At 40.1% G+C, this 72,089-nt stretch overlaps 2 protein-coding genes and 3 long non-coding RNA genes across 10 annotated transcripts in view; all 5 read right to left on the bottom strand.

The window, feature by feature from the left end:
• Positions 1–7,998, bottom strand: part of LOC306984820 — a 65,832-nt gene extending 57,834 nt beyond the window's left edge. Inside the window, exon 1 of one of the 2 annotated variants that reach the window (XR_013794643.1) lies at positions 7,959–7,998. This is a non-coding gene — a long non-coding RNA (uncharacterized lncRNA). The remainder of the gene's footprint in view (positions 1–7,958) is intronic. The other variant, XR_013794644.1, reaches the window with a different exon arrangement.
• Positions 7,999–19,113: 11,115 nt separating this feature from the next.
• On the bottom strand, positions 19,114–21,764 carry LOC306984825. The gene is made up of 3 exons (XR_013794653.1): positions 20,854–21,764; positions 20,482–20,681; positions 19,114–20,116 (listed from the first exon to the last, which is right to left on the bottom strand). It is a non-coding gene; the product is annotated as an uncharacterized lncRNA (long non-coding RNA).
• Positions 21,765–29,300: 7,536 nt separating this feature from the next.
• On the bottom strand, positions 29,301–36,129 carry LOC306984819 (uncharacterized protein). Of its 2 annotated transcripts, none has more exons than XR_013794642.1 (2): positions 35,965–36,129; positions 29,301–29,685 (listed from the first exon to the last, which is right to left on the bottom strand). XR_013794642.1 is itself a non-coding variant. In XM_079586535.1 (2 exons), exons 1-2 carry the CDS (start codon positions 34,787–34,789, stop codon positions 29,602–29,604), a joined length of 1,155 nt encoding a protein of 384 aa, XP_079442661.1. In that variant the 5' UTR covers positions 34,790–35,956; the 3' UTR covers positions 29,301–29,601. The 2 variants fall into 2 exon arrangements, 1 of the variants encoding a protein (XP_079442661.1); XM_079586535.1 differs by lacking the exon at positions 35,965–36,129 and adding an exon at positions 33,719–35,956.
• Positions 36,130–36,165: 36 nt separating this feature from the next.
• On the bottom strand, positions 36,166–42,879 carry LOC306984818 (E3 SUMO-protein ligase ZBED1-like). 4 transcript variants are annotated; one of them, XM_079586531.1, is made up of 10 exons: positions 42,786–42,879; positions 42,412–42,616; positions 41,296–41,344; positions 41,077–41,209; positions 40,748–40,961; positions 40,615–40,667; positions 40,410–40,526; positions 38,199–40,316; positions 37,155–37,780; positions 36,166–36,986 (listed from the first exon to the last, which is right to left on the bottom strand). In XM_079586531.1, exons 8-10 carry the CDS (start codon positions 39,040–39,042, stop codon positions 36,585–36,587), a joined length of 1,872 nt encoding a protein of 623 aa, XP_079442657.1. In that variant the 5' UTR covers positions 39,043–40,316; positions 40,410–40,526; positions 40,615–40,667; positions 40,748–40,961; positions 41,077–41,209; positions 41,296–41,344; positions 42,412–42,616; positions 42,786–42,879; the 3' UTR covers positions 36,166–36,584. The 4 variants fall into 4 exon arrangements, with proteins under 4 accessions (XP_079442657.1, XP_079442658.1, XP_079442660.1 ...); XM_079586532.1 differs by having other exon boundaries at positions 40,748–40,937; XM_079586534.1 differs by lacking the exon at positions 40,410–40,526 and having other exon boundaries at positions 38,199–39,925; positions 40,748–41,209.
• Positions 42,880–52,396: 9,517 nt separating this feature from the next.
• Positions 52,397–53,580, bottom strand: LOC306984824. The gene is made up of 3 exons (XR_013794652.1): positions 53,202–53,580; positions 53,021–53,079; positions 52,397–52,628 (listed from the first exon to the last, which is right to left on the bottom strand). It is a non-coding gene; the product is annotated as an uncharacterized lncRNA (long non-coding RNA).
• Between the last annotated feature and the right edge of the window lie 18,509 nt (positions 53,581–72,089).

Genomic DNA, 72,089 nt, shown 5'->3' with positions numbered 1-72,089 from the left:
ACGTGGGTGGCATAGCGGCCCGGTGTGGGGGCACGGTCATTAGCCGCGTCCTGCCAGAGGAGGCCAGGGAAGGACCAGCGTTCCACAGGGGCGTGCTCTGGCAGGGGTCTGGCGACAGAGGGGGACGAGAGTGGCGAGGCCCGTGAGCGTGCGCACTGTCATCCGAGAACTCTGTGACAGAGGAGGGCGAGAGTGGCGGGACCCGAGGGTGGCGCGCACTGTCGTCCGAGAACTCTGTGTGCTCAGAGATGGGAGAGACAGTTCTTTGGAAAAAGAGGTTTTCCCCCGGCCCTCCACCGGGGGAAGGAGTGGCCCTGCAACCACCTCCTAGAAAGAACTGCAACCCATCTCTGAGCTGCCCGTAACGGGAGCACCGCATTGCTGCGGGGCTGGTACGGGCTGGGGCGCCTTCCTGCGACTACCTCCACGGCACGGCCTGGGTGAAGGGTGCTGCTAGGGCCGGCAGGGAGTGTCGCAGGAGGGCGCCCTCGGCGGCGAGCGGAATGAGGCAGCTGAGCCGGCGGCTGAGCAGCTGGCCGCGGGATCAGAGCCTCAGTCCGCTCTGGGCAGCCGAGAACTCTGGGCAGAGTCCTCGACTGCGCCGCCGAGGAGGCCAGTCTGGGATATGGGGAGTTGAGGAAGCGGCTTCGCTCAGCCTCGCCCATATCAACCAGACTAAGCCAGTTTTTGTCTCTGGACCACATATGTGGACATCACCTGACCCAGGGAGCGTGTGGTCACCTTCGTCGCCCGTAGAGCGAGGTCGGTGGCGGCACGCAGCTCTTGCAAGAGCCCTGGACCAGCCCTACCCTCGTGCATTAGCAATGAGCACCCCTGGCCTGGTAGACCTGAAGGATGGGCATAGCATGCAGTGAGGTGGCAGCCAGCCCCGCAGCTCTATAGATCTCTGCCACCGGAGTAGACAAAAACCTACATGCTTTGGGGTGGGTGGGTGCTTAGGGCCGCCACGCCAGTGGAGGCGCTGTGGGGACACAGTTGTGTTGCCACAGAACACTCCATAGGGGGAACCCCAGTGTACCCACTGGCCGCGACCTCATCGAGGGCAGAGAAGGCGGAAGAGGCCGCTGAGTAATCTCATGACCTCTTCATGCACGTCCAGGAAGAAAGGAATTGGGGGCGGGCCGACGTGTGCCGGTGCGTCCCCAAAAACCAATCATCAGCTTTAAGCACTTGGGACATGGCGGAGGGTTCCACACAAGCCCAAATGCTCGCGACTGCCCGGGGAAGCATGGCAGAGTTCTGGTTCAGACTCGGGCAATGCTGGCACACCCGGAGGAGGCAGCACAGCCGAGTCTTCTCCAGCGTACTCACGCCCACCTTGTGATGCGGCGATAGACAAGATTTCATCTGCCGGGGCATCGAATGAAATGCTGGACCAGCCCGCGACCTCTGGCCGGGACTGGTCAGCGATCTCATCCGGATACCACACGGGTTGCAATGTGAAGAGGAGCGTGTGGACCGAGGATAGATCGTCGGGTTGGTTCCACACAGCAGCCTCTGATCACCCTGGCCACCAGCCGAAGTATTCCCTCTTGCGGAGAGAATAGATCGGGGTGTGGATGAGGGGACTCTCTCTCGAGGAGGTCATCGAGTCTCGATCGTTACATTGCGATGGTCATGTCCCCGCAATGAGAACATGACGCATCCACGAACGCTGTCTGTGCGTTTGCCCAAACACATCAGACAGCGTCCGTGCCCATCAGCTGATTTAATCTGTGTATCGCACCCAGAAACACACGGGCGAACCGTCTTTAAAAAGACGCGCCGCGTGCAGCTCTTTTAGAGAGATAAAACTCAAACAGCAATGTTGAAGCGCCCAGGGAGAGACACACGACTGGCAGACCACTGCGCAGATCGGCAGGCAATATGAAGCTCGCTGGAATTCGCCGTCACACCAACACTTCTGAAGAGTAGCTCGTCTCGAAGAGTGAAGAGAGATGATCTCAGAATGGCTTGTGGAGTGAAGAATGCTCTTGGCTCCGAAAGCGAAAACATATCTGCATGTTGCCGGCTCACTTCCTTATATACCCACACAGTGGGGCGGAGTTACGCTATGCAAATTCAGCAGACCCATGGCATTTGCTTGCCATTGGCTCGTTTTATTAATATTCGAAGAGGATAGGCTTCTAAGCGAACCCCATTCGTCGTCATTTCGACGTAACTCGAAGTGACAACGAAAGGGAACAACCCGATCTCACGGCAATTCGTACGAATTTTACGAGGTGGCTAATTCGTACCAATTCATACGACCTCACTCGTACGAATTTGTACGTTTTTTGCTAAAACGTACATATTTTACGATTTGCCAAAATCGTATGAATTCATACGAATGACCTACCCCTGACCCCGCCCCTAAACCTACCCATCACGTGGGTTTAGACAAATCGTACAAATTCGTACGAATTAGCCACATTTTAATCACTCGTACAAATTCGTACGAATTGGTCGTGAGATAGCGTTGGTAGAAATGTGAAATTATGGTGCCTAGACTGAGAAAAGCCAGAAAATGTATTTCTGGCTCATGTGGATGAAAGACAACAACTCCACTTGCTTCGCTGCCCTACGAGGCAACTCCTACCGGTTACAGAGGCCAGTATCGAAAGAATTGATAGAAATAGATTACTTAGAAACAAAGCTTATCTATTTCCGAATATAATCTATGGAAATAAAATAATGCCAAATGGTTTTGAAATAAAAAGCATGTTGAATTGCATTACTTGAAAAAAAAAAAATGCATTGCATTAGCTTGCATTTTAATTGTTTTGTATTTTTAGGGCTTGCATTTTTATGGGCTGAAATTCAACATTGTATTTTTAAGATGTGAATATTTCAATTTAAAACATTTCAAACACATTTCCATTAATAAAATTCAATAATCCATATTCACCTTTCATAATTCACTTCCAAAATATTAAAACTGTTTAAAAATAAATGATATTATCAAACTCAGTAAACACTAAAGTAATTAAGCATAGCCTACTATAAAGCAGACGAGCCCAGAATATGACATAAGAAAGCAAATTTGTGTTCAGTGCAAATAAACCTGCTGCCTGTTTTATTAATAATAACGAATTGTGTGTTTTTTATTTTTACAAAGCATTTTTATACAGTCATTAAGCCTCATTAAGCGTTTTCTTGGTTTTCTCTGGGAGGAAAATGCGTAATGTACAATTAAACGTGTGTCGTTGATTATTAGTATGGTGTTTACTGAGTTTGATAATATCATTTATTTATATTAATATCAGTCTAAAGGCATTATTTATTTATTTTATTTTTTTGCTAAATGGGGGATATCTATCCACCTTATGTTTTATTTATATATATATTATTGAATTTTCAAAATTACAGAAATCAATATCAAGTTCTTATCACATTTCTTTTATTTTTTTATACACATTTTCACATTTTGTATAACTTGAAACACAACAATAATTTAAATAAAAAGAAACAAACAAACATTTAAAAAAATAATAATAATAAAGGGCATCACAAACATAGGCTATGTTAAATTCATTTAGCAGAGATACAGATCTTTGGGCTTTTTGATTTTTTTTTAACTTTACAGACTCAAACTGCATTTTAAAGGCTGCTTTAAAATTAGCAAAATTGGGTTTTGAGTTACTCCATTTAGTTTGATGAATAGGCCTATACAATTTTCATAATAACAAAAACAAATCGATAACATATGTAACCTGATCCAGCATAATGAGTCACAGTGACCCAAATTTCAAAATTGAGATTTTGATATGGAAAGAGGAGATCACAAGCTTTCAAATGATATCCTAGTCAAAGTCATACCTTGAATGGTTTTAAAGATATCATTTGAATTATGGTTGTCTGCCCTCTTTTTCCAACTGGAAACCTGAGAAAATAGCTTTTAAAGTTTTTTGCCCGTATTTTTGTAGATATCTTTCAAAATCCATTGCATTTAAAGGGATAAACTATCTTTTTTACAGCTTAATTTGACCAAAGATATTAATATATATAAATGCTATTACAGTAAACCAGGCTGAAGATCAAATTATTGTAAAGTATTTATTTGAATAAATATTTTAAAAGGCCCTTTTACAAAGATTTACAAAAATCAGAAAGATTGAACAGAAGTGCTACATTTCAGCTAGAGAGAGAAAGAGTGCGTGTGTCTGTGTGTGTGTGTGTTTGTGCGTGTGTGTGTGTGTCTGTGTGTTTGTGTGTTTGTGCGTGTGTGTGTGTGTGTGTGTGTGTGTGTGTGTGTGCGTGTGTGTGTGCGTGTGTGTGTGTGTGCGTGTGTGTGCGCGCGCGTTTGTGCGTGTGTGTGTGCATGTGTGTGTGTGTGTGTGTGTGTGTGTGTGTGTAGGCTAGTTGACAATAAGTGTAACAAATTAATAACGGAGATACCAACAGTTAAATATTGGGTTAAAATAAATTAAACACATTGTAATGGATTCTCCTTGCAGATACACTCACACAATAATTGAACTCACTCGCATCCATACACAATAAATACACTCACTCAGATACAAATTGGACATTAAATTCACATTTCAGCTCTTTTCTTCTTAGCTTGCCTGGGCAGGGAGAGGGACTTAACTTACTTTCTCAACTGGCGGTCTGACAGGAGGATGGCTGGACCAATCGCGTGCCGCGGGGCTTCCCATTGAAAAATTATCAGCGTTTGTGTACATTTCTAAACTTTTTGATTGGCTCAATACAACGTGTAACACCATATTTGGAGAGCAGAGATAGTGACGTTTCAGGGGATACCCGGGAAATGCTCAGAGGTGACGAGAGATTTGAGAAAAGCAATGTTCATTTCCAACGAATTTAGTAAAACTTTGTCAAGTTTAATAGTCATTTAAATACATTTGCTCAATTATCTGGACCACGAAACCTTGGAAGATTATTTTTGAATGTCTTTTCTTTGAAATTAGCACAAAATTTTTTATTTTTATTTTTTTATTGTTTTTTCACAAACAAAAAATATAAATTTAATATAAATTTTGTATCTTAAAATGGAACGTTGCGACTTCCGACTAATTTCGCCAGATCGGGTCACATATATTGTTCCCACTCAAACGGGAAACATAACCCAAACAAATTTAGATGGAGGAGAATAAATATTAACAAAAAGAGATCTAATCGATTGGTGACTGCATTAATCATTTATTAAATCAAGTTTATCTAAAAACAAATGTTTGGAGACTTTACTTCCTACTGCGTTACACCAAGAGCCCTGATTTCTGAATAGAGATACAATTTTGGCAGAAATAGAATTGATTACTGTGGTTTTCGATAAACAGTCAGAAACACAGAGAAGCCGTCTTGCTTCGTACACCTAGTTTATTGAACTGCCCGCTCTACCTCCGTGCTCTCTGTTTCACGTCATGGGAGGAGCGGCCGCACTTAAGGGGACATACACATCACTCTACAATTACAATAAAATATTCTAACAGAAATATGACCGTAGCCTACCCCAAAACTCACCATCAGAATTCAACAACTGACAACTAATAGTAGGCTATATCAGACTCAAACCAATGTTTAAAAAATATAGCTTTTCTTTGGTGCGTACTATATTTATTATTGCAAATAAAAAACGAGTGGGGAGATAAGTTGTTTAAAAGCCAAACACCAAGTCAAAAATAATTGCTTGTGAAAATCAGCTTGCGTGTGCATTAAGCCAAAGTCAAGGCGCGACATTTGAACTTGTAGTGATAGATTTGAGGAGTTGCAAGTGCCTATACACTTGCAACTCCTCAAATCTGTCACTACAAGTTCAAATGTCGCGCCTTGACTTTGGCTTAATGCACACGCAAGCTGATTCTTACATTCTTCTTACTTCTTCTTACATTCTTCTTACATTCTTCTTACTTCTTCTTACATTCTTCTTACTTCTTCTTACTTCTTCTTACATTCATATTCCCAGTACAACCTCAGATATATCTGAGGTTGTACTGGGAATATGAATGTAAGAAGAAGTGCAAATATATATTACACGTTTGTGTCAGTCATTGTATTTTTGCGAATGGCATTTTCCACATGTGTGACTACTTGTCTGCAGCTTCAAATTCAGAATACAGGTTTGTGACTATTCTCTGCGAGTACAAATTTCAACTTCAGATTTTTATTTTACAGTGTAAATTTGAGCATACAAGTACAAATATGTATTGTACATGTTCTCAAATTCACATCTACGTGCTCTCGAGTTTTGCTACTCATTTACCTTCATAGACCAGCATCTCAGAACTCATTTGACACTCATTTAATGCATGTTCACTCAGACCTCAGTGAAAAAATGAAATATAGAGGTCTTGATTAAAGCATTCTTTGGCATTAGGAGAACGTGTTTTTCCATCCCACTCTGCTACTTTTCCATTGTTTTTCAGTGTGAACGCACTAGTCGTGTTTCACTGTTGCGCTCGCCACAGCGCATGACACAGCGTTCTCAAAAAGTGTTTTTTTTTTATATTTGTATTTATTTATTTAAAAGGGACAAGCCACGAATGAACATAGATGCAGAAAATTGAGTTCTGAGCGTTCTCACATAACTGTCCTCATTCATTTGTATGGTCATCTTTTTGTTTGGGCTTTTTAATTTTTAGGATTTTGTTTAAAATACTCTACCAGCACTGGACTACATGCAGACTTTAGTTTAGTTTTTTAACCAATTAGACTTTAAAATGTAGATGTTTGAAAACCGCCGAACTGACCCCAAACCAGCCCAAATGTTGTCCACCCGCCCAAACCCTTTTTTACCGCACAATCAAATTCAAAACCGCCTAATTGGGCGCCTGGGCGGGAACCCGCGGGAACCTGCCCAACATCTGGCAACACTGGTTCCCACGGCTATGGATAGCCTACTCGTTACTGTAATTAAGTCGTTTTTTTAAATATTTTTTTATTTTTTCGAAATGGTACTTTTTTGTCCTTGTAGCTACTTGAGTAGCCGACATTTTAAGTGATGTATCTTGCACTCCGCTATTTTCTTCAGTTTGTGGTTGTAAATCGTGTAGGCTATGCTTGTTTTAAAATGTTATTTTTATCCATCAAGTGATTGGATCGAGCAATCGGTCTCGTGACGGTCGTCAAATCAAAGTCTGCATAGAAAACTTTAACTCGTTCTTCAAGCATCAATTCAATGGAGATATCAGCATCTTCCTCTAATAAGCAGAAATATACCGTAGCATATTCAATGATCTTTATATAGACTAGCCTGTCTACAGGGTCTGACAGTTAGTGTGGGGTTATTTTGCTTACAGTGTAAACCGTTAATAATAATAATAAAAAAAAAAATTATTGATCCATTTCATCCATCTTCATTTATGAAAATATGACAGTTTGATATTAAACATCATAAATACTCACAGTTTGGTATGCCGCTATTAATACTGTTGCGTCTGACTCGTCTCGGCGTGTTTTTCTTTTTTTGTTCATTAGATTGTAACGTTTTGTCATTGTTATTCCCCATTGTTCTCTCTCTCTTGTCCACATTCATTATTCTGTAGTTTGTGAAGCTCCACATGTTCTCCCATGTTGTAATTTCTCATATGTTTTGCCTTTGGTAATATATCTGTTCAGAAGAATACAGTGTTCAGTTCAGAGTAAAGTTTAATGTTAGTTAATGATTGAGCAATACAGGTTTACACTTCAGTTTCACTACAATAGAGAAATACATGTCTGGATGTCTATGGAAAAATCTGTACCTCTTTATTATACAGTGTCCTTGTTACATATTTTGCATGTACTTACCATAGTAATAACAGTAAATGATGCATAATTACATGCAAATAACCCTCAACCACATCATAATCGTATACTCTAACTCTATAAGTACATGTAGTTGCTTAATATTACTCAGCACTTAAATATATAATTACACTGTAACAATGACACCTTAAAATAAAGTGTAACCGAAAAATCTCTTTACAAAACAAACAATTAACAAGTGTTTTAATCACCTTATGATGAGCAGAAGACAGAATCTCCAGTGCAGATCTGAGAGATCACCGTTCAGAAAGCTCAGCTTTTATATGAAGGTTAAACTCCTCGTCCTCCTCGTTTCAGTTTCATACACCGCACACACAATCAGTTATTCAAGCCACACACACTCACCTCAATACATCGAGTTCCTCCCCGTCTCTACATCGAGTTCCTCCCCGTCTCTACATCGAGTTCCTCCCCGTCTCTACATCGAGTTCCTCCCCGTCTCTACATCGAGTTCCTCCCCGTCTCTACATCGAGTTCCTCCCCGTCTCTACATCGAGTTCCTCCCCGTCTCTACATCGAGTTCCTCCCCGTCTCTACATCGAGTTCCTTCCCCGTCTCTGTGCTGACTGAGATCATCACAACTTTTGAACTGGAGTTAATTTGAAGACTCTTTACTGAACTACACAACATTACACCAAAAAGGCAATAACAATGACAAATAAATCTCTATATTTCTCTTCTGCTCTTGCTTGTCTCCTAATAGCTTTCTAATAAACCTGATATTATATTCTATGAATATTGTGGCTTTGTGGGAAATGTCTTATGATATTCCTAATTTATAAAGTGGATAAAAGCATCTTCTTCCACCATCTTCGGCTGTATTTATGTTAGGTGACACGAATGCTGATGTAACTGATGCTAACTCTTCATTCGGTCATCATCTAATGCAGTTTTGTACAGACAGTGGATTAATTTGATCTAGTAAGGTACTATTGCCATATGATATTATAATTATATCAGCGAGGCCTAGACCACTGCCTCGGTACTGTGGATGCCCATGACTCCATCGATATGATGAAGATTGATTATGATCTGGCTGTACGGACCATATACCCTTTCACATGGTGTTGAACACGGGCAATTTACCGGTGTTGTTGCCTGTGGATAATGGCGTTGATGTTGGGAAAATAAATTGGTCAACATTTTCTAAGAAAGATCTTAATAATTATGTCTATCATTCTGATGCTTGTTGGGTGGTAAGGTCCCAAAAGATGCCTTATTACGTCCGGATATGAACTGTAAGAATGTACAACAATGTAAGGATTTATGCTCCCTGTATGAAGCTATTGTAGAGTCTCTCAGATATCGAGTCGACCTCTATATAAACCTAGGACAGAAGTGTGCAATGCTAAGCCAGGAGGAAGGATCGTGTAGAAGAGCTTCATGCAGAGGCCTGAGCAGGCGAAAGCAGGCATGGGCCCTTGTTTGAGAATAAGAAATGCAGTAATGCCAGATTTAAATGTGCACTTCGCAATATTAAAAGAAATGAAAACTATGAGGTCAGATTCACTGGCATGGAAGCTGCAAAAAAATAATGTTAATGACTTCTGGAAAGAAATAAAAACTATTTGCAAAACAACTCTTCCATCTGATTTATGTATTTTTGCACTAAAGGAAATTTTAGATAAATATAATAGGCAAAATTCCACAATGTTCTTGTGCTTCATTGATGATTCTAAAGCATTTGATCGTGTTAATCATGAGAAATTATTTTTTAAATTGTCTAAAAGTGGGTCCCTGTTTTTTTTTATTAGAATTGGTGTACTGGTTCTGTCATCAGACAATGAGAGTGAGATGGGGAATGTAACATCTGACTATCTGTCACGTTACACACACGGGAAAAGGGTAAGATCCATGAGCAGTATTTTATTGGGTAATCCACAATCGTAATCCAGTCCAGGCAAGGGTCAAAAACCGAGCAGGCAATATTGTAAATATTGTAAGGGGATTTACAGTCAAAGAACCAGATATGATGGATGAAGACCCGGAGTCAGAATTATAATTTATATATTGAACATCAGTCTCATCGTAAACAAAGCCCATCATCAGAGACTTTATTTCCACTTGCTAGACTTTAAAAATGCATGACTCACTTCTACCGAGACGCCATAGAAGGCGTGCTAACATTCTCTATCCTGTCCTGGTACGGTAATGCAACCAGTCAAGGCAAGCAACAGCTTGAGAAAGTAGTGTGCAGAGCATCTAAGATCATTGGCTGTAGTATGCCCTCTATAGCTTCACATTTCAACACTAGAATCATTAAGAAGGCAAGAACCATCACCACTGACTCCTCCCCCCTGCAAATCATTTATTTAACATTCTGCCATCAGGCAAGAGGTATAGAAGCATTACCAGCAGAACATCACGCTTCAGAGACAGTACCTATCCTCAGGCCATACGTCACCTAAACATGGTCTGAGGCTAGGATACTGAATGCTTTTTATCAGTTTACTTCTGTGTTTTTTTTGAGGTTCTGTTCATCCAAGCACCCTTCATCTGGTCATTCTGCTAACTCATCTTATGTGCAATATGAGGCTGTTATGTCCGTGTATTGTTGTTGTCGTGAAGTATGTGTGGAATGCGCTGTAATGTCAGTGTACTATGTTAATTAAGCTGTATGTGAGCATACCAAGATAAATTCCTATCAATGGCTAATAATAAACTTGAAACTTGAATAATACATTTAAGAAATGTTTTACTGAAGATAGTTTGCAGTTTCATCAGCAGAAGTTCAGCTTCAATACTCACACGCTAGTTACAAATATCACAGCAGTTACACACACACACACACACACACACACACACACACACACACACACACACACACACACACACACACACACACACACAGAGAGAGACACACACACACAGACACAGACACAGACACACACACACACACACACACACACTCTCTCGCTCTCTCTATCTCTCTCTCTCTCTCTCTCTCTCTCTCTCTCTCTCTCTCTCTCTCACTCTAAGTCTTTACTTGACATTAACCCTCTGGAGTCTAAGGTGTTTTTGGGGTCCTTGAGATGTTTTGACATGCCCTGATATTTGTATTTTTTTCAGTTGCTTATAAACATATTAATGGCAAAGATGTAATTACACTCTATTTAGCACGAACATGGCTATCATAATATGTGAGCAACATATATGTACATGTTTGCATTTTTGAGAGAATATTATTTATGCACGGTTATTCAAAAAACTCAAACTTAAATTTTCTGATATAAGACCACATACGACCAACTTCACATATTCCCACAATACTTTTGACTAATGGATCTTGTCGGCTAAAGTGTTTACTTCAAAATGATCTGAAAATCACCCGGGCTAATCGTTCACATTAAAGTGAATTTCGTTTTGTATTAATTGTATCTTAATTTTAATCAATGTTTCATCAACCAATTGCCTGGATTTAATAAATAACAAGTAAAGCAGATAATAGATATCACGACGACACGGAGGCGCCGGCGCATGAACTGGAGCTCGTCTCATAAATCGAAACTCAGCATAACCTACTTGCCTCACAGACCTGAGAAATATATATATTATCTACAGAACGCTTGAAATCATACTTTTAAACAGAACAATTCAAAACGAAAGAAAACTATGTAATCCGTATGAAATGTGCATTTCTCTCTGCCGCGTTCACAACTGCGAAGATCGCGAGTCAGCATCGTCAACTTCATCTTTGCAGCCGACACAGAAAACACTTGTTTATTAATAAATAATTAAAATGTCTCCTTGCTATATTTGACATATTCATAATCATTACTTTTGCCAGTTCTTTGTGACAGCTTTTAGGTGCTTTATTGGCAGCGCCACCCGATGTTACATGAACGCGTCACCACTGCATCAGCACCGAAAACATTATGTTTTTTTTAAATCCCCCAAAAAATCGTGATATGAACTGAATCGTGGGTCAAAAATCGTGATACGAACTGAATCGTGGGTCAAAAATCGTAATACGAACCGAATCGTGGGTTTGGTGTATCGTTACAGCCCTATAGCAACCCTAAAAAGTGGTGGGTACAAAATGACTCATGACGAAATCTGGTGTACGCGTTCCCACCGTCCCCACCGAAATCGACGCCTATGGTTATGTCGTGTTATCCAGATATGAAGACGCTACTGCAACAAGCTTCACCGCAGATGAGCATCTATTCATCAAGCCAACCCGCAAATGATGACAAATCAAACTGAAAGTAAGTCGTGCTGTACATCCACTGCAAAACAGGCTTATTGCTGTATTTCACCATCTTAGAAATATTACAAGGATTAGGCCTTTCCTCTCACATCTGATGCAGAAAGGCTCATCCATGCATTTATCACATCAAGAGTTCATCACTGCAATAAATATTACATGATCACTTTACACGGTCTACCAGTAAAGTCTGTTAAAAGGTTGCATTACATTCAGAATTCGGCAACATTATTATAAAGTGTTAGTATATGTTGATGTGTGTGTTGTCTGTTTAAATCATCGTATTTACTGTATTGTTCCTACTTTTTCAGATAAATCAGAATATGTTCATGTGTATGTTCTGTTTCTGTCTATCTGTTCTGTAATGTTGCTGTTGTTCTCACTCGTCTGCAGTGTGTATTGTGTAGTTCCTGTGCGGTGTGTATGTTTTTCAGTCACAGGTCAAAGCTTTCATATGCATGCATTTTTAGTGCAGTATGTATTCTGCAGCCAGGAACGTCTAGACCGTTGGCTTGCGGAGCACGTACAGTATATCTCATTTTGCTTATGTTTTGCACATCACATTTTGCACATCTCATTTTGTACATTTTGCACATCTCATTTTGCACATTTTGCACATCTCATTTTGTACATTTTGCACATCTCATTTTGCACATTTTGCACATCTCATTTTGCACATTTTGCACATCTCATTTTGCTTATTTTGCGTATATCTCATTTTGCTTATGTACATGTGATGTGAGTGAGATAAAGTATGCCAAATGCTCGATGTTTGTCTTTTTCAAACACTTGTTCATGAACACATTTAACATGTGGTTTCCTGTTAAACTGTGGTTTCTGTATAACAGGTTCATGTTTCTTCACACTGCGGATGTCATGTGTTCTTGTCATATTCACAGGCTTGGTCGACTTGAACCGGCTCTGCACAGACCGATCGGTTTATGACATTAAAGGCATTCAAAAAGCATACTCTCTAATCGCTCTCAGGGTGATGATATCATCAGTGACGATGAGTCCGGGCAGTGAGTTATGGGAAATGTAGTTTGTGAGGGAATGATAATAGTCTGATGTGGAGTGCCCTCTGGTGGCTATATATATATATATATATATATATATATATATATAACAAAAAAAGTAACAACTCAAACACACCTATATAGCTACATATAGCATGCTGCATTAAACAATTTCGTAAGGGAAAAAAATCATAATGAATCAACCCCATAGTGGATTCTAACGGCTGATTTATACTTCTGCCGCTGCGTCGGAGCTACGCCGGAGCCTCTACGCTAGCCTATAGACTACGTGTTGGTTTTCGTTTATACTTCTGCGTCGTTGTCCGCATTGACGCGCTATTACACATGCAGCACCCGAGGGAGGGGTTCTAGCAGACCAATCACAGCGCTTGCGTCCGCGTAGGATTGACGCGTTGTTACATTTTTGGAGAGGTGCACGTCAGGGTACGGCGAAGGGTACGCGCGCTACACACAGCCTATGGCGCAGCTACGGCGTGAGTTCGATGCAGAAGTATAATGATGCCTTAAGTGATCAAGGGCTCGTTCCAGTTCAGCCTAAAGCTTCCAGCAGTAGTGGACACTCGTGCAGCGTAAGCAATGACGTACATCTGAGCGAACGAGACCGAGGGAAGTTAGCATGACCATTTTGGACTGGAACGCAGCCCGGTTCAAGTCGAACAAGCCTCATGTCTTGTAAGTCATGTGATCCTGTCATGTGATCCCCTGTCATGTGTCCTGTGTTGTCATTGGGCAGTCGTCTTGATTATTGTGCACAGATGTCCCTTGTCTTGACATTAGTAGTCCTTTGTTTGCCTTGTCACTTTGTCAGAGGTGCGTTTCCCAAAAGCATCGTTGGCCAACTATGATCGCAATTTCTATTGAACTCTATTGGTAACGACGGATCTTGCGACCATAGTTGGCTTTGGGAAACGCACCCCAAACTGAGTCCTTCGTTCGAAAAATTTCTCATTTACAGGAAAGGATGCATATGTGTATCCTTCGTGCTCCCAAATCCCCCACAATCCTATGCCTGCAGCTTTGCTATTTTGTTAAAAATGCATGAATTATGATAACCTCAGTCAGATTTTGTTATATGTGTTCCCTATCAGTCGGTCACTACGACGTATGTCGTGACGACCAATAGGAATCTCGCTAGAGAGCCGATCTACTTCGAGTGAAACTAAACGAGCCAATACACATTGGCGTGCAATCATTTGCATCAGCTGCGCAGCCTCGCAGCGCGGGTATATAACGAGCAGCTGGTGATTGCACTGTAGCTTTTTGCTTCGGAGCCAACCGATGCTGTTTAATCTATCTAATATTGAGTGATCAAACAACGAGCAAGCTCTTCAGGAAGATCTCTCGTGTCTGGTGCGGGCGATACAGCGCGGCAGCGGGGTCGACTTTATTTTCTCTTTTGTTTTTGTGTTCTGAGCAAAACAAAAAAGCTGTTGTCACAGCTGGTAACGGTGCGCCAAGAGTGTTAAATAGCCGTTCTTACGGCTGGTAAGACCGCCGTGAAGAGAGACAGCGCACGACAGGTTACACATTTCTGTCTGTGTCCGCTGCGACCGCCCTGCGTGCTTCAGTACCAAGAAGAGCATTCACCTGAAAGAGCTTACATGGGTGTGAGTTGCGTCTTTCTAAAGATGACATTCCACCCGTGTGTTTCTGGTTGCGGTCGTTTCCTGTCCTCACTGACGGCCACGATCACTCTCTCGCATGCCTGGGAAACATGTGAGACTGTGTTCGTGGGTGGTTCATGTTTTCGCACGGGAACATGACCACGTCGGCACGCCGGTTGACTCTGCTTTCTCCGGAAAGCTTGAGTCCCCTCTGTTGTTGGCCAGCCGCTGCTTGTGTGTGAAAGCACAGCTGCAGGTCTGCTCGACACTCTGGGACACCAGCGTGTCGTGTGCCGTCGAGCTGCCGGGCTGCAGCGCGGGTTGTCACGGCGACCCAGCGCTCGCTCGGCGCTCTAGGTGCGCGGTCCCCATGTCTATTCTCCGTTGTAGCGCCCTCCCTGGTGGCCACCAGGAGAGGTCTACTTCAGTAGAATAGCTTGGGTGATCCTGAGAGCTGAGGGCTTCTCCTTCGGGGAACCAACCCCCTAGGGCCCCTCCCTCTCTAGCGCATCACAAGCTGTGCAGCTTCTGGATGGGATTGCTGGTCCTTCAAAATAGAGGATCCTAGCATTTCATTCAAGGCTCCAGCTGAGGGCAGATGTCGATTGCTGCATCGGAGAGAGGGGCTGTTTCGTTCTAGAAATGATGAGGCTGAGTTCCCACTGTAGTGTGCTTATGCTGAATCAGATTCAGAGCTGACAGCCATGCTTTCCCGGGTCTTTCTCGGACGTGCATTGAAAACTTAGCAGTATGGAGCTATATTGGTGCCAAAAAAAATAAAAAAAATGGAGTGCCAAATTCTGCTTAAGTTTTCACCTCTCTCACTACCCTCTGGTGGGGTGGCTGTGCTTCTGGCAGGCCACCTCTACCCTGTATTTGAGGCCAAGGCACTCTTATTGCACGAGGGTAGTTCTGAGCCGGGGTTGAGCTGCGCTTGTTGACTGACCGTGTTCAAGTCACAGCCATGCTTTCCCGGCTTTACACTGGCTTCAGTCTGTTACGGAGGCCAGCAGAAGGGAAGGCTGTCTCCAAGCAGAGACTGGATAGTGGATGCCATCGCCTTGGCTTACCAAGCTCAAGGCGTGCCCTGCCCGCTCGGGTTGCATGCACACTCTACGAGAGGCGTTGCATCCTCCTGGGCGCAGGCACGTGGCTCCTCGCTAACAGATATCTGTAGAGCTGCGGGCTGGGCGACACCTAACACGTTCGCTAGATACTATAGCCTACGTGTAGAGCCGGTCTCCTCCCGTGTCTCACCCTAGACGGGTAGAAGCACTGAGAGGCCTGGCTCTGTCGGCTTGCTGCACCCTACTGTGCACCCTTATTCTCCAGTGTGAAAAACCTGTGAGTCCTCCAAAAACCCTCGGGCCGGACATGGCGGAGCGTCCGGTGCCAGGCCTTTATCCGCTGAATCCTTGAGAACCGGATTTAGGCTGGGTCCCATATGTGTGACCCTATGGGGATCCCATATGTGTATATTCTCCACGGCTGCTCCTAATCGGAAGCCCGTGTCTTTCCCTTGGGCTAAGTCACCCACTACTCATATGCTGTACAACCCTCGGGTTAGTCCATATGTTGTCTCCACTTAACTCCTCGAGAATGTGGCTTCCGCAGCGTTCCCCTCCCTCACTTCACGCACTCTTTCCCAGTGTTATCCAATAATCTCACTGTATGGGTTATCACGGAACAACAGTGACAGGTTCACTCTGTGTACAGGGCGCTGGATGGGGTGCAGCAGCTGTGGCGCTTTGGTAGGGATTTCTATTTGTCGGTCACGACATACGTAGTAGTGACCGACTGATAGGGAACGTCTCGGTTACGTATGTAACCCTCGTTCCCTGAAGGAGGGAACGGAGACGTATGTCCCGTCGCCACATCTGCTGCGGCCCGCCGGGGTGGCCACGTTATCAGGCTTGGCTCCTCAGCAAAAAACTACAGTGCAATCACCAGCTGCTCGTTATATACCCGCGCTGCGAGGCTGCGCAGCTGATGCAAATGATTGCACGCCAATGTGTATTGGCTTGTTAAGTTTCACTCGAAGTAGATTGACCTCTCTAGCGAGATTCCTATTGGTCGGTCATGACATACGTCTCCGTTCCCTCCTTCAGGGAACGAGGGTTACATACGTAACCGAGACGTTTTAAACCGAAGCATGGTACGGATATGTGCATATATGTCCTGAAGGAACTACTAAGCAACTATAAGAGAAAAAACTCAACTGTTTTTTTTATGTTTTTTAGATGCATCTAAGGCATTCGATCGGGTGAATCATTGGAAATTATTAAAAAAATTGGATGCAGCAGGAGTCCCTAAATACATTGTTAGAATACTATCATATTGGTATGCCCAACAGACCATGCAAGTGAAATGGGACAGCTGTATATCGGCTCCTTTTCATATCAGTAATGGAGTATGACAAGGGAGCATCTTATCCCCCATTTTATTAAATTTTTACATGAATGATTTATCATATAAATTAAACCGAGGTAAAACTGGCTGTATGGTCGGCAGTACAGTGATGAACCATCTTATGTATGCAGATGATTGTGTGATTTTTAGCCCGAGCTCAGCTGGACTGCAGCATCTTCTTAGCATATGCTCTGTGTTTGGGGAAGAACATGATGTAAAGTACAATGATTCAAAAAGTCTTATCATGATTTGCAGAACCGCAGAAGACAGACATTTAACTTTTCCTGTTTTTAGGCTTGCAGGTAATGTTCTTAATATCTGCAGTAAAGTGAAATATCTTGGTCATCTGATTACAGATCAGCTTACAGATGACAATGACATTAATCGTCAGTGCCGTATGCTGTATGTGCGGGCAAATGTTCTGGTACGGAAATTTGTTTGCTGCACTGCTGGAGTCAAGTTGACCCTATTTAAAGCATACATAGCATACATGTCCAGATCTGCACATCTGTGGCTGAACTATAAAAAACTAGTCTCCAGAAATTGCAAGTAGCTTTCAATGACGCTCTGAGGATGCTACTAAAAAAGCCCAGTTCAACTTGTGCGAGTGAGTTGTTTGTGAGCACCAGAGTGGACACACTGCAGTCTGTCCTGCGAAAAGAGATGTTTAGGTTCATTTGTCGACTGAATTATTCTGTAAATCAAGTTGTTGTGGTGCTGGTGAATGTTAGGTACAGTACCACACGCTGCATGTCCCAGTTTTGGGAACACTGGTATAAGAGTCATTTGTAACTTTGTGTTGTGTATTTGTATTTGTATTATGTGTTATTCATTTTTTGTATGGATGGACCATGAGTCTGAAATAAAGGATACTACTACTACTACTACATTACTTATAAATCAGAATTAATGTAATGCTGTATATTATACTCTGTACTCTATACGTAGTTCATATTAATCTCAAAACATTTTAGTTGTCACAATATATAATACCACTTTACACGTCATCCACTTTACAGTATGTGATCCCGCAGGCCTTCACACTTGAATATGTGGCCCATTAACACACACTCTTGTACGATACACAATCAGATAAAAATAAAACAGTGTTAGAAGATAATAATATTACAGCCAAACTCATCAGAATAATAACACTGTATTTTCTTTATGCGAATGGTTAGAAACCCATAAAACTGTACGAGTACCGGATCATACTTCAGATTCGACTCTCTTGTGATGTGGACAGTATTTTTGCCTGAGGTCCATCGCTCGAATGAACAAGTTCTGCCCAAAGTCGGTCCTTTTGGCCGGTTCACCATCAGTCTGGCCTGAGATGTTACAGTGTTTTCGGCATGTGAGGCTGTTTACCCGTTGGGTTCTCTGGACCAATTCACCATCACCTCTGCTTTTCATTCCCCTTGTTGTCCATTCCTGCATTTCAATGTCCTTTTGTTGGACTGCCAATTTTAAACTCTCTAATTCACTCATTAATTGGATTGTTCCTGTATTTTATGAATGCAATGCCAAGCTGACTTTGAGAATACTTGGCATATTGACACCAAACTTTGCTCACACTGACCACACAACATCAATATGGTAACAGCGCCACCTATTGGTGGTAAGTGGTAAGCAATTAAATCATATTATTGTTTTTGTGATTTTTCAGTCATCTTGACTAAAATAATCTAAATGTTTTTACTTATTGTTGCAGTTGGTCTGATAGTCGCATTCTTGCATAATTCATAATGCCTTTTGTGTTTGGCCCCTTAATAAATCTACATTTTTATCCATTGTTTGCTAGTTAGGAAGTAAGATAAGAGTTCTGTCGTTTATTCATCCATGTCTGCCATGTTTTTTTTCACTGTATACATCATCACTTGCTTATTGTGAAACTGTTTCTTGAAATATGACTTTGTGTATGGGGGTTTTCTTTAAAAATGGTTCTTCTATGAAAGAAGTAAGGACATCCCCTAGAAATCTTAATGGAATAATGTTCATAAAACTCCTGAGTCATGACAGAAACACACAGTATTGATCAGTCAAAAACGTACAATGAGATACAATAAAAAGTTTAGTTTTTTTTTTTTTTAAAACAGAAGTTTAGAATAGGTTTATTCAGTTATACAGATTTGTTACAATAAAGTTATTTTCATTCCAAAACATTTTTTTTAAATGACTATACTGTATAGTATAAAGCAAAAACACATGATTACTTTAATGATTACTGTAAAATACAGATTCAGATCAGATGTATTCATGAAATCCAAATGTGTGCTATATAAATACTGGCGATGAATCTGATTTTCAACCAGATGAAAAATAATTTGAATGTTCTGAATCTGTCCTGTAATGCCTGAATCATAATCATAATCATAATCATACACTGTTGGTTCGATGGCCAGAGGAACTGAGCGACTGGTTTCCCACGAGATTTAGTTCTCCATTCTGTCCCTGATGGAGTTTCGGTTTCATTTCATTGTTTAACTTCTTCGCCTTCGTCGCCTTTGACTCTTGGCTTTCTTAGTTGAGGACATTTATTGTAATATTCATCAATATTTTTGATCTCCTGCACTGACAGCATTATATGAGAACTGAGCTGAGCTGGACGAAGACATCACGTTTCTCCAGAGCGGCAATATATATAAATGAACTAAATGAATAATGAATTAAATGAATCATCACTGATCTCTGGACTATGACACTGTTTTCTTCTACAGTAGATCTGTACAGCAGAAACAAACGCATTATTTTCCTGTTATCACTGTAAAGCTGCTTTAAAAAAAAAAACTGTATTGTAAAAAGTGCTGTATAAATAAAGACGACTTGACTATAAAATGCATTCATACACATCCATCTTCTACCGTAACAGCGCCTGTTTTAATATTAGTTAAAAAACGAACATGAAGACGAATATTTTGCCGTTTAGATGAATACCTGCTGCTTTCTAAGAAACACACACACACACACACACACACACACACACACACACACACACACACCACACACACAGTTGTAAGTCTCTGTATTTGATGTGTGTGTGTCTCCTCTTCATGACTCCGGAACACCAGAATGAATATCAGCAACATGAGAAACTGGGAATAAAGAACATAAACTTCTGATTATTCATCATATGCATATCTAAATCCATATCATATATCATATGCATGCATCTTTGAATAAAAGCATCTGTCCAGTTTTGGATATAAATTTGCACCTTGAATCTGCAAAATGTGAATATTTTTAACAAAACAAATAAGAATAAGCACAACAGACTTTCTGAATTTCACATAATAACAGATGTTTACATGTAAGTCACCAGACAAAATATCTAAACTTATGACCATAACTGCAAGTGTGAATTATGCTTTTCCTATAATAGAATTAATTTTGCACCTTCAAACACTGGAGAAGATGAAAGATGCATAAGAGTTTGATATTAAACATCATACATACTCACAGTTTGGTTTGTTGTTATTAATGCTGTTGTGTCTGACTATCAGCGTCTTTTTCTGTTGTGGTTCATTCAAATCATTTTTGTCTTTATTGTTTTTCTTTTTTTCTTTTGTCCATATAGTGCGTTTAATAATCTGCAGTCTATGAAGCTGCAAATATGTTCTCCAATGCATTGATTTCTCGTAATTTCTGCCTTTGTAAAATCTGTTCAAAAATATGGAGGTTCAATTTAGAGTTACGTGAATTGATTAATGATTTGTGTGAATTACTGGTTTATGGTTCATTATAATAGAAACACAAATGTCTGGATTTAAATAGCCTTAATTTATAAAAAAATCTCTTTACAAAACAATTAAATATAAAGTGTTGTAATCACCTTGTGATGAGCTGAGGAGGGAATCTCCAGTGCAGATCTGAGAGATCAGTTCAGAAGGGTTTTTATTAAACACTGAACTTTTTCTTTCAGTTCTCAGTAGACTGACTAACTTACCCTAGAGAAAACCTTTCTTCCCCAATAAAACGAAAAATAGAAGAGAACTGAAAAAAGAAAAAAGCGAGATACGACAAATAAACTCGTTCTGTGCTGAAAAGTAAAGCTCCTCCAGAGGAATCTATAGTCTGGATCTCTTCTTTGGTCCAATCACCAACAGCCTCTCATTACATGGACCAATCATAAAGGAGGAAAAGGAAAAAGCAGAACAACAACAACACAGCTCAATCTTGTAACAGTTGCGTAAACTAAAAGCAGAAACAACATTCAGAAAGATGAAGAACTGTATTGAAAGGGACGTTAACGTTCACAAGATTGCGTGACATGATGGTTCAAGATGGAGACATTTTTAGGAGCTTCAACGGAAAAGTGGTCGAGGCTGATAACATCAGATAAGCCAAAGAACCAGTGAACCCTTCCCATTAAGCCGCTGTGGTATTGGTAATAGGAGTGAGCAAGAAATGAACACGTATAAACTCCATGAACACAGATGTAAGATGCAACCAATGTCTTTTATTTATTGTGCTCTATTTAATAACCGTTGCTTCCATTTAGCTTCTTGTGGTGTCTCATTCTTTGTAGTTTAAAGCATACTAATGTTATATCCATACCTTGCAGATACAGCGCACGAACATTGTCCATATTCCATATGTCCTTGAACATCACTCTTTATCAGTGAAGCACCATTAAACTCAATCCAACACATAATAATCTTATAAGCATTGATATTCCACGTATACATGGCTTAACACGGTCAAAAAACTCTTGCTTCCCCACTACCAATTCTTCTTCTTCTTCTTGTTTTACGGCGGATCACAACCATATATGTGCATTACCGCCACCTATCTCAGAAATGGACCATTAACACTTTCCTATACTTTAACCCATCAACGACATAAATTCACCTTATTTACCCGCATAGAGGCTTCGTAAATTTTAAATACGCTCATTTAACCCAGTATTTCCAAAAATATTACCATTATTTTTATTACCGGTATACTCCTAGTCCTATCTGACTTTAATACATTTTAATAAATTTTAAACTTTCCTCCTATATTGTTTAATTCCTCCTTCCACTCTTTCCTTTCAACATTATATCTCCTACAGTGCATTAATACATGCTCAACTTATAACTTCACATACTTCACATAAACCTGTTAGATGCTTACTTATTAAGTGCAATGTACTATTCAATCTTGTGTGCCGCAATCTTAATCTTGTAATCATTCTTCCCTTACCCACTGTTGACTGTATTTAATGCATATGTCTACCTTTTATTTCATTATCCCAATATTGCTGCCATATTTTCAGAATATTCTTTTTAATAATTGATTTAACTTCTGAACTAAAATAATCAAATCTGTGTTACTATTTCTCGTTCTATTGCCTTTTTTGCTAATGCATCAGCCTCCTCATGACCTCTTAACCCAATACGAGCTGGAACCCACAAACACTGTACCTCAGACGGTCTTCGTTTCGGAGTCACATGCTGCCTTCCCGGTCAGAAGTGACCGGACACCTACAAATTAAACTTCCTCCATCCCAGTAAAACCAATGGCACAAAACCACAATCTAGATGGCATAAACAGCACTCTATGGAGAGGCATGTGAATTCCCCAGCTGTTTATGGACACAATTACTTTTTTTTTTGGATTTGAATATATATAAACAACCTCAAAAACTATTTCTTATCAACTTTTAGATATATATTTTTTAGAAATAGTGATTTAAAGTGTTAGTTTTTGCATTATGATTAGTCAGACTCAAACCTAAACATTGTGTTAGAAAGAGAAGCTTGCCTAGAAGAATGATCCTAGAGTGGAAATCACACAATCCACCTAATGTGTCATCATGGCTTAGTGATATAATGATGTTTAATATAAATATTAATATTTTTAATATATATAAATGTTTTTTTTTTTTTATCTTGATGTTTTAGAGTGTCACCCCTTTACTGCTGTGTACTTTAAAAAAAATGTTTTTTTTGTGTTTTTGTCAATTTCCCATTCATTTCCTATGGGTCAGTCATTTTTGACCGAAGACCACAAGTGTGACTATTTTTTTTACGACCACTTAGCATGCTCGGATAGCATGACCTTAATTTTTTTTTGTATTCACATACCTAATGCCATAAAAGTCACAAGTTTCATAACATTCCGATGAAGCTGTGATTTTTAGAAATTCAAAACAGAAAATAAATCGGTCAGAAATGACCGAAGACCGTCTGAGTGTTCTAGCTTGTTTGATTGAATATAATTCTTGAATTATCTCTATTATCATATCCCGTCTCGTTTATGACTTGATCTCCTCAAACTTATTAAAGCTGAACTATAATCTGAACATATTACTGCCTTGGATACTTTAACTTCCCCAATCCACCTTATTGCCATAATTATTGCAAACATCTCTCCAGTATACACCGATAAACAATCTGATATCCTTTTATTCTTATACACTTTAACCTTATAATGAATGCAGAACCCACATGACCAGTTTTTTTTATCTTTTGAAGCATCTGTAAAAATGTGCATATATTCCCCATATCTTGACCCCATATACTCCCTTACATTATATACTTCTGCTTCATATGAACCTTCCTTTTGTCTTTATTCTAATAAACTCAGATCTACTTCTGGTTGGGGCATAACCCATAATGGCACTGGAGATAAAGGAACTATTGGAGCGTATCCAACATTCTCCAATCTCATCTCTCTAACTAATTTCCCCACGCATCCAAAACTATTACAGTCTCTCTTCTCACGTTCCCAACTAGGACTCATTACTTTTTTTGTTGGATGATCCTTTTCACCCATCTCTACCTGAAGAGCCGAAACTGGAGAAGTTAGATATACTCCACAACAAATTCTTAATGCTTATTTAATCTATAAATAATCTATTAAAATAATCTCATTTAATTAAATTAGACAGAATTCAATCTCAAGCGATATAATTCTGTCTAATTTAATTAAATGAGATGTATTTGCAGAACTATATACAACCATAATCATTATAGATCTTATCGTAGATATATATATATCGTTTTTAAAGCCAATCTATCTGCTCCCCATTCCTGACCTGAAATACATCCCATTACATGCGCTTACATCTTCCCACCATTTTCTCAATAAGCTCTCTCCCATTTAATCTGCTCTCAAACCCTAGAAATCTTACTGTACGTACACACTCTAATTCTTTTTTGTATAATTTTAACTCAACATCCACATTCCTCCTCATTTTAGTGAATAATATTATTTTTGTCTTTTCCTCTGAAAATTAAAACCATTTTCCCCCGACCACTTTTCTACTTCATTTAGCACACATTGCATTTTCTTTATGTTATACTCTATATTCTTTCCTCTAAACCAGATATCATCATCATCAGCAAACAATGATTTCCCCATACTTCTATCAATCCTTGAAAAGACATCATTAATCATGATAATAAATAAAAGTGGACTTATTACACTGCCCTGAGGTGTACCATTTTCAATTATTCCACTTAAAGATATAGCTCCACCCACCTTTACTCTAATACTTCTTCCAATTAAAAACTCTTTAATCCAATTATACATTCTTCCTTTTATACTCATCTTCTGTAACTTTATTAGCAACCCCTCTTTCCATAACATATCATAGGCCTTTTCTATATCAAAGAAAACAGCAATGACTATTCTTATTTATAAATGCCTTTCTTTCTTCTTCTTCTTCTTCTTCTTCTTTAACGGTAGTTGGCATCCATCTGATTGGTGCATTACCGCCACCATCTGTTCCGGAGTGTGGATCACTCAATAAAGTAACTAATTATGGGATAGAGGGCGGGGAGAGGAGGAAGAGAGAGAGAAAAAAATAAACCTTTTAAATAAATTCCTTACCCATCATACCATATAATAAAGTCCAGTTTCCCTTAAATAAACTTATTAGTTCTCTCGCCTGTTCTCTTTGGCTCATACTTATAAGGTTTTTAAAGTGAGTTCCTGCACCCCTAGCGCCTTCAGTTTCTGTCGTCTAATTACCCATGTGCTCCTAATATATCAATGTCAGAGCGCCACCCAGTGGACAAACATATAATTGCATTCAAATGGCTCCTGCAGTGAACAGGTGTGTGTGTGTGTGTGTGTGTGTGTGTGTGTGTCCATCAACCGTGCTGTGCTTCGGGGATTGTGAAAAATAGCAATAAAAATAACCACAATTATTGGAGAATCTGCAAATTGTGTGTAAACGAGTGAGTGAAGAGGTTTGCTCGACTCATGTAAACATCTTACTGCGATTAAGTCCCCGTGGCATCACTAAGTTCAAGATTTAATACTAAGGAGACTCTACATGTATACAAATGAACTACTGTGAAGATTGTGGCTCTGTGATAAATTGCTTGTGATATTCCTCATTTTTTAAGTGGATGAAAGCATCTGCTAAATTAATAAATGTAAATATTTTAGATTTATATTTGATGTGCTATATGTTTATATAGTAATTAATTGTTATTTTATTAATATTCATGTTCACTATTTACTCTGTTAGTTTTGTGTAGTATGTCTATCTCATGAAGTAATAACTAATCTACAGGAAATATTGATCTAGTTATATTGATATTGATCATTATATATTTAAAACAGTAATATCCTATACCTAAACCAATCTTGACAAACTATATATCATTTGAAAGCTTACAATCTCTAGTTTTTGGTGACTTATTTATAAAATACATTACAGAGGAGCCGTAATTTATCAATTTGCAGCAAGAATATGTTCATACTCCTGAGGCGTGTTCAGACCTTTATTTTGAAATAGTGATGAACATGAAAAATCATGAAAGAATGGTAGAAACCTCAGTTTGTTTTCATGCCAAGAGTTCAAAAGATAGCATCCATTCAATTCTTTTAGAAAAAAAGCTCTGAAAATGTATTGAATATAAATAAATAATAATAGATTCAGCATTAGTGATGTGGCAGCGAGCTATAATGCACATACGGGATCTTCTGTGTTTCTTAGAGATTGAGTTCATTTCAAAATCTGCCAAACTTCCAACACTACTTCTGAATAGGATGTCTACTTCATAAATTGTATGAAAATTGTAAAAATAATGGTTCAGACTCAAACAACATATGGAAATGGAGGCGCCCTTATATGGACAGTGATGTCCACTAGTGGAGAAGTGTGGTACTGAGATATCAACCTAAAATTTGAAACACAACTTTTTTTTGCCTTTTTTTCACCCAAGATTTTTGCCTTTGATTTTTTTTGCAGTTTTAGAGTCCACCAGGTTTTGAAAATATATATTTTATATAAAATATGAATAATTTAATTTTTTACGTTGTACATTTTCATAAACTCTAACTTCTATAACTGACTTTATGTATTTTACTTCTACAAAAATCTGCCAAGTGTCTTCTTAAAAACAAGTCCAATCTTACATCTATATTCCAAAGCATTCTTGAATTACAACCATTTAAGTTCGAAATGTGCATTTTCATGTCTATTAGAAAAAGGGGGTGCCGCTTAAGGGGTTAATATACAATCAGATTCCAGATAAAGCGACGGATGTCAAGTCATTTTATTAATCTGATTTAATAGATCCTTTCAAGGATGTCGCATTCAGTTATCAATTCACAAAATAAAAAATATTTAGTATTTTTAATCTAATTTTGTTTATAGAATTCTGCATTCTGATCAAAGAAGGTGTTTTATATGTTGTGAAGATGATATTTAGATCACCGACTGAAAGACTTCTGACATATTGAGTTTAGATCAAGAATGTCAAACCATATAGTGTGTAATTAGTCTTTTTAATATCTTAGAAAATTCTTTTCACAAACATATCTTGTGAACAGAGATTTCATTTACATATTTCAGTAGTTTTTTTATTTTTTTATGCGAAAAATGTATTTTGTAAATCTGCTTTTAATGCATTTACTGTATGATTGATCTGTGGGTTTTATTTATTTCTTCAATTATGAGATTGAAGAGATTTGAAACATCATCATCTGTCATAATGACGTCTGATCCTCTGGTAAGATCTCTGTACATCAGGATCATAATTCTGTCTTTCTGACCAAGATAAACACACATCTGCTCATATTCAGAGTTCAAAAACATCTAGAATTGTTTTAAATGACACTCATAATAGTACCATCAAAATCATTTTAATAAAAGTTATAAAATATGTTCTCATCTTTGGACAACAACTGGCTTTCTGTGTGAAACTTTGTTTTTCTCTCCTTGCATCACATGACACAGTCTCTTATCTGTTGGCCAATAGCCATGCAGGAAACAGGGAACAGGAAACGGGAAACAGGAAACAGGATGTTATAATTTAAACTGCATGCTCTCGGTTTTCATGTCCTTCTGTCCTCATTTCTGTTATTGCAGTTTTATCAGAGGTCACATGTCACTCTTTTAGCATGACCACTCATAAATAAATATGTTTGTTTTTGAGAGGTTAGCGAATACACTCCGCTTCGCATCGGGCTCATAATCAGAAGCTGTATTCGCTATAACAACCGCCTCGCTACACATTATCCCTTACGTGTTTGTTGTTATATTTGTTATGAATAAAATAAATATTCAAATGTATATTTTTATGTAGTAACTGTTTTATAAAAGCAATAAGCCGTGTTTTACAGTGCATTTAGAACAGCGGAGGGGGGTTTGCTCGCTCCGCGTCGTAACATCGCCCCTTAGAAAACGTAATTACACTTTTAAATATCGCGATCAAAAGATGAGAACATGTATAGGCCAAATATACTTCAACTTTTCTGTCGGTAAGTCAAGTATACTTGAGTCATTGTAAGTCTGAGAAGCACATAAAACGATGTAATACACTTGACTAAACTTTTTTGGAAGGGTGTACAGACAAACTGTAGTTAAATAGTAATTGTAAAATAAATAAAAACTACTAAGTTATACATTGTAAACAATTTCTAACATCCCCAACTCAATTTTCTGGTTGAAAAAACTTGCTCTTTGAAACCCGTTTTTAAAAGTTTATGTTTTCAGGCTCCCAAAACAGCGTAAATGCAACTGCTTACCTTCGCTGTACTAAATAAACAACAAAGTGAACTAAGAAAATAACACCGCTACCTGGTTTAAAGAATAAACTGAAGTTAGAAAACAATCATTAAAAATCCCTTCTCGAGACTCCACCTACGAACTCAAATAAATAACACACCAAAAGTTCATCCACATAACAGCGTCATTGTACCCAGCACTTCTGAATGCGTCTCTGTCCCCGGCACATGTCAAACCACACTGACGCCCATGGGTAAAAGATATCACGCTGAAATGTTATAAAACCTTTTGTGTTCATTTTTAATAATTCCAATGTGTGACAGTGGAAAAAGTGCAAATCTTCTTTTTGAAAGTACTGCAAAAAATGCTTCTCTGTTTGAATTAAGATCATTTTTTCTGACCCCATTGGAAGATAATTGCGCTTTTTTAAAAGCAAAACCTCACTTCATTTTGATTTATTTCCCCAGAAAACAAGACTAAATATCGTATGTAATTTTACTCATCTAGTAAATGCATCTTGATTTAGGATTTTTAGATATTTGGACTGGGAACAAGACAAAATACTAAGAAAAGCATTTTTTGCAGTGAGTAGGCTTGTATGAGCCGTGCCGACAGCAACTTGTAAACAGAGCGTGCACGAGGAGAATAGGCTCGTGCACGCTCTCTCTCGTGCACACGTTTCATAGGCGTTCCCTCTCGGGAGCAGAGTTGTTGCGCATGTGCATTCTATCAAAAAGTGGAGAGGACGGTTCTTTTCTAAAATTCGGGAAAATCTTCCACAATAGCTTTAATCTCCCCTGCAATAGTGTTGGGCTATAGAGCCTGCATGGTTTAGGAGAAACGTAATGGTCTGGATCTGTATGGTCAGTTAACTGCCCACATTCGCTGTCAGGGCTTTTTCTCCGGTATGGCGTAGTCAACATGTGACGTCTTCGATTGCATCGCCAATGATTATCGGTGTGTGTTTACACTTGCTTTACACACCAGTCCTGCTGATGGTGTTCGTCATAGCACATAATATAGTTGGATATGATGCAACATTTACTTTATTTACAAGTTTGCTGATGTTAATCAAATGAAGGATCAAATATATTTACATTTACGCATTCGGCAGACGCTTTTATCCAAAGCTTCTTACAATGCAATTCAAGGTACACATTTACATTCTTATCCGATTGTGGCGATGGAAAGATGGTATTACCAGTAGAAACAGTTTGCGACTACGCCACCCGGGGAATTTCGCCCCGGGAGATATGGACAACACTCAAATTATTATCATTAGGTCACTCAGGTTCACTTTCTCTAAATAAGGTAGGCAGAGACGTGGATATAGACAAAATGTACAAAAATTTTATTACAAATTTGATTTAAAACGGTAAGATACTCACATAAAAAGACTAACAACCAGGAGCCACACTGGCAAGGGGTTTGGGTTACCACACCACACTCAAATAGACAAAACACACATTTAACTAACCAAACACACACTTTTCTGTATCAATACACCTAATCACAAAGACACAGTAAAAAGACACAGACACAGCAAAGAAAAAAACACAACTAACAGGGCTGAGGTTAACCACGGGAGGAGGGATCACTAAATTAATTCACAGAAAAACACTCACACCATCAAACAGCCTCATAGGTGTCACAGCAAACGTTCAAAGAAAACCCCACCACCAAAAGAGATCCTCCCTCCGTGGACCCCAGCACCTGAAAGAAACAAATCACAAAAAGAATAATTAATCACAAATAGTATACAATTGTATGCAAAAAGGTAAACACTAACACATAAATAACTCGATCCCTACAATGGGCTCACTGGCAGATGGTTTGATGCTCTGGCTTTAACTGCTAACAAACGTGAGCCTCAGAAAGTCAATCACACGTAACATTAAATCAATAAATTGTCAATAAAACCAGACAGCAACGATCTTCATGCGTGGAGTGACACGATATTCTCAAACGGCAACAGGTTGTCTGGTAAACTGGAGCACCGCAGAGAAATAGGCTCTCTTAATCTTGCAGCAAGAGGTTTCAGGGCTATAACAGCTGTTTATAGCACCAGCCGGACAAACAATTTGCCTGGACGAGAGGGAGAATCCTAAATCAGATACACAAAGACACTACTAAGATGCATGGCTCAACTGCTACATTTTCAGCTCGTAGTTAAAATTAAATACATCACAACGCTTACCGGAAAGGGACGATGGATCCACACAATGTGTTCGTTCACACACAAACTATTTGTGTGTTGGTCAGGCACTGATACTTAAAATCATGAAATCGGCGGTTCAGCTGGACTTCAGGAACACTGCACATAACTCAAAGCAATCAGCCGATCCCAAAACCCCCCTGAATAAAAACAACCAATACGCCTTCCACCAACAGTTAACACATACCTGAAAGTGAGCGCACAGACCAAGACGAGCCGAGGGAAACCAGAGAAGACAGGCTAAACACAACACCATACATTAGTCCCGTACGCACAAGAAACCAGAAAAACAACATTGCTATATGCTAACGCACACTTACAGTCGCTGTAAACACGGAAGGAGGCGGAGTCGGACGTGACACATCCCAAGCTACAGCCAACCAGCTCTTAAATAGGGAGGGCTCCCTGCTGATAGGTGCTCACTGATGTCACTCATCTCATTCACTCGGTTACAATCCACCCCCAGCTTCTGCACCGACGCCCCGGCGGTGGACCGAGAAAGAACTATGAACTGAGTCATCAGTTCCAAGGCCGGAACCAAGTAACAGCTGCACTACCTGATATACTGGACACTGTACCTAACCCCAATGGTCGTGGAAGGTGATGTACATTAGAATGCTGCCCAGCAGTAGTCCTTCCAGTCCTCCTGACCACCACAGAACTGGCAGGGATGCTCATTACAGGCTGCCAGTTCACCTCCATCTCAAGACCCCCTTCCGCCCCCTGGGCTTCACCAGATGGTATTTCCTCAACCTCTTGAGGGCCAGGAGGGGCACTACCCCCAGGTACCTGCCGACAGTCGACCTGCGGTGTTTCCGGCACCAGGACAAACAAATCTCCCTCATCTAACTCTTCCTCTCCATGAAGCTGTACAACTTCAACCACCGGATTATCGTGCAAGATGGGAGGGGGGTTCCGGCTAATCTGAGCTTTCAGCAAGGATCGGTGCACATGCTTTATTCTCCCCAAATCTGTGGTGGGGGCAATGGTATACACCACACCCTCCTCCTTAGGTGCCCTCAAGATTTGGTACACCACTGAGCTCCACAGGTCGTGGATTTTTTGTCTACCTCTCACACTATGATCACGGAGGTATACCAACTGACCCTCCTTCAGTGGTGCTTCTCGTACCTGCCGATCATGCCTGGCCTTCCGGCGATCTGCCGCGGCCCCCAAACGCTCACGAGCACCCTCAAAGGCCACCTGCAACCGATCCTGATGCTCCAGGACCCACCTATGCACGTCACCTGCCAGCGGTTGTTCAACCCTCCCAAGCAGGAAGTCAACTGGAAGTCTAGGCTCCTGCCCAAACATCAAGAAATAAGGTGACTCCCCTGTAGCTTGATGAGGGGTAGTGTTATAGGCGAAGAGTACCTGAGGAAGACAAGATGGCCAATCCCCCTTCTTTGCCACCGGCAGCGTGCGCAACAGGTTATGCAGGGTTCTGTTGAAACGTTCGCACTGGCCGTTTCCGGCCGGATGGTATGGTGTGGTGCGTGACTTTTCAACTCTATACAAGCAACAGAGCTGCTGAATGAGAGCCGACTCGAAATTACGGCCTTGGTCCGAATGGATCCGACCAGGCACTCCAAACTTGCAAAACCATTCGACTACCAGGACCTGGGCCACAGTCTCTGCTCGTTGGTCCTTGGTAGGTACAGCCAAGGTATACTTGGTAAAAATGTCGGTCATAACTAAAACATTCTCAATACCTGTACTTGAGGGCTCCAACAAAGTGAAATCTAAAGCTAAGATCTCATTTGGCCGTGCAGCTAACAAATGTCCCATGAAGCTAGCATGGGTGGGCTGGTCGCCTTTAGCACACTGACATCTCTCACACTCTTGGCACCAGCGGGCAATGTCAGCCGACATCCTTGGCCAATAACATCGCTGCTGTACCAGCTGGGCAGTGCGCTCCACCCCCTGGTGCCCGTGTTGTTGGTGAAGTTGAGTCAGTACTTCAGACTTCATGGCCGCCGGCAATAACACTTGGAGAACCTCCTCTCCACCATCCGGGCGAAACACCCGGCGATAAAGCACTCCCTCGTTCTCCACCAAGCGGTCCCATTGCCGAAGCAGGACCACAGCAGACCTGGAGAGTTTCTTACGCTCCTCAGAGCTAGGAGGTGACTTCCGCCTCCAGAACACTAAGAGCTCCCTAATGACTGAATCTGCCTTCTGCTGCGTAGACATATCACTGGTGGGACAGGGGAATGATTCAATTTGGTTCACCCGAGTCATCATCCCACCTTGGGCGGCTTGACACAACAACACTGGGACAGCTACACCCCGGCACAAATCCTGATCTCCCTCCACCAAGAAGTGTTGCCGTGACAAGGCATCAGCATTGCGGTTACTCTTACCTGATCTATATTTGAGCTCAAAGTCAAAAGCTGCCAGCTGGGCAGCCCAGCGCTGTTCCATGGCCCCTAACTTGGCAGAGGTCAGGTAGCTAAGAGGGTTATTATCAGTGTAGACCATACACCTATGCCCCAGCAGGTACTCCCGGAACTTTTCAGTCATGGCCCACTTGAGCGCAAGAAACTCCAGTTTCATAGAACTATAGTTAGATGTATTGCGCTCAGTGGGCCTAAGACCCCGGCTACCATACGCAATGGGACGCACCTTGCCTTGCTGTTCCTGGGAGAGGACCGCCCCTAGTCCCCCATGGCTGGCGTCCACCTCCAGGATGAACGGAAGTGAAAAATCAGCATAGGCAAGTACTGGTGCGGTGGTAAGTTTTCTTTTTAACTCCTCAAAGCTACTCTGACACTCCGCAGACCAGGCATTATCAATACGCTTTGGCTGTCTTGAGTGCTTCGGATTCGCCAGCTCAGCCACCAACCTATGTAGGGGGGCAGCTAGCCTAGCGAACCCCTCCACAAACCGTCGGTAATAGCTAGCAAACCCTAAAAATGACCGCAACTCTGTCACACTGGTTGGAAGAGGCCACTGTGAAACCGCCTCAATCTTTCCTGGGTCTGTGGAGACCCCCTCTGACGAAATGACATGACCCAGGTACTTCACTTCCTGTTTGAAGAAGGCACATTTTGATAATTTGGCCTTCAAACCCTCCTTGTGTAGCCGGCTTAGCACTACCTCCATTCGAGCCAAGTGTTGATCAACTGACGAGGAAAACACCACAATGTCATCCAGGTAGAGGAGCAGAGACTGGCACTGTTGGTCCCCGAACATCCGTTCCATCAATCGTTGGAAGGTGCCGGGGGCATTGCACAATCCAAATGGCATCCTGTTCCATTCAAAGAGGCCAAACGGAGTGCAAAAGGCCGTCTTAGCCCGATCCGCCTCAGTAACAGGAACCTGATTGTACCCACTGGCAAGGTCCATGGTGGAAAACCAACGTGCCCCCGCCAGCGAGTCCAATGTTTCCTCAATCCGGGGTAGAGGAAAGGCATCCTTCCTGGTCTTAGAATTTAAATGACGGTAGTCTACGCACATGCGCAGACTACCGTCCTTCTTCTTGACCAGGACGATGGGTGAAGCATAAGGGCTGCAGCTTTCTCTAATTACCTGGGCGTCAAGCAGTTGGTTAATGTGCGCCTTCACAACCTCGTACTCAGAGGGAGGAACACGCCTGTACCGCTGCCGCACAGGGACATCATCCAGAAGAGGGATATCATGAGAAATGAGGTTGGAACATCCCAGATCTCCCTCATGCCTGGAAAACACAGTTAGATATTTTTCAAGGAGCGCCCTTACCTTATCTTGTTCTCCCACTGACAGGACAGATAAATCAATCGACTCAATCTGTTCTAGTATAGTGGGGGAAACCAGCACCGCTTGTGTATTCACTCTAGCCGAAACCACCTGAACCTCAGTGACCTCCGGAGGTAAGCTAACCACATAAACCCAGCTGACAGTACCTATGACCGTGCTAGCATATAATAGTACATCTACCGTGCCAACATTAACCACGGGCACATAAGCTGTACCGCGTTCCACTGGCACTAAGGAAGGAGATGCCAACAAACCTGCTGGAAGACCAGCATCTGGTGGCTCAAACAGCACTGTACCATTCGAGTACTGGGCCGAACAGGTCACAGCAACCAATTTCATGGTGCCGCCTGGGATGCGACACGCCCGACGTCCACGTACTTTGACCCGCCCCCCCTGATCCGAAACTGACTGAGAGTCAGCATAACAGCAATGTTGTAAGGCCTGGAAAACAGAACTAGGGGCTTGAGACACAACAGGTAAATCGAAAAGGCTCATGCCATGCTGTCCAAAGAGTTCCTGGTAGCAGCGGCTCAGGACATTCATTCCCAGAACGCCCGGAACCTGAGCACACAAACCGCCCGGAGGATCCTTGACCACCAGCACTCCGCACCCTAAGACCACTCGCCCGCAAAGTTCAACATCTAGTTCTAGATAGCCAATGTATGGAATTGAGAGGCCATTTGCGGCCCGGAGCTGTAACCAATGGCATGACCGAAGCTGTTCCTGACCCCAAGATTCAAAATTTCTCAAGAAACAACTCTCAGTGATGGTGGACACCATAGAGCCGGTGTCCACCAAACACGGCACCTTGACCCCACCCATACCCACGATAAGTTGGGGACATGTTGACATAAACCGAGACATAAAACCTGAACCAATCAAAACACCCGAGCCTGTCTCTCCCCCAACCAAGCTGTGGCCCTGTAGCTTGGCGGGCACTAGTTTCCCGACGCCTGTCTGGATGGTGACTGTGCGCTCCTCGTCAAAGAGGAATCTGCAAGTGCTGGCGGAAAACGAGGAGGTTGCCGCTCCCCCTCACAATCTCTGGCAAAATGCCCCGGTTGTTGACACCGTCTACAAATAATCTGATTATGCCGGGATAGTTGCATTCGTGGTTGGGGATTTTGAAATTGGGCTATGCTTTGAGTCAATTTATTTAATTGTTGTTGCTGTATTTTCAGCATCTCTCGTAATTCACTCAATTCAGATGTAGTTGAAACGGCATTACTCACTGTGTGCTGATGACCCTGTACTCCATACTGAATACCATACGCGGAAGGAACGGACTGGCTTCGACCACGTGTCCCCCCGGGCACCCCCTCACGTTCCCAGCGGATGGCTTCACCGCGAACGTCCAACAACGTTGCAGCGGGTTGGCGACGGACTAGTTGTTTTAATTCACGTCGAAGGGCACCATCCTTAACGTATTCTACGAATTGATCACGCAGCAAAATTTCCGCATTAGGCATGCCCTGAGGTGACTGGTTTTTTACTTTTTCCATGAGACTCATCAGAACTAGGGAGAACTCCAATAAGCTCTCCCCATCCTGTTGTCTCCTGGAAAAAAATGATTCCTGAAGAGCCACATATGATTTGGTACAGCCATACAAGTCACACAATGCCTGAATAATCTTTTTAGGATCCTCCCTCTCATCCCTCGACCGATAACGAATCTCTTCCCTTGCTTCGCCCTCCAAATGATCAACCAAGAAAAACGCCTGATCGATATTAGAGAGATGACGAAGCCGCATGCAGGCCTGGGCCTCCTCCACCCACTCATCGATAAAAATGCCAGACCTACCATTAAATTTTGGACACTTTCTGTCACGAGGAACAAAAACAAATCGCTCAGTTGCGCTGGAACCAGCTGGTTGAGGGAGGTCCCCGGCAGCATGCATGGAAGTACTAGATGAGCCAGGCTGTGGAGCCGGCGTTTGCTCCTGTCGCAATCTTTCATTGTCTGCCTTTAATTGAATTACTAACTCTCTTAACTCCCGTAGTTCATCATCCATGATTATAAATCACGCAAAGTCACTTACCAATACAAATATGAAACTCACGGGTCTACTTGTCACAACTCACGATGAAAACCCGCTGCTGTCTGGTTTCTGCAACAACAAAAAGACAACAAAAAAAAACAAAATATCCAAAAACACTAAACAGACAATACCCACGTCCTTGCACTACACAGTAGAGAACCCTGCCGACTAGGGCTGCACGATAAGGGCCAAAATGATAATCACGATTATTTTGATCAATATTGAGATCACGATTAATTATCACGATTATTTTTTGATTTTAACCAAAACAATTTTTTATTGTCACACAAGCTAATTACATTTACTGCCTTCACATCCATATTGTGCAACATTCCTGCTAATGTACAGATATGTGCATCAAAATAAAATAGGTCCTCTAATTCACCAAAATTCAGTGAATCTCCTTAAAGAATAAATACAAATAAATTAAAACAATAAAGAAAATGTAGCAAAACTTCAACAGGGCACTATTAAATATAAACTTGCGTTGCACCTGCATAATGGATGTGAATAAAACTCAAAATATATACAGTCAATAAGAAACAAATATTCCATAACAGAATGTAACCAAATAAGAACATTTCAAGGCAGAATAACTATGCAGAAAAGAGTACTGTAGTTTACAGGTTTTTGGAAAGAAACACTAGCCTGTCAACATTTTCTGGCTTGAGGGATGAGCGAAGGCAGGTCACCACATTCCCCCCTGTGCTGAACACCCTCTCAGAGGGAGAACTTGTAGCCGGGATGCATAAGTATTTCTTCGCCAGTTTTGATAGACGTGGGAAGAGTCTCTGATGTTCCCTCCACCAGTCTAGCGGGTCCTCCTCACTGTCTAGGTTACCTGATTGTAGGTACGACTGTAGCTCAGAAGATATAGCTTGTTGTTCTTGGAGAGGACTGAGTCTTTGTGTGGCTGCCGCTGCTCCCTCAGCAGTCTTGAAGAAACTCCCCAAGGTCTTTTTCTTTTTTGTAGTGGGTGCATCCACAGCAGTCTCACCATGGGGATCAGTTGGGCCCATCTCCTTGAAGAGTGTAGTAAATAAGATATGATTAATACATAGCCCTAATAATCTAAACATATTCAACACTCATTTCCAGAGAGTACATTACACCACTGGATTTTATATCATTTTAATCCACTTAAAAGCATTAATTTATCAAATATTCTGCAATTATATACATTTACTTACAGCCATGGCTGCAGGTGCAGTCCTGGCCATTTCAGAAGTCAGTCTGGCATGAATTGGTGCAACATTGTCCTCACTGACGTAGCTGAGCTTGAACCGTGGATCTAGCGCAGAAGCCATATCAAGCAGTTCTTGTGTCAGAGGGTCATTGTATTTTTCATCCAGATAGCTCAGGATTTTTGTCTTGATGGTGCTGGTTAGGTCTGTCTCATCATCGTTCACTTTCAAGATGGAGGATCTGAAAAGGTGGAGGACTGGCTTCACAAAGGAAACGCTGACATACTTCTCACTGGAAAGCGCATCAGTAAATTCCAATAGAGGGCTGAGGGATTTGTTTATGGCCTCGAGGACATCGGTGTCCTGCCAGGTGGGGATGAGGTGTCTGGCTTTTCTGTCATCGGACAAGACCTGAGAAATCGCCCTCTGCTGCTCCAGGACTCGTGCAATCATTGCTTGCCTTGATCCCCACCTTGTGGGACACTCGGTCTTCAGTGTATGCTCTGGAAGCTTCAGTTCTCTTTGTGCCTCCATTAGCTGCTTTTTACGTCGCCAGCTGTAAGAGAAACTGCTTACCAGCTTTTTGCAGAGACCCACTGCTCGATCAATCCGAGGATCTCTCATTGCATTCTCTAAAAACAAGAACATGAACAAGTCAAATCATATGTAAAATTAAATCAAAGATTTGATAAACAACCCGAATCATATTGTTCAAGATTAAAGTTAGTTAAATCTTATGTCAGACAACATGAGTAAAACTGTTTGGTTTTGGTTTCTTAACACTAGCAGAAATAACAGTTGTTGTTATATTAAGCTACTATTGTTATTATCAGTAACATATTCACACACATTAGTTACTGATCAATTCCCATTAATAATCACAAATAACATATTATTTCAATTAATTATATATATTTTTAATTAATATACAATTATTGTAATATTTTTCTTTTATATATATATATATATATATATATATATATATTTTTTTTTTTTTTTTAACTTAATATACAATTCTTTTAATCATTTTTTAATATAACTTTTACTCACCTATTGCTAGATGGAGTCTGTGGCCAAAGCACTGAAGCCTAGTCCAATTATTTAGAGAAGCTGCCTTCACCACATTAGCTCCGTTGTCTGTTGTAATGCAGACAAGCCTCTCCTCCTGCAAGCTCCACGAGGCCATCGCCTCCCTCAGGCCCTGGGCAATTGACTCTCCCGTGTGATCTTGCGGGAAAAAAGATGTTTGCAAGCATCGACTCTGCATTGCAAAATCCTCATCGATGTAATGAACTGTCAAACTCATGTACGGATCCATTGTCCTGCTTGACCACAGATCCGTTGTAGTTGCAAAGTACTTTATATTGGCAAGATCACGCTCTATTTCCCCTCTGCGTTTTATGTACATCGCAGGTAGTGCCACCTTTGAAAAATAATTACGCGAGGGGATCACGTATCGTTTATCCAGAGTTTTGACCAAGAATTTGAAGCCTTCGTTTGTCACCGTGTTTATTGAGCACATGTCTTTAGCCAAATGAAATGCGACTGCATTCGTTATTTCACTGTGTCTTTGGGAGGTGGATGGGTATGGTGATGCGCTAAAGAGGCTCGCTTCGATGGATGCCTGAGTTGATGTTGTGGGATGATTAGTCTTTGCAACGCATTTCTTGGCCCTCATACATTCATCATATTGAACTTTATGGTGTTTTTTTAAGTGGTTAAAGAGGTTCGTTGTGTTGCTTTGTGGCGCCAAAACAACTTTATGGCACTCTTTGCATATGACCTGTTCTTGTTTTGTGTCACTTGCCTGAAACCCAAAATGTTTCCACACAATGGATGACGATCCGATTCTCGGGACAAGCCCCTCGACCGCTCCCTCTGCTACGTTAGACATTTTTTATAGCCTTATGAGTCGACCGACTGCTATCTGTTGTGGTATTTTCCTCACGCTACTCTGTCTTCTGTCTGTGACTGTCTACATCTGGAAACTGACTGAGCTGCTGCGCGGTGCAGGGAACAACTCTGATTGGTGCATGGACGCACGTGATCAGACAGCGGCTTACAGAGCGCTAGATTGGCTTTGAAAAAAAAAAAAAAAACTTTAATACAGAGCGTTCTATGAACGGAATGACGCATTTTAAATATCGCTCGATCACGCGAATTTGATCGTGGGAAGCCAAAATCGTGATCGTGATTAAAATTCGATTAATTGTGCAGCCCTACTGCCGACTACGCCAGATTGTGGCGATGGAAAGATGGTATTACCAGTAGAAACAGTTTGCGACTACGCCACCCGGGGAATTTCGCCCCGGGAGATATGGACAACACTCAAATTATTATCATTAGGTCACTCAGGTTCACTTTCTCTAAATAAGGTAGGCAGAGACGTGGATATAGACAAAATGTACAAAAATTTTATTACAAATTTGATTTAAAACGGTAAGATACTCACATAAAAAGACTAACAACCAGGAGCCACACTGGCAAGGGGTTTGGGTTACCACACCACACTCAAATAGACAAAACACACATTTAACTAACCAAACACACACTTTTCTGTATCAATACACCTAATCACAAAGACACAGTAAAAAGACACAGACACAGCAAAGAAAAAAACACAACTAACAGGGCTGAGGTTAACCACGGGAGGAGGGATCACTAAATTAATTCACAGAAAAACACTCACACCATCAAACAGCCTCATAGGTGTCACAGCAAACGTTCAAAGAAAACCCCACCACCAAAAGAGATCCTCCCTCCGTGGACCCCAGCACCTGAAAGAAACAAATCACAAAAAGAATAATTAATCACAAATAGTATACAATTGTATGCAAAAAGGTAAACACTAACACATAAATAACTCGATCCCTACAATGGGCTCACTGGCAGATGGTTTGATGCTCTGGCTTTAACTGCTAACAAACGTGAGCCTCAGAAAGTCAATCACACGTAACATTAAATCAATAAATTGTCAATAAAACCAGACAGCAACGATCTTCATGCGTGGAGTGACACGATATTCTCAAACGGCAACAGGTTGTCTGGTAAACTGGAGCACCGCAGAGAAATAGGCTCTCTTAATCTTGCAGCAAGAGGTTTCAGGGCTATAACAGCTGTTTATAGCACCAGCCGGACAAACAATTTGCCTGGACGAGAGGGAGAATCCTAAATCAGATACACAAAGACACTACTAAGATGCATGGCTCAACTGCTACATTTTCAGCTCGTAGTTAAAATTAAATACATCACAACGCTTACCGGAAAGGGACGATGGATCCACACAATGTGTTCGTTCACACACAAACTATTTGTGTGTTGGTCAGGCACTGATACTTAAAATCATGAAATCGGCGGTTCAGCTGGACTTCAGGAACACTGCACATAACTCAAAGCAATCAGCCGATCCCAAAACCCCCCTGAATAAAAACAACCAATACGCCTTCCACCAACAGTTAACACATACCTGAAAGTGAGCGCACAGACCAAGACGAGCCGAGGGAAACCAGAGAAGACAGGCTAAACACAACACCATACATTAGTCCCGTACGCACAAGAAACCAGAAAAACAACATTGCTATATGCTAACGCACACTTACAGTCGCTGTAAACACGGAAGGAGGCGGAGTCGGACGTGACACATCCCAAGCTACAGCCAACCAGCTCTTAAATAGGGAGGGCTCCCTGCTGATAGGTGCTCACTGATGTCACTCATCTCATTCACTCGGTTACACGTTCTTGCTTTCCCTGGGAATCGAACCCGTGACCATGGCGTTGCAAGCGCCAGCGCTACTGTCAGAGATAGGCCTACAGCTAAGCATGTTAACACACACAACTAGCAGTTTATGTCATTACAATCAAGATTACTGTAAAACTCAGATGCAGATCAGAAAAGCATGAACTATATTCATGAAATCCAAACATGTACCTTATAATTATAAAATCCATTCATCATATATACTGTAGCAGTGCATGTCGTAATCATGAACTTAATATTATTTGTTGAAAAATAAACATGATGGACAATATTTAGCAGGTGAGATGAATCACACTGTTGCTTTCTGAAAGGAGAAACAGAAATATAACACAAAGATTAATATAACATCAGATTTCACTCTAAGTGTGTGTGTGTGTGTGTGTGTCTCACCTGTTCTGTGACTCTAAATCATCACAATGAATCGATGAAACATTAGAAACTGTGAATGAAAAGCACAATCATCAGATTATAGCAATTCCAGCTCAAACATCAGAGCGATAATTAATAAATCATTGTCACTGTGGATATAAATGTACACATGAGTTGCAGAATCTACAAAATGTGAGTATTTTTAACTAAATTAATAAGAATAAGCAGGGGTGATTTTTATTTGTGGCGGGCTCAGTCCCCAATGAGGGTCAAGCTACGATTTAAGAAAAGGTAACATTTTAGTTTAGGGTCTAATTCTCACTATTAACGGTCATATTAACATATAGTTATGGGAGGGTTTTATAATCACTGAGGTCCCGAATGTGAGGCAGTTATGTGGTGCTGGGTGTCCCCGAGAAAATGTTGATGTTTCTGATTAAGTGCATTTTAAGATGTTTTTGAAGGTCCAAAAATGTGGATAACAATACTTTAAAACAAAAAGGATTAAAAACCGTGTCAGTGAGCAGTATATTATTTTTCTCCATCACTCTCTTTGTCTTTATTTTTCTCTTGCGGTCTCTTCCTCTCTTAAAGCGGAGCTCTTTTAATTTACTGAATACACATTGTATTATATTAATTCTCAATATCATATTCATTATTAATCTTCTTGTGCCTAATATGATGAAAACGGCTTTGTTAATGTTTCTTGTCCCCTCACAATGACAGTAATGGCGAAATTATATGATAAATTAAAACTAATTTCATGTGTTTTAAAGGGAGCAGGAATTATAGCCTACTCTTCATCTCATGTTTAGGGATAGAAGACCATAAACGTGCCTTTAGTGACGAGAAGAAGCAAAACAGACTTGAGCTGAATTTCACATAGAGTAATAAAATATGTTTCATATAGTTTAGTGAAATAGAAAATAGTTTTTTTTTACATCTTTTTAATTAAAATTAAAAAATTAAAAATAAACTTATGACCAAAGTTGCTTGTTGCTTTTATATATATATCGATATAATATAATGAATGAAAAGTTAAAGTTTAGAATTGATTTGACACATTCAGACACCAGAGAAGATGAAACACTGATGATGAAATATAAGAGTTTTATATTAAACATCATAAATACTCACAGTTCGGTTGTCCACTATTAATGCTGTTGTGTCTGACTGGTCTCAATGTGTTTTTCTGTTTTTGTTCATTAGATTGTAACATTTTGTTCTTTTTATTCCCCATTCTTCTCTCTCTCTGTTGTCCACATTCATTATTCAGTAGTATGTGAAGCTCCAGATGTTCTCCCATGCTGTGATTTCTCATATATTTTGCCTTTGGTAATATCTGTTCAGAAGAATACAGTGTTCAGTTTAGAGTGAAGTTTAATATTAATTAATGATTGCTGAGGTTACAGGTTTACACTTCAGTTTTACTACATACATGTCTGGATTTTAATTAATTAATAAATAAAAATCTCTTTACAAAACAATTAAATATGAAGTGTTTTAATTACCATGTGATGAGCAGAAAAGAAGCACATGCGGCAGATCTGAGCATCCCCCGCCTCTACGGCAGTTTCAGGAGATCATGTAGCATAAATCCTCTATGCGCTGCGATCATGCAGTCTCAGTCTCAGTTAGCCACACACACACCGCAATACTTCCTGCTTTACAACAGAAAGTGCAGAATCTGTTTGTTTCATGTCTTGTCATATTTTCTCATTTGTAAGTGGATAAAAGCATCTGTTAATTAATAAATGTAAAAATTACAGTACAGGACATTTACAGTATATGAATGTGCTGTGCTTTTATATAGTATATTGCTGTATTTATTTTAGCATTTTACTCAGATGTTCATCTTTAGTGTGTTTGTTTTATGTATCATGACTAACTGATCTAAATATTGATTTATTTATTCTGTTTTAAGATATAACCAATAATGCAACTCAAAGTGTCAAGTCATTTTATTTAATATAAATTCATAGTTCAGATCATTATCATGTCAAAAATTATGTCGTAATTTGAGGCATTCAGATCTGAAAAAAAAAGAAAAAAGGAAATCAATAATCCATGTCCATAATTTTTGGAAAATTATGCAGTTCATGAGTTTAGCTTTAATCTTAATTTAACACATTTGATCTAAAGCTCATCAAGTCCTTTATGGCTTATTTTTAATTCTCAGCAAAAAAAAAAAAAAAAAAAAAACATTTTGCTCCTCATTTAAAAAAATAACGATGACATGCATTGCTATTTATTAAAACATTTATTAAAACATTGAAACAAATATAATATTATAATATTAAGTATAAATCTAATCAAGTTAGTGTTTATTAGCATTTACATTTAATTAAAAAGACAGTAACAATTTAAATACATGTATTTGTGAACCGATATACAGCTGTTCTTTTTAATAGTCAACTTATTTTCAGATCATCAGTTTTTTGATCAACTTTACCCGGACAGTGTTAGTGATTTATCTCATATGTTGTAATGTTTTATTTTTGTAATATTTTCTATACTTTCTCGAGGAGCCATTGCCTCTCTCGCCTCCTGTGAGGAAACACACACATCAAGATCACACACAAAACATGTTCTTAGATTGACATATTCTATCATATCTTCTGTACAGAGATGATTGCCTTTTTACATCGTTCAGTCGCTTTTTAAATAAGAATAATGGGTTACACTTTACGATAAGGTTCCATTCGTCAACATTAGTTATTAGTTAACAGGAACTAACACTTTTTTAGCATTTAATAATCTGTTGCGTCTCCTTTAACGTATGTCTTATTTTGCTTATGTACATGTGATGTGTGTGTGAGATACAGTGTGCTCGATGTTTTGCAGTACTTGTTTACCCCGTTCATCAACACGTCACATGTTTTCCTGTTGATCTGTCGTGTGTTCAAGTTCTTCCACCGCAGACTCAGAGCTCTGTCTTGTGTGAATGTCACACTGAACAGTGTTGTTGAGATATTGCTGCTGTAAAAGTGTGTGTTGGTCAGAGAGTTACTGAACTAACAAGGGCTTTCTTGAATATCTTTGGTAAATTATATTTAGTGGAACATTTCTTTTGTAGGGAGATGAACTGCAGTTTATAATGTGTGTGCCGTTCTGTTCTTCTTCTTTTTTTCTTCTTCTTTCACTTTTGATTTGAGAAGTTTAGAACAAAATGTTCGAAAAAATTGAGGAACGTTGTTGTGAAGTATATTAATCTTCAAATATATGAGGAGACGATAGCTCGAGTTTTACTAGCTTTTTATTATTCTTTATGACTGCAGAGAATGTGCCTCGTGCTTACGTCGGCACTCACGTATATCCAATAACAGAACATGACAGGTTCACGTGACATCTCCCCCTTTTAGTCTGGGGATTAATACAGCACCAAACAAAACATCTGTTTCTTAGAAACATTCTCAGATATTACCTTTTTAGTATGAAAACAATATTTTACATATTCTTCTTTTAAGAAACCCAGATATAAAATAAACATAATATCTCGTATTCTACTTATCAATATTGTTATTTTAAACTTGCCGTTTAAGTAGATATTAACGAAAATACAACTGAACAAGCAATGTAAACAAACTTTCTGCTCAGACCTTTCTCTCTCTCTCTCTTCAAAATAACTGGTCTGTCCTCTTTTGTGAACATAGTTAACTAATTTCTTCTGACTAATAAGTCAACTTGATTGCAGGTTTCACAACGCGTCCAGAACGCGTTCTCAAAACTCTGGGTGACAACAGTATGCGACTAGTCTCAGAGTTAGTTTGAGTTGGACTGGTGTCAGATGCCATGTTATCCGGCGGGGTGGTGACTTTTGGGGTCTGCATTAGAGAGTCATCCCTTTCATGGTTGACAATCTGTAGATGCCTCCGGTTTCGATTGGTGGTGTCTCCTTGTGGTGTTTTCACCACAAATGACCGGGGAGTGGAACATGAAGCCTGTATCACTCCGGTCCCTCTCCATATCTTTTCGGAGTCTGTTTTCAGTCGCACTCTGTCTCTGACCCCTATGGCGGGAAGCGGCTTTGCGGAGTATCTCCTGTTGTAGGTGTATTCGTATGCCTGCTTAGCTTTGGCATCTGTCTGCCTGACTGTAGACAGATTTGGCCATGATGGTCTCAACTGTTGGCGTAGCTTGGGAACTGTGGTTCGCAGTCTCCTTCCCATAAGGAGTCTGGCCGGGCTTTCTTTTGTTGGCTCCGTAGCGGTGTCTCTGTAGATCAGGAGAGCTAGCTGGGGGTCTTGTTGCCTAAGGATGCCTTTAGCGGTCCTGACAGCTCGCTCCGCCATCCCGTTAGCTTGGGGATAATATGGGCTTGATGTAGTGTGCTGGATGTCATACTTGGATGTGAAGACCTGGAACTGCCGCGCGTTGAACTGCGGGCCGTTATCTGTTATCAGCTCTTCAGGTATCCCGAACCGTGTAAATATACTCATCAACTTACTTATAACCACTTCGCTTGTGGTCTGGGTGAGACTCAATACTTCAAGCCATCTTGAATAATAGTCAACAACGACCAGGAAGTTCTTTCCTTTAAACTCGCATAGATCTGCAGCTAGTTTTTGCCAAGGGAGTTCTGGCAAAGGTGTTGTGATGAGTGGTTCACGGCTTTGGCTTGGTTTGTGCTCGTTGCAGTGTGGGCATGAGGAAACTTTCTCTTTTACTGCATGGCTTATCTTTGGCCACCAGATGGCATCGTTGTATCTCTCTCTGGATTTGTTTAGGCCTTGATGCCCATGGTGGATTCTCTCCAGCATCTCTGTTCTCATTGTTTGTGGGATCACAATTTGGTTTCCCTTTTTTACCAAACCATTATGCTCACTAAGACTTCTTCTCTCCCTAAAGTAGTCTAAAGCAGGTCTGACGACGTCCTTTCTGTATCGTGGCCAGCCATACTTAATGTACTTTTTGCAGGGTTTGACTTTTTGCAGGGTTTCATCCTTCTCTGTCTCTGTCTTTATGCGCTCCAGCACTGTATTAGGCCTTTCAAGTTCTTCGATGGCGTCCACGTATGCCTGGATGTCCTCGCTCAGTTTTGTGTCGTCCATTTTTGACTCTGGGTGCCTTGACAACACATCAGGTACTATCAGGTTTTTACCTGGGATGTACTCAGCAACAGGGTTGAACTTCATTAAGCGGATCAGAAGTCGCTGGCACCTCAGTGGAGTTTTGTCTAGGTCTCTGTGGTTAATGAGTGTCACTAGTGGTTTATGGTCAGTAAGTAATTTGTAACTTTCCAGACCACACAGATAAAGATAGAACTTTTCTGAAGCCCATACACTAGCAAGACACTCCTTTTCTATTTGTGCGTACTTCTTTTCTGCTTCATTTAGTGTACGAGAACAGTAGGCTACTGGTTTGAGTGTACCTCCATGATTCTGCAGCAGTACTCCTCCTAATCCGTAACTGGATGCGTCTGCTCCTACTACAGTGGGCAAATTTGGATCAAAGTACTGAAGTACTGCATTTGTCTTTTGCATGCTGGCGCTCACATCTCCCACAGTTTCTCCTTTCACTTTCTTTTCGTCCTCCTGCTGCCTCATACTGTGTTTTTTTCCACTTACTTTTATAAACTTTAGATTTCACTTCATCAACATGCCCTGATGCACCAGCCTCGCTGTTTTGTTGCTTCACTAGCTCACTGTGCCTGGCCATGTCGACTGCTTTTTTCAGAGTGAGGTCGCTTGTCATTTGCAGCTTCAGTGAAAGATCTTTGTCTTTAATCCCTATGACAAGTCTATCTCTTATTTCCTCCTCCTTCTCATGAAAGTCACAGTGGGCTGCGAGTTCATACAAGTGTCTTATGTACTGTTCGACGGACTCACCCCCTTCTTGCGTCCGCGAGTGAAAACGTGCTCTCTCGAAAATCACATTTCTTTTCGGCACGAAGTGCTCGTCAAACAGCTTTAGCACCTGATCAAAATTCTCTTCCTCCTCGTCATCCGGCAAAACAAATGAACTGTACACTTGCTCTGCTTCCGGGCCCATAGAATAAATCAGTGCGCTGACCTGAACATCGGCTGGCTCTTTGTTAAGCTTCGTTGCTATTCGGTACCTGGAGAAGCGTTGTTTCCAGTCGGGCCAATCCTCCAGTTTAGCGAAGTTAAGTTGCTCCGGCGCCGAAAACTTTGCCATTCTGGGCGGCTTTCTCCAGTCAAACAACTTCCTTTAGTCAGCGTGATATGTCGGTTCACTTCTGACACCATGTGAAGTATATTTATCTTCAAATATATGAGGAGACGATAGCTCGAGTTTTACTAGCCGTTTATTATTCTTTATGACTGCAGAGAATGTGCCTCGTGCTTACGTCGGCACTCACGTATATCCAATAACAGAACATGACAGGTTCACGTGACAGTTGTATTTTGTTTGGCTGTCATTTTCACGTGGCTTTATTGTGATATTTGGACATGGAGATGATGAACTAATTTAATGTTTGTTGCCATCATGTGAAACTCCTTATAATGCATTTAAGTCTTATTACCTTGTAATTGATTTTTTTTCTTTAATTAGAAGATTAAGATCTTATGAAAGATTTTTTTTTTTTTTACTTTTTGTTTATCAATGAATCCTGAAAAAACTATCACAGCTTTCAAAAAAAAAAAAAAAAAAAAAAATCAGCACAACTGTTTCCACATTGATAATAAATCCTCATATTATCCTGATTTCTGGAGGATCATGTGACACTGAAGACTGGAGTAATGATGATAAATTCAGCTTTGATCACAGGAATAAATTACACTTTACTAGATATTCACATAGAAAACTATTATTTTAAATTGCAATAATATTTCACCACTGGTTTTTTTCTGTATTTTTGATTAAATAAATGCAGGCTTGATAAGTGTATAAAGAGACATTAAAAATGCTATCACTTTGTGAAAGAATTCCATAAACAGAACTTATTAAATACTGGAAAATATGACTCTAGATCTTATCAATCCAGATCTTATGGAAAATCTTTAGTACATTAATCAGCAATTTCTGTTCAGAAAAAAAAGAAAAGTGAACAGTTTCATTCCCTGTTGTGTTTTTATCTCCGTGTGTTGGAAAAACTCAATGGCCTCTATTGGTGATATCATATAAAACACAAAGGGAAACAGAAAACTATAAAATAAGGTTAATAACCAAATCACAATTCATAAATCATATTTAAATACGGTTCATTTTGAACAAAAATTGAGTCAGTAGATCATCAAGCCTTCTTCGAAACATGTTTTTATCTTCCCTGATTCACTGTGGTGAACCGTTATACATGTAAGTGTTTATATTTTTGACCTGACAGGATCGTTTTCACAGAGAAATTGTGTGTAGCCTTCACTCAAAAAAACTGAACAAGGAAGGTTGTGCACTTTACATAATATATTTATATTTAGTTTACTTATAATAATTGTGTTTGTTGACTTGAAATGTTTTTTTTTTCTATTAAGGTCCACGTAATTATGTCTCAACTTAACAGTACAAAATCCTGACGCGTTGTCTAAACACAAACCATTTATGTTAAGTAAAAACTTCTTACATCCAGAGGGGGCGCTATAGTGCGACGCTGCTCTAACTTAATTTGATTGTGTTCAATCTGCTTAAATATACGTAAAATTTAAGTTTACTTAATCCGTTTGTGTTGGATTAAATGAATGATGTGTGTTGCATTAACTGAGACTGAGCGGTGCTTGTTACGTAGTTCCCAGCATGCTTTGCATATGGTTGAATTAAGAAAGAATAAATGTTAAAATTAAGTGTTATTTTATGTGTTTTTGAGAAAATGAGAAGGGGAAGACTTGATAGTGTGTAATTGTGTTTACAGTTTTTTACGATCGCTATGACAGTTTTTTCAATACATTTAACACATTTCCTAAACTCTTAACGCACCAACACACCTAAAACACACAATTGGCAAAACGATTAATTTCATGCTCAAAATCACACATTGTAAACTAAACTCCAAAACTAATTTTCAAAATACAATAATACACTAACACAATACACTATGTCTAACAAAACACTGCAAACATGTTTCAAAATCAAATAATTATTCAAAACACTAACACATGTTCTCTTCCAACAGGAACATTTAGTCAATCATAACACAATGACAAAAAAACACTAACATCTGCTGAAATTACTGAAACTGCATTGTCAGGTCGGCCCTTATACAATAGACAGTATATTGTATTGAATATACATTTTTCTCTACATTTTTTGTTTTGTTGGGTTTAGTAAATGCATGCATTTCTTTCCATTTGCTGCAGAAATTCAATACAAAAAATGAATGACCATCTCTAGACCATCAGCTAGAAAGAGTAGCTTTATGTACAGTTTATGAAGAAAAAAAAAGACAAACAGACAGACAGATTTGCTGCAGTAAAGACTTTATTTGCAAAATGAAGTTTTATGTAACAAAGTTCGGGAGGAGCATGTTCAGGTAATCATCCAATCAGCACGAGAAGGAGCCAGTATAAATAAAGCCTTTCCTTACCTCCTGTCTCATGACTAATTTCTCAGCATCCCATCTCCACCCCTTCACCCCACATTCGGCTGGGTCCGTTCATAGATACCTACTCTAATGTTATGGGGGGGAGTACTCTGGGGTCGGGCCGAATTCTGAGCTCAGAGCCCTCCCCCCGGACAGCAAGCCAAATACGCATTATAATATTACATCAGTTTATTGCAAGATATACCTCTCCCATGTCCTTGTCCCACTCCTCTCCCTTGTCCTGGTACTCGTCTTCCTCTCCCCCCGTGCAGCCATTTTTCTTTCTTTCTTTCTTTCTTTCTTTCTTTCTTTCTTTCTTTCTTTCTTTCTTTCTTTCTTTCTTTCTTTCTTTCTTTCTTTCTTTCTTTCTTTCTTTCTTTCTTTCTTTCTTTCTTTCTTTCTTTCTTTCTTTCTTTCTTCCTTCGTGTTGCTCTATATTGTTCCTTTTCCACATACGATCAGCCTAGAGTCCTCTTTTATAACATATGGTCATGCGATTGAAAGAACCTCAACACCCGAGTGTAATTCCTTGGATATCAGCTGTAATTTATATATTTGCATAACTTCAATAAGCTGTTTCTCAGTAGCAATGGAATAAAATACAGGAAATATATTTGTGTTTCAATTCACAATATGAACAGTATTGAACACTTTGACTTTAGCCTATAAGTTATGTTTAGAACATGATGTTATCTGTTCTGACATACAGTGTGAAAGCATTTGTAAATTTGGCAGTACAATTACATTGTTTTGGTCTTGGTTGAGATTGTGTGTAAAAGAAGTTCAAGCATTTTAAATTTGTGTTAACTGTATGCATTTTGTGTCAAAGCAACAAGAAATGTGTTAATTGTATAGCCTACAAAGACGGATGTTGTGCTAACCGTGTGAAGAGTTTAGGAAACTTGTTAAATGTATTGAAAAAACTGTCATAGCGATTGTAAAAAACTGTAATGTTCAATTACATTGTAATTATTATAACCATTTAAATTACAGTGGGTTTCCATTGTGGAGAAGAGTGGAGCGTTGTGATTGGCTGTGACTTGATATGTTAATTTACAATTGTTTTGATTGAAGGAGCGTGTAAATCTGAGCATTTAAGATGCTAATATGTGCTACTGCTATTAGTTCGCTATAGTCTAACAATTGAATTATGTGTCACTAAAATAAATGAAATATTGATGGATGAATGAAAATAAAAAACACCTAAATCATGTCAGGAAACCTTAAAAGTTTCACTGAGATTACTTAAATTGGGTCGCTTAAAATGACTTAATTCCATGATGTTGAAGTTACATGAACAAATTAGGTTTGTTTAACGTAATCCAGTTATGTGGAACCTGTAAAAAAGTGAATTAAAGCCAACATATCATTTTTTTGAGTGTTCGTCACTCGCCTGTGTGTCTCGACATATACATAACTAAAGTTGCTCTAGGGATTTAACATGTCTGATAACCAGACTCCGTATAGGACGCTCTAACCTTAATTATTCCCTGCATAAATGTGAGTCTTATTAATTATATAAGTCTTATTAATGTGAGAATAACAGAAATGGCTCTTACTGTGAGGCATATACAAGAGAAAGAAATAAGATACAGACTCTAACTGTAATGGCATTAATTTCCATATTTCAGAATGCACAGAAATAGTTATGTGTCTGATATTCTTCTAATTAATGGGTAAAACTACAGTATTAAAATGTATTTGGCGAAACTACTTTGTGTTCTGTGTCTCCCAGTGGCTTACATTATTGCCAGTTTAGTGTTAGTGATTCATTTGCAGCAAAACAAAAGATAACATCTATGCCTTCATCTCCGAAAACAGTATTTATGTCTTCATAATAAACCCAGACAAGCTCAGTGCCGACTCGTTTTCTGTCAGTTTACTTTCGTGGATTGAAATGTGTGCAAAGGATTGTGGGTGATTGAAGGACATGAAGGACACACTTGATGCATCCTTCATCAGAGTTTACTCAGAGTAAGCGGATAAACTCAACTTTTGGTTCCCAAACCTGAGGTACACTTCAGGGTGAGCAGCCAGAGCAACAGCAGGTCATTTTAAACAAATGTTAAACAAATCTGTGGTCATGAGCGATGAGTCAAAGATGCAAATGAAGCATCAGCATCAGGTTCATGTGTTAGTGAATACCAGCACAATACCAGCACTTGTTTTTACTACTAATATTTGTTCTGCTGGTTCCATCAGTTGTCATGATGATTTGACGTCAATCTTCACTAAATATAGCTCACATCTTCAGTCAAGCACAGAAGTTATCAAACTGTGTTTCTATTTTTTTGTTTTTTATAACATTACATGGTTCCACTTTATTTCGATACTCCACTTTAGACTTTAGAAGTAACTTTAAAGTTATTTCAACTAGAAAACTTTGCAACTACAGTGTCATGACTCATGAGAAAGGGTAATATCAGTGATTTAGAGCAAAGGATGTTTAGAGATTCACGTTGTGCTTCGCTGATCTCATTTGTTATCTTAATGTTTTATATATGCGTGCATACCAATATTTTTTTTACATTTAGTTTATTAAAGAGGAACTTTTTTGTATTTTCTTGTTATATAATGTATTATTACAGAAGGTTCAACCACAGGAGCCTTTCCAGAGGATCACAACAAATAAAATAAAGAGATAGGAGTAATCTTTGAATAACTTTATTTAAGAAATATACTTCAAGCTTTTGAGGACCTGAAGTCACCTTTATTTCTACATTGCGCTGTATTCTTTACGGAGATGATGTGTTTCTGCTGTACAGCAGATCTAGAAGAAAACAGTGTCTAAGTTTTTCATTGATTCATTTCTGTTGCCAAAGTCATCTGGAGAAAACCGTGATGTCCTCGTCCAGCTCAGCTCAGTTCTCATGCAGTGCTGTCAGTGCAGACAGATAAAGAATATAAGAATAATAAGATCATGTTTGATTTAGTCAAGAATACGTCAGTCATAACCGAATCCTGCAGATGTGAAAGAGAGTGTGATCATATGTGCCTCAAGTTATTAAAGTACAACACAAAAATAAACACAAACTGTTTCAGTAAACAAATATTATAATATTTATTTTTATAAAAAGTGTGAACCAATGTTATTTTTTCCTGAAAAATAAAAATAAAAATGCTGGTTTGGTGTTGCTCCTGAATTATATTTGTCATAACTATGTGTGTGTGTGTGTGTGTGTGTGTCTCACCTCTTCTGTGACTGAATCATCAGAATGCAAGTCTTCAGGTGTGTGTGTGTGTGTGTGTGTGTGTGTGTGTGTGTCTCACCTCTTCTGTGACTGAATCATCAGAATGCAAGTCTTCAGGTGTGTGTGTGTCCGGAGAAACTAGAACACAAGTATCTGATCATCTTCATGTACAGTTTATAGCCGATACAATGACAGTTCACACATCCAGAGAAGAAGAAAGACAATAGCAGTGTTTTATCATAAACATCATAAAGACTCACAGTTTGGTGTTCCACTATTAATGCTGTCGCGTCTGACTCGTCTCAGGATCTGTTTCTCTCCTGGATCAAGAGTTGGAATCTCATTTTTCTCTTTCTCTCTTTTCCTGTAATTTAAGTTCTCCTGCAGTTCGTGATGCTCCACAGATCTGCTGCCATTAAACATTTTACACACTGTTAACTTCAATTCTTTACTTTATATGTTTAAAAATAGAGATAAAGTTTAGAGTAAGAGTTTAACTCTAAGATTCTAGATTTATATTTTAGTCACACTATAAAACAAACATCAATGTCCAGTTTGAAAAAACAAAGATAAAGGTGTTTAAAATACCGAGCAGAAATACCTGAACTGAACCCTACAGTATATATGTCTCCGTCTGACATTACCACTCCTGTTTGTTAAGCAAATTTAACTGATGCAAATGTGAATTACCATGATGTTTCACTTCTATTTAAGGCAATGAAATTCACCTTTGGCTAAGCCCCGCCCCCCTTAGTTACTGTTGCTACGTCCGTCAACTTCATCTGGGCTCTGGTGTGGTATCAACATGGCTTATGCTGTGACGCTCTTCCTGATGAACTTTTATCAAACTTTTATAAAGCAGCAAATAAAGTGTCCGATAGAAGTTAGGCAGAAGTGTCTGCAGTGTGCGTTTGAAGGCTTTATTCAAGACATACCGGAGAAACACAAGCAACAACAAGATCCAAATAGAGGCAAAAGCATAACGGTCACAGTCAAAAAATGAACCACAGCACATCCTGATGGAGACGGAGACTGGGACTTACAATATCAGGAGCAACACTGTTCATGCAGAGCTGGTCTCTCTTCACTTCTATAATCGTTATTACAAAGGAAACGGACTACGCGAGTATAAAGTTGTATTTATTAGCAGCGTGTGCTAGCATATCAACAACTAGTGTAGAGAACCGAAATCATGACCTAAACCAGCATAAAACTGACTAACTAGTGTAACTTCACAGTAAGGTTAAAACACAAAAGTGTGTTGTTGATCTTGAGGGGTTTCGCTGACTGAGGACGTCCACACAGTTTAATCCAAACACGACACTTGTCAGGATTTGACTTCGGTTTTGGGAAGGGAAAAACGGACACCGCCTCCAACCTCTCTGGGAAACGCGTATCTGTGTTACTAATGCCCCAGGCACAACGGTTAACCATATTTCTGATAAAACTGTGGAGCTCGTTCTCGGCTGCGCTGTGATTGGTCAATCATTCTAGGGCGTGGCTTAGCCAAAGGCGTATTGTCACAGCATGTGAATAATTATTAGGCAAGCTGGTATTCTTTCTGATCATATATTTTTTTCAACCTCATTTGACCAAGTCCAAATCTCATTCAGTATTTTCTACAAGTGACACTAAAAATTAATCTCTCTCCTGATCATCATCATCATCACTGGAGCTGATGAAGGTCAGAGAACATATATTTCTTTCGTACAGCCTGTGGGAAATAATCCTGTATATGTACAGGTGAAGCTCACAGAATGTGCCGTGGTTCTGGAGATCTCCTGTAGAGGGAGACACTTCACTATTACTGGACTCAGTCCAGACACTGACACACACTGCAGATCGGATCCAGATCATCAAGATTTGACACTTTGACACTTTAAAAACCTGATTTTGTTTTAGGAATTCATCATTTGACAGTCAACATCTATATAAAATGTTTTTTGAGGATATAAAACCTTTAAATCTGCCTATTCAGTTCGTGTTGTGTTATGTAGACAAGACACCCATTTTCTCCCTATAAGATTTAACACTTTATGAGAGACGAATTTTAAAAGACAGTAAATTTGACCAATCATATCGTCCTTCTAAATGAGCGGGGTTTGTTGTCACTGACTTTATGACATGTTCCGCCCACCTCTGGAGATAAAAAAATAAAATAAAAAGATGTGCAAGTAACATTAGTGAGGAGGACATCGCTGTTAACTTAATATCCATCCAACATTTTTAATGCTGTTTAATTTGACCATTTAAAGAAAAGCTTTGTATTTTGAGCAGCTCTTGCGTTATTTTTGCCTCTTCACGATGACTCGAGTGCTTGCTGTAGTCCTCAGTTGTAAGTCGCTTTGGATAAAAGCGTCTGCTAAATGACTAAATGTAAATGTAAAAGCGTTTAATTGGCAAAGGAAGACCTATAGAGGTGCACGATTCTGGATAAATTGAGAATCTTGATTTTTTTTTCCTTCCAAAAAAAAAAGAGAGAGTAATTTAGGCCTAGAGGTTCTGACAAAATATTAAATGATTTAAAATGTAAAGTGACATTGGGGATGATGGAGAAACACACACATTAGCTTCGGTTAAACAGGCGTCTAATAATTTGGGTAAATGTGTAATCTAGATTTATGCCTTTTTTTTCACATCTTCACGGACACAACAATGATTTCCCTCGTGTGTTAATATTTTTCCTTGTAATAATGTATGGTTTGCAAAAATGAAAACTGCTGCGTCTGTTTATATTAGAGAATTAAAGTGTGTGTGTTGTACATAATGGCCAAGCATGCACCCTTAAAATAGCATATGACTAACGCGCGGCGCCACTGACTTTGTTTAGACTCGGCTATTCCTGGTCAGTGGTGGAATTGATTTCTAAAACTGGAAAATATCACCAGGGAAGTTTTGCGCCGGAACACGCTCCTCTTTTCACCGAACCGCCCCCCCGAGCGCAAGATCATTCCCTAATATACCGCCATGCGTCTGTGGAGGGAAAGTCCCCTGTGCGCGGGTGCAGAATAGCAATGATACATGCGACGTGTCCAGAGTTAATTGCGCTGGGTGCAAGATAGGGCACAGTCTGCATGTCTGATCTTGCCCAGATTTCTTCATCAGTGTAAGAGATTGTGTTTCTTGTTACGGCGCTTGCGCAGACTAAGTAAACAGATCAGATGGACGTGGTTGTGTAAAAGAGATAAAAACGATATAAATACTGTTTGTTTTCTCACACAATCCGCTTGTTTCGTGTCTTAGGCCATCAATGTGCACTTACGATGGGGAATTGTGTAATGTGGACTTTTCTCTGCATGCTTTTGGAGACAGTGCCTATAGACCTGCATTATACGACTGACAGACAAGAACGGTTTGACCTAAAAATATCAAAATTGAAACTACTGCGGAGACAAAGACACCGACATCTTGATGCACTTCAGGTAAGATAAAACACACCAACATTTAATTTCAAAGTGAACTATCCCTTTAAATATTTAGCAGTGATATTATCAGGTCAGGCTTTTATATTTACAGCGCAGTAAGCTAATAGCCTGCACAGAATATGATGTCATTATAATATAACAATGTAATATGTAACAATAAATTTGGCAGTGGCTTCATAAATTAATAAAATAAAATAAACGTTTTTTTTTTTTTACAGCTGATGCCCATTTCTTACTTTTTTTTCTCTTTTTTTCCAGAACTATAGAGTTTAAGAATCTTACTGTATTTTTGTGTAATTAATTAAGACGTCGTAAACACGACTTCCCACCTCGTAAATATGAACTTTGCAGGAGGACTTAATAACATTGCCCTCTGATGATGACTGGAGCAAGATGGCCGCCTGTTAAGGACTACAAAACCCAGAATGCCAGAGAGTACATTTACATTTAGTCATTTAGCAGACGCTTTTATCCAAAGCGACTTACAACTGAGGACTACAGCAAGCGAGTCATCGTGAAGAAGCAAAAATAACGCAAGAAGTGCTCAGAATAGCAGAAGCCAAACAAGGGAGGATTAAAGGAAGAGGATTTTTACTATGTCAAGTGCTCACGGAAGAGATGAGTTATCAGTTGTGTTTTGAATGTGGTCAGGGATTCTGCATTGGGACGAGGGCGGAGATCATTCCTCCAGCATGGAACCGTGAATGAGAATGTTCTGGAGAGTGATTTTGTGGCTCTCTGTGATGGTACCACGAGCCGTCGCTCATTGACCGATCGCAGGCTTCTGGTAGGGATGTAGACTCGTAGGAGCGAGTGAAAGTAGGAGGAGCTGAGCCTGTGGTCGATCTGTGAGCAAGCGTCAATGCCTTGAACTTGATGCGAGCAGCGAGTGGTAGCAGTGCAGAGAGATGAACAGAGGAGTGACGTGCGCTCGTTGAAGACAAGACGGGCTGCAGCATTCTGTTGCAGATTATAAGATTTAATCTTATAGATTGCAGATAATAAGACAGGCATCAGCCTCTAATAGAGGCTGTGAGAAAGTTGCACAAACTAAAGATCCTGAGGCCCAGTTTACACATACATGTTTATTTTGAAAAACTGAGACATTTCCCTTCGTTTACACGCAAACGGAGAATTCTCCTCTGAAAACCATTCTTTCTAAAAACTCTGGCCTGAGTGGAGATTTTGGAAAAACTCTGTTTGCACGTTTGCATGTAAACTGAGAAAAAACGAGTTTTAGGCAGTCGACGTCACCGTATGCGACAGAACTTTCGGGATTCTGATTGGCTAACGTGGGCTTGAGCTTCTCCTTACACTGCCACAGGTTTGGCATGCTCTTGACGGCATATACACGGGTTTGTGTAAACGAACGCGTTTCTGAAAACTGACAGGTGTGTGTGTTTGTTTGTTTATTTATTAGATAGCAACAAAAATAAATGCATAACAAGATGCCATCACAGTGACATCATACATTTATCAGAACTGTCGAGGATAACACAAGAAAGTTACAAACTTATTTCCATTGTGGTCCTCGTTGTAGTCTGATAAAGATGGCAAGCAAGCTACAGATGACTAAAGTGACACTACGTAAACCACATCCAAATACAAAAATAAAATAAACACACACACTGTGCACTGTGTTATTTTTGAAAACGGAGAGGTGTGACATGTCCATTTATGAAAATAGCCGTCCGCGTGTGAACATAGCCCGAGTCTCTCATGCTGCCACAGTGCTAATATACAACGTTTCAAACACTGACTAGAAGAGTACAGGCTTGAACAAGGAGGGAATACAAGACATAGAAAGCATACAAAAAAGGTTAAAATAAATCAATTATTTACATTTTATTATTTAGCTGTTTCTTAAATGTTGTCTGGGAATCGCTTTCCTAGGAAGATCATTCACCGAGCAAGGAACACTGCATGTTCAAACATGTTGAAGAATTTACACACACACACACGCACACACACGCACACACGCACACGCACACACACACACACACACACACAGATTATAACTTGCTGAGCTATCTTCATTATCTTCGTGTGATCAGTGAGGGTTTCTGAATCATCATGAGTCAACCTCTGCATCAGTCTGTCTGGATCATGAGAAACTACGAGATCACACACACACACACACACACACACACGCACACACGCACGCGCACACGCACACGCACACACACACACACACACACACACGCGCACACGCACACGCACACACACACACACACAGACAGATTATAACTTGCTGAGCTATCTTCATGTGATCAGTGAGGGTTTCTGAATCATCATGAGTCAACCTCTGCATGTCTGTCTGGATCATGAGAAACTACGAGATCACACACATGTACTAGTTCAAATCCTCATTCAGAGTAAGTTGCTATATATGTGTAACAGTGAACAATTCATTCATTCATTCATAAGTGTTTTTCATCTTAAAGATCACACTCCAAGAAAAAACTTTAACTGCCAAAATAATGTGATATAATTGTATTGTAATTTCAATCATGGTTAATAAGCACCATTTTTATCTCCTTAAAACAAAATAACGATGATAAAATAAAATACTAAATAAATAAATATGGGAACCTGCCCAGTCTGGCAACACTGAGCAAGAGTGTGCTCATATTTTCTGAAATAATGCTGATATGATTTAGTGGTGGTTAAAGACACAATTTACATTTACTGAGTGACTTAAATGTTTTTGTGCATTGAGAGAGAATAACTGTTGTACTTTATATTTAAAATGACCAAATAGTATGAGTTACATGTAGTGACTATTTAAACTATATACTAATATCAGCTTTTGCTTGATTTTATATTTTTCTAGTTTATTTTAGAGTATTTGTACCTCATTGTTCATATTTGTATTTTATGGAGCCCCTAAAGGGACATTTTTGTGCACGTCCCTGAAAAACTGATTGAGGCTGATTGTGTTCATCATTTATACTGTGGGGGAATGTGAGAAAATAGAAAAAAAGTACAGTATCTGTAAATGGGAATGAAGAAATTTGCTTGTGTCATGTAAACATCTGATGTTTAATCCTGATCATATGCTATTGGAAATGTCCTACTTCTCTCTTCTGAAGTCCTAGTTTTGAGGTCATCATGTTGAGGACACCAGGTTTATTCTTGCCTTCTTATTGGGAAAATCCCAATAAAGCAATATGAACAATATAAACATTCACAGCTCTAGAAAGTCTGTTGGCGAATCTGGAATATCAAATGCTATTTTAGGTTGGTGTAAAACATACAATATGCTTTAAATGGTTATTCATAAATGTAAATATGCTCTATAATGACAGTATAAGGTGATGTAGCGGTACCACTCAGAAACTCAGGTATCTAAAGGTTTCCCAGTGGCAAATAAAACTGGGAGTTCATGTACAATTTTAACTAGAAACCTTTATTTATGATAATTCCAATATGTGAAGCATTAGTCCTGATTATTGAAAATAATCGCATTATTGGTGAACATGTAAACATATTGAACATAAGGTAATAATAAAACTGTTCCGCAAAATTGAGAATGCATGTCTAACTTGTACAGTATGTAAGAGCTCCTAAAAAAATATATATATATATCTCGTCTGTTTGCGCACACTTGGCGAATAAAGCTCGTTCTGATTCCAGTTTACAGTGGGGCAAAGTAATATGGCTGTTCTTGTTCTTTGCTCGGTTTATTTGTGCATGCGTGAGAGTCCGTGGGTCATTATCTCGAGGAATCTTGTGAGCAGTTACTCAAGACTTGCAACACTGTCGTTCATAGTTGGTTTCAAAGAACATGTTGAAAGTCAGTGGAAAGTTTTGACACACATTCAAAACCAAAGGAAGTGTGTGTAAAATGTCACTGGGCCCACCAAGCCTGCATGGTTAACATCATGGGCCCTATCTTGCACCCAGCGCAAGTGACTTTGAACACCGACGCATGTATCATTCCTATTTTGCACCCGCGCACAGCGGACTCTTCCCTCCACAGACGCACGTCGGTAAATTAGGAAATGAACTTGCGCTCGCGGGGGCGGTTCAGCGCAAAGAGGAGTGTGTTCCGGCGCAAACGTTCCCTGGTGCTATTTTCCAGTTTTAGAAAGCAATTGCGCCACTGACCAGGAAAAAAACAGTCTAAAGACAGTGGCGCCGCGCGTTAGTGATATGGTATTTTAAGGGCGCGTGCTTGGCCATAATGTTAACGCGCATCCACTTTGATTCTCTAATATAAACAGATGCAGCAGTTTTCATTTTTGCAAATCATACATTATTACAAGGAAAAATATTAACACACGAGGGAAATCATTGTTGTGTCCGTGAAGATGTGAAAAAGATCTCGATAAATAAAAAAAAAATCTAGATTAGGCTACACATTTACTACCCAAATTATACCCCTGTTTAACCGAAGCTAATTTGGGTGGTTTCTCCATCATCCCCAATGTCACTTCTCTGTGTTTTACAGCCCTGACGAGAACGTCGGTCTCCTCGGATGTGAACCGCTCCTGGCGTGCGCCGGCAAATCCGCCGTTATAATAGCAATCGCCGTTATAATAGCAATCCGCCGTTATAATAGCAATCCGCCGTTATAATAGCAATCCGCCGTTATAATAGCAAACCCGCCGTTATAATAGCAATCCGCCGTTATAATAGCAATCCGCCGTTATAATAGCGATACGCCGTTATAATAGCAATCCGCCGTTATAATAGCAATCCGCCGTTATAATAGCGATCCGCCGTTATAATAGCAATCCGCCGTTATAATAGCAATCCGCCGTTATAATAGCAAACCCGCCGTTATAATAGCAATCCGCCGTTATAATAGCAATCCGCCGTTATAATAGCAATCCGCCGTTATAATAGCGATCCGCCGTTATAATAGCAATCCGCCGTTATAATAGCAATCCGCCGTTATAATAGCGATCCGTCGTTATAATAGCAATCCGCCGTTATAATATCAATCCGCTGTTATAATATCAATCCGCCGTTATAATAGCGATACGCCGTTATAATAGCAATCCGCCGTTATAATATCAATCCGCCGTTATAATAGCAATCCGCCGTTATAATAGCAAACCCGCCGTTATAATAGCGATACGCCGTTATAATAGCAATCCGCCGTTATAATAGCAATCCGCCGTTATAATAGCAATCCGCCGTTATAATAGCGATCCGCCGTTATAATAGCGATCCGCCGTTATAATATCAATCCGCCGTTATAATAGCAATCCGCCGTTATAATATCAATCCGCCGTTATAATAGCAATCCGCCGTTATAATAGCAAACCCGCCGTTATAATAGCGATACGCCGTTATAATAGCAATCCGCCGTTATAATAGCAATCCGCCGTTATAATAGCAATCCGCCGTTATAATAGCAATCCGCCGTTATAATAGCAATCCGCCGTTATAATAGCAATCCGCCGTTATAATACTGCCCTACAAAGCAAAAAGGCAGTAACTACGCAGAGTGCAGAACTGAGAAAAATGACTTTAAAGTTATCCTGTGTCATCCAGCCTAAGTAGTTGTAGGTAGATTATTACCATTTTTCTCCAAAACGACACACATTTGAGATAAGATGTTTTGTCACATAACAAAGGATGCCCTGAATGTCATGAAAAAGATATTGGGCCCTATTTTAACGATCTGAAACGCAAGTGTCAAAGTGCAAAGCGCAAGTAACTTTGTGGGCGGATCCCGGCGCTGTTGCTATTTTCCCAGCGCGAGAAATGACTCTTGCGCCCGACGCAAATCTAAAAGGGGTTGGTCTGAAGTAGCGTCATTATTCATAGGTGTGGTTTGGGCGTAACGTGAAATAAACCAATCAGAGCGTCCTCTCACATTCCCTTTAAGAGCAGGCGCGCTTGTTCCATGGCGGATCGCTATTATAACGGCGGATTTGCCGGCGCACGCCAGGAGCGGTTCACAGCCGAGGAAACCGACGTTCTCGTCAGGGCTGTAAAACACAGAGAAGTGACATTGGGGATGATGGGAAAAACCCACCCAAATTAGCTTCGGTTAAACAGGCGTATAATTTGGGTAGTAAATGTGTAGCCTAATCTAGATTTTTTTTTTTTTATCTAGATAGATCTTTTTCACATCTTCACGGACACAACAATGATTTCCCTCGTGTGTTAATATTTTTCCTTGTAATAATGTATGATTTGCAAAAATGAAAACTGCTGCATCTTTTTATATTAGAGAATCAAAGTGGATGCGCGTTAACATTATGGCCAAGCACGCGCCCTTAAAATACCATATCACTAACGCGCAACGCGCCACTGTCTTTAGACTGTTTTTTTCCTGGTCAGTGGCGCAATTGCTTTCTAAAACTGGAAAATAGCACCATGGAAGTTTTGCGCCGGAACACGCCTTCTCTTTGCGCTGAACCGCCCCCGCGAGCGCAAGTTCATTCCCTAATTTACCGACGTGCGTCTGTGGAGGGAAAAGTCCGCTGTGCGCGGGTGCAAAATAGGAATGATACATGCGTCGATGTACAAAGTCAATTGCGCTGGGTGCAAGATAGGGCCCAATAACTCATTTTTGACCAAAAATGCAGTTACTGCTTTTTTGCTTTGTAGGGCAGAATAGCAATCCGCCGTTATAATAGCAATCCGCCGTTATAATAGCAATCCGCCGTTGTAATAGCAATCCGCCGTTATAATAGCAATCCGCCGTTATAATAGCAAACCCGCCGTTATAATAGCAATCCGCCATTATAATATCAATCCGCCGTTATAATAGCGATCCGCCGTTATAATAGCGATCCGCCGTTATAATAGCAATCCGCCGTTATAATATCAATCCGCCGTTATAATAGCGATCCGCCGTTATAATAGCAATCCGCCGTTATAATAGCAAACCCGCCGTTATAATAGCAATCCGCCATTATAATATCAATCCGCCGTTATAATAGCGATCCGCCGTTATAATAGCAATCCGCCGTTATAATAGCAATCCGCCGTTATAATAGCAATCCTCCGTTATAATATCAATCCGCCGTTTTAATAGCGATCCGCCGTTATAATAGCAATCCGCCGTTATAATAGCAATCCGCCGTTATAGTAGCAATCCGCCGTTATAATAGCGATCCGCCGTTATAATAGCGATCCGCCGTTATAATAGCGATCCGCCGTTATAATAGCGATCCGCCGTTATAATAGCGATCCGCCGTTATAATAGCGATCCGCCGTTATAATATCAATCCGCCGTTATAATAGCAATCCGCCGTTATAATAGCAATCCGCCGTTATAATAGCAATCCGCCGTTATAATAGCAATCCGCCGTTATAATAGCAATCCGCCGTTATAATAGCAATCCGCCGTTATAATAGCAATCCGCCGTTATAATAGCAATCCGCCGTTATAATAGCAATCCGCCGTTATAATAGCAATCCGCCGTTATAATAGCAATCCGCCGTTATAATAGCGATCCGCCGTTATAATAGCAATCCGCCGTTATAATAGCAATCCGCCGTTATAATAGCAATCCGCCGTTATAATAGCAATCCGCCGTTATAATAGCAATCCGCCGTTATAATAGCAATCCGCCGTTATAATAGCGATCCGCCGTTATAATAGCGATCCATGGAACGAGCGCGCCGGCTCTTAAAGGGAATGTGAGAGGACGCTCTGATTGGTTTATTTCACGTTACGCCCAAACCACAGCTATGAGTGATGAAGCGACTTCAGACCAAGCCCTTTTAGATTTGCGTCGGGCGCAAGAGTCGTTTATCCCGCCGGGAAAATAGCAACAGCGCCGGGATTCGCCCACAGAGTTACTTGCGCTTTGACACTTGCGTTTCAGAGCGCTACAATAGGGCCCCATATGTCCCTATTGACTTCGATTGAGAATATTCACATATTGACAGCACAAACTCCTGAGTCGAACAGTAAATGGATTTGAGTTATGATCCGGCTCAGAGAGAGGTATTGTTTTAGATATTAGTTCTTATGGATTTTCAATAAACCTGTTTTTCAAGCATATTGAATGGTGTGGCCTCTGTTTTTTTGCTTGGTTTGTTTTATGGTTACAACACACCCCGGTTGTAGATTGTAATAAAGTGTTGCGTTTGGCACGAACTCATAAGGGCTGTGATATTTTTTGCAGAAGTATGAATTGGTGTATTTTGTATTAAACAAATGTAGTATAACAGTCTGAGCAATCTAGCTCAAAAACTCAGAAGCAAAAAGTGTTACAACCATACCTCAATAATGTCATTTTATTCCATGTAATTTCATAGGTTATTATCATTTCAATGGAATAACATTCCGTTATCAACAAACAAATAATACTTTACATTTTTAATCTAATCTTGTTTATAAATGTTGAAACTTGTAGCATTCTGAATCTGATCAAATAACCAGAATTAAGAATATGTTGTGATGGAGATGCGCATGTGCAGCGGACGGTGATGGCTGCTTAATATCGACGCTCCACCTCAGTGCCTATTTTTCGCCCTTTTTCAATCCCTACTAAGTTTTTGGCCGCATTTTTTGATAATATCTGGATCTAGTGCTATTCTAGATGGCATCTAAAAGAGATTTAATCCAGTCCCCGGCGAAGAAAAAGCAGAAAGATGACGATCGCCTTCATGACGCCATTGCCGAAATGCTCGATAATCAACTGAGCGCCATAAAGCAATCTATGACGATGATTGTTCGCGAGGAAATATCGACGATTTCAGCACGACTGGATTCGCTGGAAAAAGATGTCAAATCGTTCGGCAGTAGATGTGACAAGATGCAGGCAACGGTCCGGGATGTTAAGAGGAACTCGATTGCTAAGTCCGGTCTGGAGGAGCTCCAGGAGAAATTACTTCTTTATGAGGATAAATCCAGACAAAATAACCTAAGGTTGGTGGGCCTAAGAGAAGGAGCTGAAGGCGGGAATGCAATTCAGTTTCTGCAGACCCATTTTCCCAAGTGGATTCCGGCTCTTAAAGGGAAGACGATAGAGATCGAACGCGCGCACCGCCTCTACGCGAATGAGGATTCCTCTAGAAATAGAGCGCGCACTTTAATTTTCAAGCTTCTTCGTTACAATGATCGACAGGCGATTCTACAGGGAGCCAGGAGCGCTTCACCTCTGAGTTTCGAGGGGGGTATCTTACGGTTCTTTCCTGACTTCAGCAAAGGAACGTCCCAAAAAAGGAAAGCTATGGCTGAAGGTCGGAAACGTCTCCAACTACTAGGGATCGAGTCATTCCTGCTCTACCCCGCGTCGGTTAAAGTTCGTCACGGCCAGGAGCAATTGTTTTTCAAGACCCCTGCGGACCTGGAGCGGTACATCTCGTCTCTGAGCGTCGCCACCACAGGGATGGATACCTCCGCGCTATTAGATATGCCGCTGCCTGAGGATTAAATTCGGCCTTTTTGCTTTTGTTTATATCATCCTAAGTAGGGATATAGTTTTGATTTCGCTGTGATGGTCACTCAGGTGAGAGATGCTGATGTTTGAGTAACTGTTACCCTCATAGTCCGAGTGCATGGCCTCGAGGAGTTTTATTTTCCAGGCAGATAAGAGGGTGCGGTTTTCCCCTCTGCAAGCTGCCAATAGTAAATTGTTTTTTGGGTTATTGTTGTTAAGTAATATTATGTTAGAACTACCAGGGTTTGCTGTTTTTGTTATTTTACTTTGTTTCATGGGGGTAAAATTATTAATGATGCGTTTTGTTATATGATAATGTTCCGTTGTCTTATGGTTAATCATTTTATGATAGAATGAGGGATTGTAATGTGATATCGTGGAATGTAAATGGGCTAAATTCTCCCATAAAAAGATCTAAATGCCTAGATTATTTGCATCGTAAACGAGCTGACATTGCATTAATACAGGAATCTCATCTCAAGGCTTCTGATGTTACTCGCTTTCAGAATAGACATTTTAAAATGATAGCTTTCTCTTCGCATAATAGTGCCTCAAGAGGAGTTATTATACTCCAGAACAGGAAATTCCCGTTTCTAATAGAGAAAATAGGAGGGGACGAAAACGGGCGGGTTACATATGCTTCTGGCTCATGGAATAATTTAAAAATAGTTCTCTTCTCAGTTTATTCTCCAAATAACTACGATGTAGATTTTTTCCCATCTCTTACTAAACAATTTCTTAATTTTGTCGACTACAAACTGGTCGTAGGTATGGATGCTAATGCAGTTTGTAACCCCTTAATTGATAGATCCCTTGTCGCTGTCCATGGTGATCCGGCTTCACAGTCATTAAACGATCTCATTGTTGATAACAACTTATGTGATATTTGGAGAGTGAAAAATGGGAACTCTAGAGATTATACTTTTTACTCGGCACGCCACAAATCATTTTCGAGATTAGATTACATCTTAATTTCTAAATCTCTTATCCAAGGAGTAAACCACATTGATATTCTACCTATTCTGATTTCAGATCATTCCGCTGTGATTTGTAATCTATCTCCTCCGATAATTCCCTTAAGCGCCAAAAGGTGGCGTATGAATACAACTTTCTTGCAAAATGAAGATTTTTTGTCCCAATTACGTTCTAAATTATCTCTCTTCCTTCAAGAAAACTTAAATCCATCTATTAATCCTCAAATTCTATGGGAGACGACTAAATGTTTTTTGAGAGGATACTGCATTTCTTTTGCCTCCCATGTAAATAAATCCAGAGGGAAAAAATTAACCCATCTGGAGGCCCAGATTAAACATGTAGAGAAGGATCTTAAAAAAACCTTTACGGAAAATAAAAGCAGACTCTTGGGCAATTTAAAAACTGACCACAAGGCTATTCTATTAAAAAGGGCAGAATTTTTCATACACCGTACCAAACAAATTTACTATCTTAATGGTGAGCGGCCAGGAAAACTTATGGCTTTAAGGTTGAAACGTAATGAGGCCCTGGCCTCAATAACAGCCATTAAGGATAATATGGATGTTCTTCATACGGCTCCAGGGGATGTAAACAGAATATTTAAGGACTTCTATGAGTTGTTATACAGATCTGAGGTGGGAGCGAATGAACAAGCTGTTAGTGAATTTTTGACAAACTTAGATCTCCCTCAATTAAGTGAGGAGCAATGTGCTTTTCTCGATTCTCCAATAGATTTAAAAGAGTTGAAGGAGGCTTTAGAGGTTTTGAATAAAGGTAAGACCCCGGGTTTGGACGGGTTACCTCCGGAGCTGTATCTGGCAATATGGGATACGATTGGACCACTCCTCCTCGACTCCATAAATTTTGCTTTAGATACTGGTTGTTTTCATAGAGACCAGAATACTGCTCTTATCTCCCTGCTGCTGAAAAAGGGAAAAGAACCCCTATGCTGCTCTAGTTATAGGCCGATTTCACTAATTGGTACGGATGTCAAGTTATATGCCAAAGTTCTAGCCCACCGTTTGGGAACGGTTGCCAGTTTTCTAATTGCCCACGATCAGACAGGTTTCCTTAAGGAACGTTTTGCTGCGGACAACTTGCGACGTCTTTTGAACATTATTGACTCACCCGACCCGGTTAACGAACAACGTGCTATCCTCTCGCTAGATGCTGAGAAAGCCTTTGACCGGGTCGAGTGGACATATTTATGGTCTGTCTTAACCCGTTTTGGCTTTGGCCCGCGTTTTATACATATGATTCAGACTCTTTATGTTAACTCGTCTGCACGAGTCTCAACGGGTTTGTGCTGTTCGGAGGCAATCCCATTGAACCGGGGAACTAGACAGGGATGTCCGTTATCCCCGTTATTATTCGCAATTTCTTTAGAACCCTTAGCACAGGCGATTCGACAAGACCATATTATTTCCCCGATTACTGTAGGTGACTCTAAGCATTTTATCTCTCTTTTTGCAGACGACATCCTGCTCTATATGTCTAATGTTTCCTCTTCTCTTCCTCAATGTCTTAAAATATTTAATAATTTTAGCATTATAAGTGGTTACAAAATTAACTGGGGGAAATCTGTATTAATGCCCTTGTCAGCGTCGACTAGTACTGCATTAGCATCTTCCTTGATCCCAATTAGCTCGATCCCAATCAGCAAGACATTTAAATATCTCGGAATTCAGATTTTTCCTTCTCTGCAGACTATCTCTAAAGAAAATTACAGTTCGTTATTTTCTTCTATCAGGCAAGATTTACAGAGGTGGGATGTTATTTTAACCTCATTGCAAGGCAGAATTTCTATCATCAAAATGAATATCCTCCCTCGACTTTTATTTCTGTTCTCCATGATCCCTTTATCTCCCCATAGAACTTTTTTCAAAGAATTAGATTCCTTGATTACCAAATTTATATGGAATAAGAAGCGACCAAGAATTAAACTTTCAACACTGCAGAGAAGATCCAATAAAGGAGGTTTGTCACTTCCAAACTTCCATTAGTACTTTTGGGCATGTCAGCTGCGATCTCTTAAGGTTTGGTTGAAGGACGATTCCCAGATCGCCTGGAGGGATGTGGAAGCATCCGCTGTGCTCCCGCATCGGCTCCAGGATATTTTATTCACGGGTATATTAAAGAAAGAGGTGAAGGTTGGGAACACAATTGTGTGTAATTCTCTGAAAATCTGGTATGAGGTATGCAAATTCATGGGTTGTTCATTTAAGTTCACATCTGAATCGCCGATCTGGCATAATAATAATTTACAATCAGATAACAGACCTTTTGTTTTTAAGCCATGGTCGGATCAAGGTGTACATACCCTGTGTGATATATTCAATAATCAGGGCTTGAGGTCCTTTCAAGATCTGAAAGAGTGTTACAATCTTCCTGGACATTCCTATTTTTTATATTTAAGGTTGAGAAGTGCTATGCGTGCTTATGGAGTGCCGTGGAACTGTAAATTGGACTCTCATCCTCTGATGGACTGTGTGAATTATTCACAGGCACAAGGAGCCGTGTCTTTCATTTACAACAGACTGCTCAATCATGGCTGTGGTAGGCTATCTATCATTACGATATGGGAAAAGGAATTCGCTCCCCGCAAACTAAATTGGGACTTGATATGGGACACTATTCCAACAATGTCTAAAAATCTTGCTCACCAACTGATACACTTTAAATTGCTTCATAAGGCATATGCTACTCCATATGTTTTGCACAAAATGAAGCGATTACCTACCCCCTTCTGTACACTTTGTAATTCCAATTCTGTGGGTACCTATATGCATATGTTTTATGAGTGCCAGCTTATCAGTAACTTCTGGGATCAAGTGTTTTTAAGTGTATCAGAACTATGTGATAAGGTTATCCTCAAGCACCCCAGTCTATGTTTGCTGAATATTGATGAGGATCTTGATCTGACGGTTAGTCAGCGCAGGATTCTACACACTGCTCTAACTGCAGCCAAAAAGATCATTTTTAAGATCTGGCATGAGCCTACGGTCCCAGCAGCCAAACTATGGCTTTTAGAAACTAAATATATTGCACTACTTGAGCTCTCTACAGCGAGAATCAACAAAGCTAAACCAAAGACACTTAAGGCCTGGACTGAATTGGTTACAAAAATATCTCATATAATAACTCGTTAGCTCGTAGGTACTGAATGTTTCGGAGTGTTATTAAGGAGCAGTGGAAATCCTAGAGCTGTGCTAACGTTAATCATTCCCCTAACTTATTCATCTATGTTTAAATGTTATTATTTTATTTATTTATTTTATTTTTCTTCTTATTATTATTTTATTTTATTTTTTTATTATTATTATTTTTTTCAAAGCAAACCCTGGTCCTGTATATAGTTAATGGTGGTCTCATGTGGACCATGTTTAACCTTGCAAAAAATTAATAAATAAATAATCATAAAAAAAAAAGAATATGTTGTGATATTGTAGTGCACTCAAAAAAGTTTAGAAGTTTAGACTTATCTTCTAAAAATCAAGAAACCATTATGAAAAAAAATAATGAAATGAAATGCATTTACATGGCAGGAATAAACGCTGTTGCTGGGAAAGTTTGCGAAGGCTGAGAGAAAATATCTGACTATTAAGTGAATCAAACAAATATAGGCCTTAGTCTCACAAAAAGCTCTAAATAAGCAGCTTAATCTGTTTAAAAGCTTATATATTCAAGTTTGTATTTATATTATTATATGTATTAAACATAACTACAATTCACATAATCTAAATATAATAAATAGCAGCAAAAGATGAGCAATTTTGTGTCAAATTCTTTCACTATAAAGCGCTGTAATTTGGAGCGAGAGATGCAGGGGGCGTGGCTTTATGACATCAGATGGTACTTTCCTCACAGCTGATTGGTCCAGTTTTGGTCTGCGATGTCTAACCCAGAATAAAACCTCCAGAGCAAGAGCCGTGTAGCGTAAAGCCCCGTTCACACCGCCAGCGATGTTGTCGCTGTATGTCGCTAGTCTCTGTACTGTGAAGTCGCTTGTGGGCGTTGGTAGTGCTGTCGCTCTAATGTTATTGGTTGACTGGACGTCTGGCCATATCTATACTAAATACCATCACAAGTGATATAACTATATCATTTTAATGTGACTAGAAATTATCCAAAACTGAGGACTACAGCGAGCGAGTCATCGTGAAGAGGCAAAAATAACGCAAGAAGTGCTCAAAATACACAGATCAGGCATTGCTCAGAGTAGCAGAAGCCAAACAAGGGAGGATTAAAGGAAAAGGCAATCATTTTTTATTTATTTATTTTTTTTTATGTCAAGTGCTCACGGAAGAGATGAGTTATCAGTTGTGTTTTGAATGTGGTCAGGGATTCTGCATTGGGACGAGGGCGGAGATCATTCCTCCAGCATGGAACCGTGAATGAGAATGTTCTGGAGAGTGATTTTGTGGCTCTCTGTGATGGTACCACGAGCCGTCGCTCATTGACCGATCGCAGGCTTCTGGTAGGGATGTAGACTCGTAGGAGCGAGTGAAAGTAGGAGGAGCTGAGCCTGTGGTCGATCTGTGAGCAAGCGTCAATGTCTAGGACTTGATGCGAGCAGCGAGTGGTAGCAGTGCAGAGAGATGAACAGAGGAGTGACGTGCGCTCGTTGAAGACAAGACGGGCTGCAGCATTCTGTTGCAGATTATAAGATTTAATCTTATAGATTGCAGATAATAAGACCGGCATCAGCCTCTAATAGAGGCTGTGAGAAAGTTGCACTAACTAAAGCCCCGTTTACACGTACAGTACATGTTTATTTTGAAAAACTGAGACATTTCCCTTCGTTTACACGCAAACGGAGAATTCGCCTCTGAAAACGATTCTTTCTAAAAACTCCGGCCTGAGTGGAGATCTTGGAAAACTCTGTTTGCACGTTTGCATGTAAACTGAGAAAAAACGAGTTTTAGGCAGTCGACGTCACAGTATGCGACAGAACTTTCAGGATTCTGATTGGCTAACGTGGGCTTGAGCTTCTCGTTACACTGCCACCTACAGGTTTGGCATGCTCTTGACGGCATATACACGGGTTTGTGTGAACGAACGCGTTTCTGAAAACGGAGAGGTGTGCACTGTGTTATTTTTGAAAACGGAGAGGTGTGCACTGTGTTATTTTTGAAAACGGAGAGGTGTGCACTGTGTTATTTTTGAAAACGGAGAGGTGTGCACTGTGTTATTTTTGAAAACGGAGAGGTGTGAAATGTCCATTTATGAAAATAGCCGTCCACATGTAAACATAGAGTCTCTCATGCTGCCACAGTGCTAATATACAACGTTTCAAACACTGACTGGAAGAGGACAGGCTTGAACAAGGAGGGAATACAAGACATAGAAAGCATACAAAAAAAGTTAAAATAAATCAATTATTTACATT

The sequence above is a fragment of the Phoxinus phoxinus genome (genome assembly GCF_949152265.1).
Source record: "Phoxinus phoxinus genome assembly, chromosome: 17".
Classification (NCBI taxonomy): Eukaryota; Metazoa; Chordata; class Actinopteri; order Cypriniformes; family Leuciscidae; genus Phoxinus; species Phoxinus phoxinus.
The sequence above is the reverse complement of the archived record's forward strand: the minus strand, read 5'-3'. Positions and strand labels throughout refer to the sequence as shown.

Coding starts and splice junctions, on each gene's coding strand:
- LOC306984819 (XM_079586535.1), bottom strand. CDS start 34,789: ATGTCTCGGTTTATGTCAACATGTCCCCAACTTATCGTGGGTATGGGT. Junction 29,686..33,718: donor ACCAACTGCTTGACGCCCAG/GTAATTAGAGAA, acceptor TGTTTCTTTCAG/GTGCTGGGGTCCACGGAGGG.
- LOC306984818 (XM_079586533.1), bottom strand. CDS start 39,042: ATGTCTAACGTAGCAGAGGGAGCGGTCGAGGGGCTTGTCCCGAGAATC. Junction 37,781..38,198: donor CAGACTCCATCTAGCAATAG/GTGAGTAAAAGT, acceptor TCTTGTTTTTAG/AGAATGCAATGAGAGATCCT. Junction 36,987..37,154: donor CTGCACCTGCAGCCATGGCT/GTAAGTAAATGT, acceptor ACACTCTTCAAG/GAGATGGGCCCAACTGATCC.